This window comes from Dipodomys spectabilis, unplaced genomic scaffold (genome assembly GCF_019054845.1).
Source record: "Dipodomys spectabilis isolate Male_0828 unplaced genomic scaffold, ASM1905484v1 ptg000001l, whole genome shotgun sequence".
NCBI classification, from domain to species: Eukaryota; Metazoa; Chordata; class Mammalia; order Rodentia; family Heteromyidae; genus Dipodomys; species Dipodomys spectabilis.
In genome coordinates, this window is record NW_024870678.1 from 8676907 (window position 1) to 8730970 (window position 54064).

Below are 54064 nucleotides of genomic sequence, written 5' to 3' on the forward strand. Positions count from 1 at the left end.
TCCTCCTCCTCCTCCTCCTCCTCCTCCTCCTCCTCCTCCTTTAATTAACTCTTTCCTTGCTAAAAGAAAACCTGATTTTTGTGTTTGTGTTCACCTGATTTCCTTATATGTGTGTATGGATTTCCTAAGGTAGTGCAGTGCTCAAGATACTGTTTGCTTTATGCAGATGCTAGTTTGTGCTGAGAATGGACTTGGGTTGGTGAGGTCCCTGAGGAACACAACACAACAGGGAACTCCCTTTAACAGAAAGACAATTTGGCTATAAAGCCTGCTATTGTCTGAATGTCTTCTGAAATTCTTGTATTGAAATTTACCATCTACACCACCCCCCACACCAGTGGTAAATTACAAGATGAGACCTTTTGAAATGTTATTAAGCCTTGAAGGCACAGCCTTATAAAAGAGCTGGAGGAAACTGATCCAGGACTCTTCTTTTATCTCTCTCTCCCTTGCCTTCAAGGTGCTTTCTTGGAGAATAGACTAGCCCTTACCACACACCAATTGTTGATCTTGGATTTCCAAGCTTCCAGAATGATAAGAGGTAAATTTCTGTTTTTTATAAATCATCTGGCTTTGGGTATTTTTTTAATAGTACCACAGAAAGACTATGATGGAGCACAAAAGAAAACATGACTCACAGAAGTAATAAATCATAGTCATTGGCAAGCTGTACACGGGTACTGAAGATGAAGTGATTCTTTACAGGATACAAAATAAATACTTAAAATTTTGTCACCAATAAATTCCTTTACAGCAATAATTTAACAATCCCATACTAGAATTTATGTAGTCAATGCTTCCATCCTTTCCTATGTAGTTGCCAGAAGAATGATCTAGAACTTCCTTCCCTACTTTTTCATCTCCAATCCTAATTAATAGCTTGAAAAATATCATGTGGTACTTACTATCAGAATTTACAGAATGTGTTGCTGCATTCACTTCAGGCTTTATTTTAAGCAATAAAACAGGGCTGAAACAGAAAAACCATCCTGCGGCCATTTCTAGTTTAAATTTTCATGTCCTTCTCAGACATGTCCTTCCCAGACCTTGATATTTGCTATTCCTATGCATGGTAAGAATGGCAAACAGAAAATTCTCTGCCTACATTACTGTTCATAAAAACATGAATAGTACTTAACGCAATAGTATCACACTGCACATTTCCTAATGTGTGACTGTTTTGATTGAAGTTATTCACTAAATTTATTTGTATCCCTGTATATATATGCCACTGTAGATCATTTCTTTTTTTAATTCACTTTAAAACATTATCTTCAAATAGTGGTACAAAGGGGTTTCGATCTGTTACCCTTCCATCATTCCCTTCCTCCTACTTCTCCCTTCCCACACCAGTCTCATCCTTGTTCACACATATACATTGAATGTCATGACCATCTTCATCCACCTTCCCTCTCTTTGTTTGTCCAGCCTCCTACCACTAACACCTACCTTGGGTCAAGACATGTTTTAATTTTCTAATATTCTCTTAATTTTAACAGCCTGTTAATTGTTCAAAGGTGTTCCTATAGATACTATACTTTAGTCAGTTTGGTTGACCTCACTGGGAGAGAAGAGGATGGGAAGCAAACAGAGTGCTCACATGAGGGGAATTGTCTATCTATCTGTCTGTCTGTCTGTCTGTCTGTCTATCTATCTATCTGAGAAAACATGAAACATGCACCCTTTGTCCGAACCTGACTTACTTTACTTAATATTTTTTTCTAGATCATCCATTTCTCTGTAAATGGCATATTTTCATTCTTCTTGAGTGTTAATAAAATTCCATTGTGTGTGTGTGTGTGTGTGTGTGTGTGTGTGTGTGTGTGTGAGTGTATGTTGGTGTCTACTGTGTTTTCCTGATCCTGATGCAGAGCATCTGAAATGTTTCCATAGCTGGGCTACTGTGAATAATGCTGCAATAAACATGAGTGTGCAGATGTCTCTATTACGTCTTGATTTTCATTTGAGTATAATTTATTCTCACAGTTTGATAGCAAAAGTCAATGAAACTTTGCTGTGAGTGACCAAATAGTGAATAATTTATGTTTTGTAGCCAACGAAATTGACCAATGACATGATAAGTCATTGTGTATATAGTCATAGTGCATATAGTCTATCACCAATAAAACCTTATTTACAAATTTGGGTGTCATGTAATTTTCACATATCTCATATTATTTAAATTTTTCCCACGATTTAAAGTTATAAAAACTATTCTTAGCTGATAAGCCATATAAAGCGAGCAATAAAGCTAGGCTAAAACAGCTGAACTATTCTACACCATCCAGCCTCTCATGGGGCAATTTGTTCCATAAGCCATAGATTGCAGACCTCGCCTCTGTGACATTCTTTCGTCAGAGTTCATTAATGTATTCCCTTACTATTGGACATTAAGGCTGACATTTGCTTTGTAATCAGTTCCAAAATGGCTACAACCCATTAGAATTATTTACCTATTTCTCCTGCCTCATATTTCCTTTCCAGTAGATACCCCCAATAAAGGCTTTAGCCTTAGCTTTCTCCTCCTTCTCTGTCTCCTGGCTGAACCTGATGTTTCCTCATAATACCCCATCTGCCTGGCTTGACCCCTAAGTCTTGAGGAAAGATAACTAATAAATTCTTCTTTCAAAGGCATTACCATTTCTTTGTCATTACTTTCATAAATTCGAATCCTGCATGTATAATTGATTTATAAAAAAACTTATTCTCTTCTCTATTTTTCTATTGTTTTCTATTTTTCTCTATTCTCTATTTTAGGATATATATATATGTATATATATATATATATTCTATTCTTACAAGTTTATTTTAGGATATATATATATATATATATATATATTCTATTCTTACAAGTTTATTTTTTGCCTCTTTTGTTTCCTTTGCAATGTTTTTACTTTATCAACTCATTTCTGATAATGGTACTTAACAGTTTGAATGGTAAGAATTCTCCTTATATCTTGAGCCTCTTTTGCTTTGTTTGTTCAAACTTATACAGGTGGAGACATGCAAGCTGACATTGCCTTATACTTATAATGGATTGCTGCTTTTATTATGATAGGGTGCTCAAAATTACCCTTTCAAAATTTTTTGCCTTTAGTTCAGCTTTGCATTTATTAATCCTATTGTCTCAGTGATCTCCATTTAAATACCATTGTTGTTAAGCTTTCTATGTGGTACAGTTTTGAGAGTGATACTTAGAAGCAATATGACTGTTTTTAAATCACTTTGTGGGTGAGTTTAAGTCAGCTTAGGTTGAGGTGCTTAAAGTGTATATCAGGTCATCTGATTCTCTTTTGCTTCTTCCATTACTGAAATGGGACCTTATGAAATTTCCTTAATTTCTTTACACTCAGGTCTTCTCATCTGTAAAAACACTGAGGTAACTGTTAGTAGCACATTATGCTCTTATTGGGGATTAAATGAAATAACTTTCTTTAAGAAAGGCAAGTAGCATGGAGTCAGTGTGAAGTAATTGTTATTTACAATTCTTCCTATGACTGTTGACCTATCTGGTCTCCTCTCCAGCGTTGCTTCATTTTTTTCTCTACCATCCTTTTCAGGTTGTTTACTGTCTCCTTTCCTGATATTACCTTTTGTTTCCTCTATTTTTTTTTTGGGGGGGTGGTCTGGTCGTGGGGCCTGAACTCTGGGCTTGGGCACTGTCCCTCAGCTCTTTGGCTCAAGGCTAGCACTCCACCACTTGAGCCACAGCGCCACTTCCGGCTTTTTTCTTTTTTGCTTATGTGGTGCTGAGGAATTGAACTCAGGGCCTCATGCATGCAAGGCAGGAGCTCTACCACTGAGCCACCTTCCCAGCCCTGTTTCCTCTATTTTTGAGTAATCTATATGTTGTCTGTCTATTCTTTTAGTCATTATACTTCAATTTTCTATGGTTTTATGGTGATGAACTAGATGTGTAGTTTGATGAACTGATATATATATACATATATAATTCATATTTCTGTTAGTCTGTTCGTGTTTTCTCAATAACATGTCATTTGGCATCCATCCACTACAGGAACAAATAATAGCCAAGTTATTAATTTCTCCCCTCTGGTCCAAAGCCCTTATACTGAACATTCTATCTAAATTTAACATACTGATCCAATATTTCTCTTCCCTAAATCAGCCCATAGCCAGATTGCAGGCACAAACAGACAGTCTCTACTCCCCAGAGCAGATTAGAATTACTTACCTAGAATTACTTACAATCCCAAATGTTTCTCCTGCCTGGTATTTCCTTTCTGGTTGACACTCCAACAAAGGCTTTAGCGCTGGCTCTCTCTTCCTTCTATGTCTCCTGGTTGAACCCCATGTTTCCTCATATGACCCACATAGCCTGGCTTGACCCCTAAGTCTTGAGGAAAGATAACTAATAAATTCTTCTTTCAAAGGCATTACCCTTTGCCATTATTTTCATAAATTCAAATCCTGTGTGCATAATTGATGAATTACCCAGGAGTTTTCTCATGTTTCTTTGTCATCCCCAGCAAGCATTGGTCTGCTTTCTATCAGAACAGATTATGCTCTATAGAATTGTATATACATAGAATTGTACAATGCACAGTTCCCTTTCTGAATTATTTCAATCCCAATTATTCTTAATTTATTATGTAATCTATGTAATTCATTCATTACATTTCATTCTAGTGTGTGAAAATATAATAATTTGTTGATTCATTCATCTAGTGATAGACATTGGATTATTTCTTATTTATAGTTATTATGAAGAATTTTTGTTTGGATATTTAGGTACAAGTTTTCATGTAGACACTTGCTTTCATTCTCTGATATAAACAACCAGGAGATGAATGACTAGATCCCATGGCAGATATATGATTAGCTTTTGTAAAAAAATGACAATTTTCCAAAGGATGTTGTCTCAGTTGACATTCCTACCACCAGTGTATGAAAATGTTGCTCTACATTCTATCAATATCTGCCTAATTTTAAATGTAAGCCCTTCAGTGGACATGTATTGCCTTATTTATATCATTAGAAATAAAAAAAATTGTTTCCATAGTTAACAACTACATAATGACTTGAAGTATCAGATTGCTGTCATTATCTTTCGATCTCATGTCTTTCCTTGAGTTCATTAGTCTTTACTGAAGAATATGCCTTAGCAACATTTTAAATGAGGTTCTATGGGAATTAAATTCCCTTACTTTTTGTGATTTTTCTTTTGTTTTTTTCTCCAATGATAATTTAGCTTGGTACCCTCAAGATACTGTCTTCTAGTCTATATTGTTACTGATGAAAAGCCTGCTTCGGTCTATTGTCATTATTTTTAAGGTTATCTTTCTGATAGCTCTATTTTTTACACTCTGTAGGTTTACTGACACATCTAGATGTGAATTTAGCTTTAACTTTACTTCCCACAACAACTGACATTCTTCTGATGTGAGAACTTTTGATTCTGTTCTCAGCTATTGCTCTCCTCTGCTCATCCTTTAATCCTTTGGGAACTCTTATTAGATAGATTGTGGAGTTGCTTAATCTGTCTTCCATTTCCATTATCGGATCCTTTAAAATACATTATTTCTTCTCGAATTGAGTTTTGGATATCTCAGTTCAGTGCTCCAATTCATTAATGAGAGATTTAACTAGATATGGAAAATTAGACAAATGTCTAAACTCAACCAAGCCTGTGCAATGTCTAAACTCAGCCCCGTCTAGTATAATTCATATAGATGGGATTTAGTATCTATTGACTGATCAAATAAATATCAAAACATTTTACATGTTTGATCATTTCATTCTTATGTATAGATGTATATCTTTGTTAAAATAAAATATCATATTTGTATCTAACCTCTTAAACAAATTTGCCACTTAACACTTTTAAAGCTATACATTTGGGTAAACTAAACTTGTTCTCTTTTGGAAAATCCTTTGGAGTCTTTTGGCAGAATCCTTAGGTTACAGACCTTCCAGCTAACCCCAAGTTTTGAATTTCTTTTATATTTGATCATTTTCATTATCTTGTATCTTGTAATTTTATGGTTTACTACAAAGATGAGAATGTCTCAGTTTTGCTTCCTGAGCTATATTTGTTAGTACTTTGTGTTTTGTGTTGTACAAAGCACCATGGAGAAAGATGAAGTTTGCTTTGTAAGTAAGCTATGGTCTTTTTATTATTATTGTTATTACAGTTTCCCTCTTTATTCATACCAGATAAGAACAATTTCTTCTAGCTATAACCTAATGTGAATTTACTAGCTCAGTGTTGACACAGTAAACAAGGAAAGATGCTAGAATCTTTTAAACATGGAAGGATGTTGGGTCACTTGACACAACCAGTTAAACCAGTAAGAGCCCATAAAATGGTTACAGCAGGTAGAGTCTAATGATCAGAAAGGGCCACCAGCTGATTTGAGTCAGAGCCTCTCAGGATGAGCCCATCTCTCAACAATATTGTGTCTTCTCTGCAGAGAAGTGGAACATTGATCAATTCTTTGATTGTGGCTTTGACAATCAGTGGGCAACACCTCTGCTCCTCTTCCACTTTCACATGTCCTTGTCAGGTAGGGAAAAATTTCTATTACGGCTCTGCTTTTCTTGTGTTTCCTGCCCTGATCCTTCTGATTGCTGGATTTGCTCTGAGAAGCCAAACGTGGACCTTAACCAGTGAATACTGCTGCAACTGTGGCCCTCCATGCCGAAGAATCAGCCCTCTGGAGCAAAGGCTGGCTTGCCTTCAGTTCTTCAGCATCACTGGGAGGGCGCTCGTGGCTCCATTAACGTGGTTGGCGGTGACCTTGCTACGAGGAACCTATTATGAATGTGCAGCGAGCGAGTTTGCATCTGTCGACCATTACCCAGAGTTCGACAATGTCACTGCCAGCAAAAGAGAAGAGATACTAGCTGGATTTCCATGCTACAGTCCGGCTCCTTCCGATGTGAGCCTAGCAAGAGATGAAGTAGCTCTTCTGCACAGATTCCATTCACAGGTACGGTGTGTGTGTGTGTGTGCGTGCGTGTGTGTGCGTGTGTGTGTGTGCACGCACGTGTATGTGTGTGTTTTCAGTGGGGGAGGGGGTGAAGATCATAGGCCTTGGACTCGGAGCCTGTGCTCTGTCCCTGAGCCTCTCTATGCTCAACTCTAGAGCTGTACCAACTGAGCCACAGCGCCACTCCCGGCTTTTTCTGTTTATGTTGTACTGAGGAATCGAACCCAGGGTTTCATGCATGTTAAGCAAGCACTCTACCACTAAGCCACATACATTCCCAGCCCACAACAGGTAAGTTTTTAAATTTTTTTCCTGCCATACTTTTACAGTCATATTTTTGCTTATTTTTATATTACATGATGAAAGAACAAGAAGCAGATGCTACTGATGAAAATGAAGCCTGCTGAACAGCTACATACATAAGATTTAGGATGCTGGGCTGTGCAATCGGCCGACCTGGGTTTGCCTTGCTTTGCCATTTTCTTTTTTTTTTTTCTTTTGGGAGGGGTTCCCGTCGTGGGGCCTGAACTCTGGGCCTGGGCGCTGTCCCTCAGCTTTTCAGCTCAAGGCTAGCCTCTACCACCTGAGCCACAGCCCCACTTCCGGCTTTGTTCTTTTTGCTTATGTGGTGCTGAGGAATCAAACCCAGGGCCTCATGCGTGCAAGTCAAGGGCTCTACCACAGAGCTGCCTTCCCAGCCCTTGCTTTGCCATTTTCTGAGTTACAAAAATTACCCATATTTCATTTTCCTTATCTATAAACTAGGTTTATTTATAGTATCTACTGAATAGAGTTGTTATAAAGAATAAATGAACTAATACATATAAAGTGCTTGATGCTCTGCCTAGAATCTGTATTAAATGTAATAAACTTTAACTACTATTAGAAACAGTAATACTATGTTACTAAATCCTATCTTTATGAATATATATTCTCACATATGTATTCGTATATGATAAAATCTCATCTGAAATAATAGAACGTTGAATTATAACATAGAAGTCTTCAGTGATGTTTCTAAAATCAGTCAATGTGCAGGTATGTATCAGGGAATGGAAAGAGTGAGAGGAAATCCTTAACTTACTACACTAACAGGTTAAAGTTTAGAAGTATAATTTTGCATTGTATTATGTAATGACAGAGCCATTGAGTTTAATTAGTTTCTCCAATGGATCTGGAGGAAAATATATTTTTAAACCACTGCAATACAGTAAAAATATGTTATTGTTATTAAAAAGTAGGACAATTATAAATTCAAATACATTCTTGCTTAAATTAAAAAGAACACATAAAGGTAAGATTTTCTTAAGATCAAATTAAAATTTAAAATGTACACACTGATTTCCATTTTAAAAGTTTTGAGCTTTGATTACCACTACTGGTTAGTTTTTTGGTATGTGTTAAAATATATTTTTTAGATATTTGTCACATGTATTACTATGCAGATATTTCGTATGTTAATTTTAAACCTTGTAATATTGAAAGCTAGATACAAACTCCATTTTTACAGGTGAGTAAATAAAGTTCAGAGGTTTTGTGACTTGTAGAGGTTTGTGGAGCTACTAAATAACTGATCAAAATAGCCAAAGATCGCAGGGCACCAGTGGCTCACACCTGTAATCCTAGCTACTCAGGAGGGGTCTGAGGATCGCATTTTGAAGCCAGTCCCAGCAGGAAACTCCATGAGACTCTTATTTCCAATAAACTACTCAAAAAAGTTGGAAGTGGCTCTGTGGCTCAAGTGGTAGAGTGTTCCCCTTGAGCAAAAGCAGCTCAGGGACAGTGCCCAGGCACAGAGTTCTCAAGCCCCAGGACCCATAAAAAAAAAAAAAAAAAAAAAAAAGCCAAAGATCATGTTTTGCCTTGCTGTCTTCTATAACCACCTTGAACTTCAATCTCTTTTGAGCAATGTACTGCCAGATAGATTTTCCTGGGTTGATCACAAGATCATATTAAGTTAAAAATCACTATTTGCCCACCTCCCATTCTGAAACTTCTTCCTGACATTAGTTTTCTTCAGTTTCAATCTACTTTCTACATACTTGCCAAAGTATCTATCTTAATGCATATTGGGTAGTCAGGTCTTCCTCTCTATCATATAGAGTACTTCAGTGATTTTTCTACCATCTTGTGCACAAATTCCTTGATATCATATACAAAGTCCTTCAATATTTGGCCTTCTACATGATTCCTACAATGGTATAAATACAAAGTATCTGTGCCCCCTCAACTCTTCATTCTCTTATTTTCCTGTGCTGTTTCTTTTAGCTTTCTAAAATGAAACTTTTATTTTTTCCCTCATTTTTATTAGGATCAATTAATTGTACAGGATACGTACAATCCACTTGCATATCCACACATGCATACAACATATGATCAGACATTCCCCTCTGTCATTTTCTGTCATCACTCTCCTTATTTTCCTGTCTTCTTTCTACCTAACAAATCTATTCAACTTGCATCTGCTGGACTATTTTTTTTGTTGACATAATTTAAATCTGGCCATCATCTCTGAGCATTATTCTGGTATTTTGTTAAAGTTTATTTCTCTTTCATTGTGATTCTCCAGGTGCTATTGTTACTCATATAAAAATGATGACATTTTCCTTGACATGTTCATTTCTCTCCTCTTTCAGGCTTGAAGATTGTAGATAAGTCCCCATTTTAATCCCCATCACCCAGCAGTAGGTACCACAGGTAGTTAGAGGTCAACCTAAAGATGAATAAATGATAGTTGGTGTATATATGGCTGTGAAAGTTTTTCCCCCATTATGCTGTCTTTTAATTGGGTCAAATTCCGTCAAGTATTACTTTGGTTTTTTTTTGTTTTTGTTTTTATTGTGAAAATACCATACAGAGGGGTTACAATTACATGGGCAAAGTAATGAGTACATTTCTTTTTTTTTTTTTTTTTGGGGGGGGGGGTCGGGTCTGGTCGTGGGCCTGATCTCTGGGCCTAGGCGCTGTCCCTCAGCTCATCAGCTGAAGGTTAGTGCTCTACCACTTAAGCCACAGCACCAGTTCCGGCTTTTTTTTCTGCTTATGTGGTGCTGAGGAATCGAACCCAGGGCCTCATGCATGCAAGGCAAGCGCTCTACCACTGAGCCACCTTCCGTGTTGCCTCCTCCTTTGTTTCCCCTTCCCCTCCCTTCCCATTCCATTCTCCCCATCCCCCATCCCCCTTCCCCCCCCAAGTATTACTTTGTTTTAGCATCTACAGAGTGCAACAATTTCACGGTGCACACCCTGCTAACTCTAGGCTTATTGGTGAATAGAAATACACATAAGAGGCCTTCTCTGCCAGACTGTGGATATACATTGTTAGCTTTCCTAAATGTATGGAACTGTCCTCTAAGACTAGAAAACATTTATGTCAGGCTTTAAAAGCAGGAAGTAAACTTTTTTATTTTTAAAGGAGTACTAGAAGTTACAATGCCTATAATATCAATAATCCATTTAGAGACACAAATCCATTCACTGATATATTTTTGGTTGCAAAAGAAAGAAGAAAGAGCAATGCAGGAAGAAGTATCAATAAATGCTGTTTGGCAGGTCATGGAAGACATCTGGGAGGCTAGCATTATTGTCTATCATACCATCATTTCTATCACTATTATTAGTAAATATTTATGAAGTCCCCAAAGAATGTATGGGCCTATACTTGATGACTGAGAAGTAAGGTTGAGCTATAAGCAAAAGCCAGTGTTATGTACCTTATGTAAGGTTAATTGGTGGGTTACAGCGTCAGCCACTCTAAGGACATTACTTAGAATCCATTCTAGGTTAACTGGTCAAATTCCTTAGTAATCTTATTACCAACATATGTGGCTTGACCTATCCTTCTATCAACATACTTTCTATAACAATCAGCACTTTATTAATACGTTAAAAGACTGGAAAAACAATGCACGGATCTATATTTTAGTTCTGTTATGTCAGAATACATGCTACCATGGCTTTTTCTCAAATATTTTATGTGCTGGGTTTGTTTTTTTCTCCCTAACAATCATGCGAAGATGCTGGGCTGGATTTTGATTACCTTGGCAACCATTGCATATCTAGTCTCCCGCTGCGTGGCGAGATGCTGTTCTCCTCTCACTCCTCTGCAGCATCACTACTGGACCAACCACCTCCAAAACGAGAGAGAGCTCTTTGAACAAGCTGCAGAACAGCACTCCCGACTTGTCGTCCGGGAGCGCATAAAAAAGCTATTTGGTTTCATTCCTGGGAGTGAAGATGCCAAACACATCCGTATTCCTTCATGTCAGGACTGGAGAGATATTGCAGAGCCCAGTCTTCTATGCATGGGTGATAACTCACAAGGCCACCACTATAGCTTCCTGGGAGACAAGGTAGTTGAAGAAAATGAGGAAGACAAACCAGAAGGAATTGAATTAGAAAACGTGTCGTGCCCAATGCAAGTTGCTTAATGTATACACGATAATGGAGTTTTCATGTAATCAATTCATCTTTTCTTTTCCCCTCTCTCTCTGATATTTGTTTCTACAAGCCCATCAAAATACTATTTCCAAATTCAATTTATCTGAAGAACTATGCCAATTTATGTTTTTGAAATTTCATTCTGCCTTTGGATACCTATTGTGTCACATTGGTCTAATTAAAAACAACAGCGTTTCAATCCCTATCAAAATTTGTATCTTAGTTCTGTTATTAGCTGGATGGAGATGAACATTTCTGGGTGCCATTTTGTCATCTTAAGCTGGCCTTATGGAAAAGATGTGAAGATTAGCTGTGATATCATGTCAATTATTAACCACAAAGCCTTTACTATTTCTACTTTTAATTTCTGCTTTTCTCTATTTCTATGTTTATATAGTAAGTCTTCACTGCCCTCTTCTCTTTTGTCAAACCTGAATATCTGACCATTTGGGAAGAAAGGTAAAATTCTCTTTCTAACTCTTGACACACGTGCGAAAGATTTTGAGTCATCCTTGTGATGAGGGAAAACGAATACATTACTTATCGCCAGCTCCATCTAAGGAACATTTTAGGTTTTTTCTTTATTGTTATTGTAAAGGTGATTACAGCAGGGTTATAGTTACATAAGTCAGATAATGAGTATATTTCTTTTTGAACAATGTCATTCCTTCCCTGGCTGTCTCCCAATTATCCCTTCCATCCTCACCCACAACTTGTATAAATGAACAAACAAGTTAAAAGGAAAAGAAAACAAAAGCAGCAACAAAGAATGTAGAAACCTCTTGTGTCCATTTCTCAGGAACATTTTTATCACTACATATAAAGTTTATTCTAGACAGCTTATCCTCTGTGCTTCACTACTGAGGGTCCAATGTATGCCTTTACTCTTTCAAATCTTTGCATTCAAAGTCTATTTGGGAAATTTGGACTGACTGCTTATATTTGCCTATCTACTATTAGAACTCAAAAAGGTACAATATCATGTTGGCCTTTGTCTTGCTTTGCTAAAATGTAACCTCTGGTAGTTGACATTTTTCTGGTTTATCCTGATTACTTCTGACATATCACTTCTGATGTAGTGTCTCCTATATGAGTTTTGCTGTGTTCAACTGGCACACTGGCCATCTGGGCTACATTGGCAATCTGGGGTTTTATGTATTCATTTCTTTAGCCCAAACAATGATTTCTTTTTCAGCAATATACTAACTGCCAATGGTTAACTTTCAAACTTTCAAGGAGACAATGTAACTTGATAATCTAAAATGCAACTAATTTATTGGTAACTTGTATTTTACATGAGTATGGGAAATTATATTTTGTTCTAAATTCTGGGTCCTTTAACTTAATGAAAACAAGTGATTTTTTTTAATTGAATCCAGGGTCTCATGCATGCACTGAAAACATTCTACTTCTTGGAGATATGCCCTCAGCCCTTTAGTTTCATATTTTGTTTTTGAGATAGGATCTTAATATTTGCCAGGGGTACCCTCAAATCTACAATCCTCCTGCCTCTGGCTTTCAAGTAGCTGATATTACAGGCATATGCCACCATGCTAGAAAATATTTTTTTAAGGAAATAAAATGTTTTCAAGATTTCCCCCCACCCCATAGAGACTGTTTAGTGTCAGACTTGGCTAAGGCAGGAGACCTGTCCTGTCCTCACCATTACTCCTTATTTAACCTACAAATGTTTAGTTCATATCTCTGGGCTTTCACTCTTTCGTCTGTACAATCAGCATAATGATATGCTACCTTCTGCAAAACAAATAACTAAATTCTTGAGGTCCTTTCTAAACCCCATAGAATCTTTATTTTTATGGATAAATGTGGGTCAGTATATAAACAACCTTCTGGGATGGTAATATGCCAGTGTTCCTTTTTCTGGAAGGAAAATAGCAGGGTTGGATTGAGTTTTGTCTAATCTACTGGGATTCTACCTTTTAAAGAGTGGTGACCTTTTACAAGTAACTAGAAAATGCTATTCTACCATATCAACTAACCACATAACTCAGTATTGACATAAGATTATAGAACGATATTGAAACAAAATGGAAGTGTGTTATGGGAGGAACTAGTGTTCTAATTCCCTCTGATACAAGAGTTAGTAAACATGGAAGTAGAGCTGTGGCTCAAGTGGTAGAGCAAAAAAGCCAAATGAGAGTGCATGGCCTGGAGTTTCAGCCACAGTAGCAGCACACCTGCACACACACACACACACACACACACACACACACACACACACACACACACAGTCTCAGTATGTTTTGTTCTCAAAATTCTCCTAAATCCTGTGCCTCTTTTTTCATAAGAGCTTTTGACATTCCTTTGTATCAAGGTTATTAGTTAAATGAACAAGGCTCAGAATTGGTTAATTAGATTTTAGAAATCATACCACAATAAAGAATCTTCATTAACACATTTAATAGCAATATCAAAGATGTATGGTTATAGCATGACATCACCAGAAAGATTAATAGTTGTTTATACCTTATAATTGGACACTTTGTTTCTACCAGCATCTGTAGCCCTTTATTCTTCAAACTCTTTGCCAGTATGACATAGTTTATATTTTGAGCTAGTTAATCATGATTCTTTGGCTGATTAACAAGGCTTCAAAGTACTTTTTAGCACCTATAGGAACATTTAAAAGATCATACACACACTTGGGATTTCATTGTTTTCTATATTTCCTATTTGAAATTAAATAAATTGGATTCCCTGCCTTTTTTCTCTTTTGTTCCACAGCCAATTAGATAAAAAATTTCCAGTAAAAACATGGTATTTCCTCCCCCTTATGCTTAGTGGATTTATATAATTATGGAACCGATAATTATAGTCAATTATGTGCTAATGCTGCTTTATAGCTTGCTACCAAGTGCTTTTGGCTACCACATCAAACTCTGTGGCTTGACATATAGAGATGTGCTGACTTCCTAACTTTAATTTTGCCACTTCACTGTGATCTAAATTGCCTCCTTCCCAAGGGACAAATAAACTCTATATTTAGGTAGGTTTCACTTAGATTTCTTGATGTTTTCCAAAGCAAAATTATACAGAACTATACTTTGTCATCCTCATTGTCTCCCTTCTATGTTCTGTCTCGCTATATTTTTTTAAAAACTTGAATTCATAATTGTCATAAGAAATGAAGTGTTTCCTTGCATTTGGTTTGTACATAAAAGGAAAGCACATTAATCTTAAAACTTGGAAGTCACTTGACTACTGAATGTCAGACCAGGTAGGTTTTCGCTATCTCAAAAATATGAGACAGATATGGTTTTAATTTCTAAACAGAGTCCACCAAAATTTAGCTCTGTTCAGCAAAGAAAGTGTTTTGGCAGACTGAAAGGAGCAGACAGATAAATGACTGGCTTTTGAAGCTGTAAGGACACAAATCCACAAATGTGACCCCTCCTGGACTGAAAAGCAATGATATAATTTCCAGAAACGGAACTTGCATTACTCCTGAATTGAGTTATTTTTCTGTGCAAAGCATCAAGTATGACTAAGCTTCTCTAATCTCTCAGTACAACCATCCCAAGAAACAGATTTCAAATATGGTTTCCTCTGCCGCCCCTGAGTGGTCAAGGCTGGTATCTGCACCCATCTCTACTCAGTGGTGCTGACAGTAATCTATTTTCAAGCATCTGAAATGCCCCAAAATCCAAAATATTATGAATGTCAACATGATGGATTATGGTTGCTCTACCAGCAAAATAGTTTACAAAATCTGGGGGAAAAAACCAACTCTGAACTGGGAAGCACTTTTGAATAAGGAACATACTCAATTTGTAGAAATAGAAATAATTCACAACACTCATTATATGCTAGCTCCTTATAACAAAGTGGCAAGCAGTCACATTAGAAAAAAACTTGCCAAGGTGACATTAAATGCTGTAGGAAATCGGAGAGAATTTTGTAAGGCTTTGTATAACAAATACTTTCTTTTTTATGCATTGTAAAGGTGATTAACAGGAAGGTTATAGAAGTAAGGTAATGAGTACATCTCTTTTTGAACTTACCCCCTCCATTTTTCTCACTTTCCCCTCCCCACTCAATACTTTCTCATTTCTAATACTATTTTATTAGGTAGCTGGTGACTCATGAATTATCACTGAAATCTAAGTCTACCTAAAATTTCCTATTTTCTTAATGGTAATTAAGAAACAGATCAGGAGCTGGGAAGGTGGCTCTGTGGTAGAGCACTTGCCTTGCATGCCTGAGGACCTGGGTTCGATTCCTCAGCACCACATAAGCAAAAAGAAAAATGCCGGAAGTGGTGCTGTGGCTCAAGTGGTAGAGCGCTAGCCTTGAGCTGAAGAGCTGAGGGACAGTGTCCAGGCCCAGAGTTTAAAAAAAAGAAAGAAAGAAAAGAAAAGAAACAGATCAAAGAATGTACAAAAGATGACAAACTTGTAAGTGAGAAAGTCCAGATTTTACCCAGGGTCTGCTTTGGGGCTGGCTCTCAGCTCCACAGCACTGGCCTAGAGTTCTGTCACAGGGATAGCTAGCTTATCAACCCAAGAGTATTGTAGGTATTAGGATAATTCTTCTCAGAACTCCTACCAACCAATAGCTGAAACATCCTGCAGTCCAATAGTGTGTCACATCACATTTACATCCCTTTCTTTCTACCTACACTGTACCTATGTAAATAAGGTCTCACTTCTAAGGCACTGTGGCACTTTCTTACCTAGGTGACCTCTCCACTCTCACTTGGGCCAAACTTTGGACCTGAGCTACATAAAAGCCTGCAGCACTGATTCTTAGTCTCACACTAACCACACACCTGCCCTGGTGTCTCAGGCATTCTCCTTCTTATTCAGGATGTAAGCAGGACAGCACTATAATCTTCTCATTTGTTTTCTGTAGGACATAGTTATGAAGGGTTAAACCAGAGTTCAGAAAAACAATTTCCCATTACTCACATGGTCACAATCAGGACAATCTCTTTAGAACTTTAATTTTCCCTTACATGAGATTTTGGATTGTGATTAAATTGTGGGAGTGGTAATTACTCCTCTTTAAAGAGCCATTCCAGGTAAAGCTGTTTTAAGGAGAAACACAGTATAATTGCATACACACAAGCACAGACTCCTGTACTGCAGAGGTTACAAGACTGTAGTAGGCTAATAATCCTTACCGTTCCCATTCTAATCTCTGAAACTTGTGAATGTCACTTTTATAGAAAAAAAAAGACTTTGTAGCTGGTCACCAGTGGCTCACACTTATAGTTCTAGCTGCTCAGGAGCTCAGATCTGAAGACTGTGACACTCTTATCTCCAATTAACCACAAAGACAGAATCAGAGCAGTGGCTCAAGTGGTAAAGCATCAGCCATAGGTGAAAAAGCTAAAGGTCAGTGCCCCAGACCTGACTTCAAGCCCCAGGATAAGAGTAAGTGAGAGAGAGAAAGAGAGTGTGTATGTGAGTTTGTGTGTGTGTGTGTGTAAGAGAGAGACAGACAGACAGAGACAGAGACAAAGAGAGACAGACAGACAGACAGAGACAGAGATAGAGACAGTTTGCAGATATGATCAAGTTAAGTTTTTGAGAGTAGAAGATTATCCCAACATAATCACAGAGCTCTTTACAGAACAATCTTAGGAGTAGTCAGAGAGAAGGCAGAGGGAGGGAGTGCCAAGGAGTGTCACAGTGGCACAGCTGGAGAAAGACTCTATCAACCATTGTTAGATTGTTAAGATCGTGTAGGTCATGAGTTTAGAAACATGAGTGCCCATAGGGGGAAAAAGGCATGGAAATGGACCTTCCCCCAAAGCCTGAATAACAAACATAACCTTCTGACACTGAGACTTATTTCAGCACAGTGAGAACTATGCACTGTTGCTAAGGTTGTGGTACTATGACAGAGTAACTTTGTGTTGTTTTAAACCACTGAAATTTATAGTAATTTATTGTGGTGGTGATGGGAAATTAATACACATAGCAATACATGGGGAGGGCTTACAAATCCACAAGTCTGTGGATGAATGAAAACCTCTTCAAGCCTTCTAAGACTCTATGCACTGATGTACCATCTAGGTACAGCTGATGCTTCTAAAAAATAAGTATACACAATATTTTGCAAATAAAATTCAATGCATTCTAATACTTTAATGTATTCTAAAATAAGGAAGAATACTTGAGGATAAACTTGCACTGGATTTATAGATACTTCATCTTAAGCAACAGAGAAAAATATGTAAACGTTTCTCTTTTGCAGTTGCTAGTTTGCAGTATCGAGTATACTATAAATATTTTATAATGCAGACATATTTCAGCATTTAAGGTTCAGGAGAGCAAATCCCAAACCAAGCAAATGCAAAAAAGAAAAGAAAAGAAAAAGCTGGATTTATGTGATGCTTTATTGCTTGTATAAATTTCATGTTATGAGTGAGTAGATTACTGTTGCTAAGTCTATGCTTGCCATTCTTTCATGTTGAGATCACTTGAATCAGAGAGCCATCTACAAAATAAGCATTTTTAACCAAATGATTTACTAGATCCTATGAGGTCTAATAAAAAATTATTTTGTGGGGAAGATAAAGTCATGTGCCATTCTTACGAAAAATCTCTGGTTATTACAGGCATAGTTAGAAAAATAATTAGCATACAATTCAATTCAGCTCGCCATCATGGCGCCTGGTCTTTTTGGAGCATCAGCACTCTTCCGGGAGGCTACAGGGTGGGGCCCTCCTGGAGAATGCCTGCATGGCAGGGCACCGCTTGGACCTAAGGGTTGTGTTCTTGCTGCATATCTGACGACGCCCCCGTGTGGCCAGACTCAGGTGTTTCACCTGAGACGCCAAGTCCCACCTACATCTCCAGAGCCAGCTGGGGGTGTGGGTCCTCCACTCAAGAGTTATGCCTGGCGCCCGTGGCTCACGCCTGTAATCCTAGCTACTCAGGAGGCTGAGATCTGAAGATCATGGTTCAAAGCCAGCCCGAGCAGGAAAGTCCGTAAGACTCTTATCTCCAATAAACCACTAGAAAACCGGAAGTGGTGCTGTGGCTCAAGTGGTGGAGTGCTCGCCTTGAGCTGAAGAGCTGAGGGACAAGAGTTCCCCACCACAAGCATCCGGGGTGGTTCTCCCAGTAATATGAGGGCTGCTTCTGGCCTTTAATGGGCCTTTCAGATTGTATTCTCTGTCTTTTCTGGCCTCTGATCAATTAGGTGATGCAGCATGCTCTAGTGCAGATCAAGGGCATTCCTTGGACTGGAATGAGAGTGCCAGACTAGCACCATCCACCAGTACCTGGCCTGTCAAACCACCAAGCGGCCAAGTGAAAGGCAGGAAGCAGCCGTTCCTGCTTTCCTTCCCCTTTCCCTGTCGCCCTTCTAAGGTCGCTGTGATTACAGCCTATAGTAATTGAAAACAGGCAAGATTGGGAAAAAAATGTGTGGTAATTTTAACTGAATGGAAAACAAGTGATCATTCACATTTCCCTGAATACTTTGGGTTGGACCTGTATTGGGTGGTGAAGAAAGCGTACTTCCATTGCTTCCTCAAAGTTTAAAAGAGTTCAATACTCAGTATTTGAAACATGGGATCACCACCAAAGTTTGCCTGGGTAAATTGGCTATAACGTATTCCCCTGCTAAAACACTCAATTAAAAAAATAATCAAGATGCCTTTTAATACGTGTGACTAAATGCACTTCATAAAAGTAGTCATATGATTAGCCTTCGCTATTATGGCTGACAATTCTGTGTGCAGTGATGAGCCGATAGTTATTCTCAGAAGTGGCACTTCCGTTCATGACATAGCAGCGTTACCCTGTCTATCCAAGTGTCATTGAAACCAGCATCTTTTGCCATTTACAGCCACGCACGGCATGCACAGGTGCAGGTCTGCGCTGCGTCGTTTGCTTCAGGATCTCACACGACGTTTTGTGTGGTTGCTGTGGTTTCTGTGCGGTCCCGGGGTGTGCACGCGGGGCCGGGCACGGTCCTGGCCTTTGTGCTCATCAGGTCTAGCGCTCGACCGCTTGGGCCACAGCTCCGCTTGGGCTTTTTTTTTGGGGGGGGGGGGTAATTTCAGAAGCGCACGGGCTTTCCTGCCTGGGCTGGCTTCGAACTTCCATCCTCAGATCTCAGCCTCCTGAGCAGCAAGGATTACAGCAGCGGGGCGACCCTCCCAAACCCGTCCCGCCGACGACCGTCAGGCTTCCCACTCCCCCTGAGCCGGGTTCCACCACGGGCCCGCCCGCTCCCCCACCTCCGGCGGAACTCCAGGCCGCTCGGGCTTCCGGAAGCCCGGCCATCCGAGGAACACACGGGGCCGCCGCAAACCGGAAACCGGAGAAATCTGAAATTCAAGGTCGTCCCGGGTCCCGCCGGCGGCGACGTCGTCCCGCCCAGCGCCCACGCTGGCGCTCGGCCCAGGCGTTTAGAGCGAGGATGCCGCTCGGAGGGGACTTCAAAGCCCGGCAGCTCTCCTTAGGTGTCCTTGGCGAATGCCGGAGCGAGTGGTTTCATTATCCAGCAAATCCGAAGCGAGCGTGGGACAGGCGTTGAATTGGCTTCCCCGAGGCCAGGCAGAACGAGTCGAACGCCGATCGAGGGAGCAGAACCGGGAGAACGGCGCGGAACTGTTAGCTCAGTAGGCCGGGCCTGGCTGTAGCTCCCCGGGCCTGGAGAGTCGGGCTCTGCGCCTGCGTCCACCTGGCAGCCGGCGCGGCGGCGGTCTGGGCTGCACCGCGCCGCCCAAGTGTCCGGCGATCCATGGGCCAGCAGCGAGGGCCACGATGACAGATTACGGCGAGGAGCAGCGCAACGAGCTGGAGGCCCTGGAGGCCATCTACCCCGACTCCTTCACAGGTGACGCTCGAGGCCGCGAGCCCGCAGCCGCCCTGAGGTGGGCCGAGAACGGGCCGGAGCCGCCGCGGCCCTCGGCCTCGGGGCCGGGGTGAGGGGGGAGATCGGGGCCCGCGAGGTCGCAGGACCGCCTCACCCGCCGCTCCGGGTCAGTCAGTTACCACGAACCCCGGGGCAGCTCCCGCGCCCCCACCCCGCCCCGCCCCGCTTATCCTGTAGCCTTGGGAGTACGGATGGCGCGGGCGGGACCTCGGAGACCCCGAATCGGGCCTGGGTTCACTGGGATGCACGGAGAGAAAAGGAATCCTCCGAGAGAGATCGAGGCTTCTCCGGGTCGGAGGTAGCTGTTTTTCTCTCGGCGGCGTGTGAACATTGGTGGAAGTCTGAGTCAGGATAGAGAAGTAGCCTAGCCCCTGGAGCTCGTCGGCTTACTTTAAGAACGGAAATCGCACGGCATTCTGCAGAATGTCGAGTGAATGATGCCCCTTCCACGTTTCTGTTCTGCTGTAGAACACAGGTGAGGGGATCAGACCGGAAGGGGGGGGATTAGACATCACCTAGGTTGCCATGGAGGCTCAGGAAAGGTAAGTAAGTAGCTGGCTCTGTCTGGTCTGCCGTCGAGGTAGTGCAGACTGGTATTAAGTTCTGGGGGTTTGGGTCCAGTTCTAAAGCTGAGATGAGGGAGGGCAGACTTCTTGGTTAGGTTAGGCTAGGCAAACGTATCGATAGGTCCATTCGCTCCATTTTAAAGAAAGAGAATTCTTCCATATTAAAGCCGTGCTTCACCGGATTCTGAGAACGCTCCAAGATCACTGGATCGCTGATTTCTCTCAGCTATGAAAAGCAGTGCAAGGAAAGCTGGTATGCGTGTGAAGCCTTTAGGTTTGCAAGACTGACATTCCTTTGCCTGTTCTTCTGACTGTTGCCCATGATTGAGTGTCAGAATTCAGAGTGTGACTCTTTAACTCATGAAGTCCAGCCCTCTCCCTTGGTTTAGTGTAGATTTTTTTCCTTGACTTCACCTTTTTTGACCACTGTTTGAAATGGTAGAAAATTTTGTTCTGCTTTGCCAACAGGCAGATGTCTCTCAGCTACCCCTGTATAGCTCCAGTCCTGTTCATGTTCTCTCACCAGCAATACAGCTGTGCTGTGAGGATGTTAAGGGGATGAGTGAAGAGGGGTTTGAGAGTGTCATTATCTGGGTGAGTGTGTATGGAGTCTGGCTCCCTTCTCTCTCCTTGCTTATATGTCATGTCTAACTAAAATAGGATCCAAGAGTCAGTTCGTGGATATGCTCTTAATCACAATGTTTGGTTAGTTCCACTATTTGGGAAATATAATAGGTGAGAACACTGTAGATAGAGATAATAAAACATCAGCTGTACTTACTGTTCGTTTCTTTGTACATAGGGTAGATGTGTTATTAAATAACTGCATATGTGCGCTTACAAAGGTGACATGCATGTGTAGCCTTAAAACAACCTTGTGAGTATCTTAACTTATAGTAGGCCCTAATAGCTCTGGTACATGAAATTCTTGTCAGATGCAGAAAGTGCTGGAGGATTCTGAGCCAGGGAAATAAATGATGAATTTTCTGATTCTTTCAGATATTCTGCTATTATCAGTTGAGTTTATCTGTGATTCCTGTCAGCATCTATACAAGATTTACAATAAATAAGATCTTGATATATAGTTCTTAGGGACTTAGGTACTTGTACTTTTTCCAGTACAGGCAGAGAACCTTAAAGTGTTTTCAAGTTTGATGTTTTTGAAATTTTTAAAGTTTGTAAGATTTGCTATTTTACACCCTTCCATACATTTGAACTTCTGTGTCCAGTGAAAGAGAGCTTGCTATGTCATATCGCCAAGGAGCACTTTTCATTTTGAATCTCATTAAATATTAGGTTTAGTAAATGCTTCATCTATTGATGAAGGAAGTAGATACCCTTTTAATGTGTTACTAAGAAGCATTTGTTAAGTACACATGACCTTATATGGTTATTGAGTGGACATAATTCCAGCCCATAGACCTAGCTTAATCTCAGAATTACTTATATTTACAAAGATCTTTTGGTCCAATGTTGCATTTGCTGTGAATTATATCATATCATAATACAATTTCTTCTTTTTGCCTATTCTGTAGCTTGATTGCACATTGATCCAACCCTCCTAACAACTAGTCTTCCAAAATATAAATGGACTCTTCTGATACCACATTCTCCTTCAGTAGTGCTTCACATGACAAGGTCCTGCTAAGGTAGTAGAATTTGGTTATTTCCATTGCTATATCAAAATCTCTGGCTGTGGGGAGTTTTGTTGGAATAAACTAGTTGACAGTTCAATAAACTAGTTGACTTAAGTTCCCTTAATTTTGTTTACCTTACCAAGATGGGTACAATACACACTTGCTGTGTCAGTCTGCTAAGTAGCAGCCATGAGCACTTAATAGTTACAGTAGTATCTTAGAGCAGAAATCATCTAGTAAAAACTATTTTTGTGAGACATACTTTTTGAAAGGTTAGATACTCCCTAACAACCAAAGGGACTTAGTAGGGGCTTTCTGATTCTTTGTGAAAACCTAAGGTCATTTGTGTATCCATATCCATTAGCCTGTTTTTGACAAAACCCTTAAATTCTGTCCATTTTATCATCATAAACACTACATCACCTAACTCACCCCTCCTGTTTCAGTAGGTCCCTATGCCCAGCAGCCTTCTCCTTTCTGTAAAAGTAATTTCAACCACACACAATGGTGGAGGTCTGGCATCCATCATTTACCGATAGCTCATACTAATACCTTAGAATGGAATTGTTAAACATTTTTATTGTAAAGGTGATATACAGGGGGTTTCAGTTACATAAGTCAGATATGAAGTACATTTTTGGAACAGTGTCATCTCTTCCCTCATTTTCTCAGTTTTTTCTCTCTTGACCTCCTCTTCCCCTCAAGTTGTATAGTTCATTTTCAACGTAGTGTCCAGAGAGTATCACTGCTGAATTAGTTCACCCCTTGTCCCACCATTTCTGTGCTTCCCCTGCTCCTCTCCAAATAGAATGGAATTTTTTTCAGCATAACTCAGGAATCTGCCAGGCACAGTCACTCATTTCTGTAATCCTTGCTATGTGGGAGACAGATCAAAGTATCAAGGTTCAAAGCCATGGGGCAACAAGTTAGTGAAATTCCCTACAATCAACAAGCTGTGAGTGGTGATCTGTGTTTGTACTGCCAGATATACTGGGAGCATAGATGGGAGGAGGATTGTGGTCTGAGGCCAGCCACAGGCAAAAATAATAATAATAATAAAATAAAAACTCTACTTGGAACAATAACAAAGCATAAATGGGCTAAGGAAATGGCTCAAGTGGTAGAGCCTAGCAAGTGTGAGACACTGAGATGCTAGAACCATGGCCAAAAACAAAAAAAACTGAGGAATTAACTGAGCATAGTGGCTGTAATCTCAACATCCTAGCACGTGAGAGGCAGAGCAAAAGGACACAGTTCAAAGCCAGTTTGGGCTACATAATGAGTTTCAGGCCAGACTGGTCCACCCATGAAACCCTGTCTTACTAAAACAAAACAGAACAAAACAAAAAACAATAAAATCCCCTCTGGACTCATACATTTTTTGCAAACCCTGATGGATCTCACCATCCCTATTTATTAGTTATTGTACAAGTTCAACATATTAACCCCTCTCCTACATTTTTTTTTAATTTAGCTGTGACAGAAAATCCCAAATAGCAATGGTTTTTACAGTGGCTAAAGTTTGCTTTTTCTTCATATCAAAGAATTGTGGCAGCTCCACCTCCAGACAGGAAAGAGACTTGTCCAGACTCAAAGTTGTGTGCTTACCCTCTTAGATAAGATGGCATCATCGTTCTCTTTCTAACATCAGAATGGATAAAGGAATGAAGGGGGGTGCAGTGCTGGAGAGGAGGGAGGAAGGTAAAAACCCGAAGTTTCTCAAGGAAATTTCCCAGAAACTGCGCAAGGTCACATCTGTTCCCATCTTGTTAGCTGTAACTGCATCATTTCATTAGAAATATTGTGTCATTCTTATTCTTTGGTAAATATGCTTAGAAAAAAATGTCATAATTGGACAGAGGGAGAGTGAATATTTGAAGACTTAGCAGTATTCCCCAGTAGTCTTTTCCTTTGTTCTACCTTGTTCCCATATTTTCCTTTGTAGTGATACCTTGGTGTGGTATTTTTGCAAGCCTTTTAATTTACCTATTTAATGGGAAACAATGAACATGCTGTATAACTATCTAAGGAGTATAAAATACTCTGCCTGAAACGTACCATTTTAGTTTTTGACTCTTCTAATAATGTGCCTAAGAGTTCTTTGCCTTTATTAACTGCTAACTTTGATTTTTGCCTTTGCTGCATGTGGACATGGGCACCCCTTGGTAATACCATCTCTGAAAGGCCTCCCATCCATGCAGCTCTTTTGTTGTCAGGTTCCTACATTGTTCTAAGCTAATTATCTCCATAATCTTTTGGTTTCCTCATTTACCAGATGTTTATCTGATGCCATGCATTTAGGCAAAGCAACAGTCTGAGTTGTTTTGGAGAACTGAAAGGTGATGATTTATATGAAGGGAAAGATTAGTATGTGCATAAGCAGGACTCTGAGACATTGTGAATAAATAGTTTGGTATTGCCAGAACATAAAACTCATGGGAAATGAGACCTGATAAGTCACATGGGCCAGTTCGTAGGGAGCCTTGTCAGTGATTTAGACATGGTTTTACAGAACAATGCTTCTTTACGTACATGGCTACATACTATAGTGCACATTGCAGGCACAGCTCTATCAAATGCAGATTCTGCTAGTTGAGTAGTTTCATATATAAAATAGACTTCAAGTTATGTGTGCTTTCCAGAGTCTTAACTCTTGCCCCTTTTTTCACAGTGATGCTAACACACTTAGGCAGGTGTAAGCAGGTAATGATGTGATAAAAATCTGAATGTGATAAAAATGTGCTTGCTTAGAAAACTGTTAAAGCAGTAGTGAGCATGGGGGGGGGGGGTAGCATGGGCTACCTCTTAAAAACTCTTCCTTTGATTTGTATAACACTGTTTTCTCTTGAGTTTGTTATTCACTCTTATGGTTGTTTCTAATAATCTTTAGTCAGTTTTTTACTTTGTTTTCCAAGTAATAGATTTTTTTTTTAACCAAGCTGGCATTCACTTTTATTTTTCTATTACCTTTTCTCCTTGATGTTCACATTTAGTCTAGTGACTTTAGCTCTCACATTGCTATAGATAATCCTAAATGAAAATAAAGCCTAGTTCTCATTATTTCCATTTCTCATCTGATGTCTACTCGATGCCTCATAAGTACATGTCTGGTTTTCTTTTGTATTCCTCATTTGAGTTCTCCATGCCACATCCTCAGCCTGCAAACTCTCCGTGTCATCCTTGTGGTGACTTCCTCCTGGTCTCCTGCCGTTCTCACAGCTGACAACCTTGTTTGAAACCTCATTGGTTTGACCTCATTTGTAGCAGCAATTAACTATATTATTACTAAAATCTGTTACCATGCAGGACTTAAATTTCAACTGTATTTCACCTACTTCACTGACATATTTGTTCATCAAGCGAAAGCTATAATCAGTCCCTGAACGTTCCACTGGCTTTTCATCCATTGTGCTCTTACTGCCGTGGTACACTCACCAATATGCCCACCATGGTTTTTAGCATAATTCAAATGACATCCTGGAATTTCTCAACTGATTTTTTTTTTAAATAAAGCACTTTATTGTTTAGTTCTACAGTTACTGGTTATAGAACCTTGAGTGATTTATGAAAAGGTCTGTGTCTTGAGTTCTAATATCTATGAACTTGGGGCTAATAATGTCATTGCTTTAAAGACCACATATTCTTACATTTTAACAGTACTGAAATAGGAAGTTATTGATTACAGGACATAGTTTAATTTACAGCCTTATTTTCTTAGTGGCATAGAAGTAAAAATAGTGCATACTTGATGAGGTCTTAAATTTGGTGAAATATAGCAAGAAAACCATAGTTTTGATGTTAGATTTAAAGAGATTTTATGCAAATGCACAGCACAGGATAGGCACAAAATGATGGTCAGTCAGAGTTAGCTGTTATACTGAATATAGGGTATCCCTACATTGGGGACTTGACAGAGTCCTTGTTGCAAGGAGTAGCAAGTTGGAATGTCATGATTAAACTCTTATTTCTGTGATTGCAGTGTTTATATTTCATGGTATGTAAATAGTAAAATTGGTCATGAAGTAAAACACATGTGTTTTAAAACATGTATTTATTTAGAAATAGGTAAGACCAGTCATTTTGAGAGAAAGCTTATGAGTTTTCAATAACTTTTCAGGATAGGCTGAATTGCCTAAGACCTAGTACAGGATGAGTACAATAAGTGTTTCGTCTGCCCTGATAACATCTTCTAATAACCCCAGATGTTCACCTTTGCTTCAAGTGCCTTAAACCTGGGTTAAAATTAAATGAAGGTATCTGTCCCAGAAATATTGGTAATCTGTATTTATTATGGTGGCTTAACCAGGTTCCTGGATACTAAAGGCAAATAGTTTCGATGGTAACTTCTTTAAGTGATCTTTGCTCTTTCATATCAGAAAGAGTCCACAGAGCTCCTGTCAACCTTAACAGGTGCCAGTACTTCCCTAGTATAGAATAAAGCATATAGAGTTTTCTCTAAGGCTTAGCAACTATCGCTACTGATAAAAACTTCCCTTGTTTACTATTCACATGGTTTTGAATTCAGGTTTCCTTTGTTAACTGTTTTTCTCCTTTTCTCCCATTAGTCTTTGTTTCATTAAGCCAATATATATTGAGTGTCTAAAGCCTGTGAGGCACTGGTCTGGGAGCTCCCATAGAAAGCATTTGTATAATATCCTTGAAATAATTAATAAAGCTTTCATATGTATATAAGAATTGATTTATATGTCTTGTCTTCCTTAATAAATTTAAGCTATTTACTGCTCATATTTATAGCTAATTTCTATCGTAATTCCATGAAGATGGTAAAAGTTCGATAAATATTTGTGAAAGATTAAATTTGGTTTCACTAAAGATCTAGTCAATACTAGAAAGATAGAAAAGTATAAAATCAGTGACAACATGAATATCAGTGGGTAGTATTGAAGAGGAACACCAAAGTTTTTGCTATATTCTATTTGGAGTTTTTTCTTAGGAACTTAATTTTTCATGTATATGAAGAGCTTTAGAAATAAAACATAAACTACCTACTATTTTGATTGTATAGGTAAGACATCAAGAGGGTTTATTAATCTTTCCAGATTAAAGAAAACTCACCTTGATTAGGAAATTAATGTAGTCTTTATATTATTCTGCTCAGTTTATATATATTAAAATAAAAATACAGGTTAAGGACTAGTTTTTAGGACTGGGTAGTGATACACTTATGATAAGAAATAACATCTGCCTTAGGAAGTAGGCTCCTAACTTTTATGTATGTTTTCTTGCAGTATTATCAGAAAATCCACACAGCTTCACCATTACTGTTACATCTGAGGCTGGAGAAAATGATGAAAGTAAGTCTCATCCTAAATACTTTTTTTCCTTTAGCTTTTTAGAAATTCCATTCATTCTGTAGTCATTGTGCTGGGCATTGTTTGTGTAAAGGTACTAAGGTACTGTTAAGATTAACATGACTAGGTGCTGGTGGCTTATGGCTGTAATTGTAGCTACTCAGGAGGCTGAGATCTGAGGATCTCAGATCAAAGCCAGCCTGGGTAGGAAAGTCTATGAGACTCTGATCTCCAATAAAAAAAAAAAACCACCAGAAAACCCAATAACAAGTGAATTTAGCCACCTGGAAAGCCCATCCCACTGCAGAGCTAGTCCAGAAAACACTTCTCCATATCCACTTATTTCACACAACCCTCCTTTCCTAGAGTAGCCAGAGGGCATTACTGATGTTTGTACTTTAAGGAAGAGGAGAGGTAAAGAAAAGCAGTAGCCTTGAGCTGAAGAGCTCAAGAGTTCAAGCCCCAGGACTGAACAAAAAAAAAAAAAAGATTTAATAGGAATGTTGAGTGTTTGTAGTCTGATTTATTGTATGAATATGACTTTAAAAAACATATAGTCTAGCAAAATTCACTTGATTTTTTTAAGTGAGACAGTTGATAGAAAGAAGGTAAATTTTTGTCTGAAACAAGGTTTTACATGTGAACATTCAGTGGTTTTGTGGTATTTCATTGTGTTGACCATGATTATTTTTTACTATTTTTCCATGGCTATGTTTTACTATTAATGTGTAGAATGCTTGTTGGATATATTTGTTGTTCTTTTTTTTTCCTTTTGTTTTTTTAAAGAAACTTTAACACAAATAAGCAAATTAGCTTAAACTTTTGGTGGATAATTGAGGAAATAGTGTATAAAGTTTATTTCTACTTTTGGTATATGTCAGTTACAGTAGTAATTTAATAAAAATGATATATGAATTGCAGTTAATGCCTAATATTCTTTTCCTAGTAATTGGTAAATCAAAATCCTGTCATAAAGATTAAGGGATAGTTTTAATAATATATAATAGCTCTCAATTTGTCTTACACAATTGAAGATAAAGTTAGCATTGAGATATTTTGATGTATGAAAAAGTTATCAAATATTTATTAATAGGTCAATGACAAATATTCTCTTATAGATAGGTATTGTATTAAAGCACAGCACAAAGTAACTAGTAGAGTATTATTATATAACTGTTAGAGTTAAAGTGCAAAATAACTACTGTAGTTATTTCACTGTTTGAATTTTTTCTTCATAAAGAAGTTCTTGACATCACTTGTGTTGCTTATAATACCATCTATATGCTGTAATGCTGTGGCAATGCTCATTGGTAAATACCCCAAAATAACAACACTTACCTTTTTAAGATTATACCGAAATTAAATGTGAAATTCAAAAATTGCTGAAGATTGTTCCCATATTCTGAATACTAGCTTTGTTAGAATCTAATAATCATCCTGTTGTAATGGTTTTACATAAGTCATGTTCTAATTTGAAAAATATATTCTAAATGTGTTTGAAAGAATCTATAGTTGTAATATGTTTTTCCCCCAAACTCCATTTTAATAAACCAACTAGTTCAAAAGCAGCAAAGAGAATAGATTTGTAATTTCTAGAAACAGCATTATAGATGATCATCCAAAAAAAAAAACTATTCTAACAACAACAAAAAAACAACTAGTCTTACTATTATGTGAGTTACAAGATAATAAACTCTAGGAAAGTGATCAATGTGAGTAATGATGTTAGTAGAAAAGAATTAGCACTACTGCTAGTTGGAATAAGAACTCATTGAACTGGGCTACAGAGACGCTAGATAGCAGTGTGCCCAATAATATTTCACTCCCAAAAAGATGTTGGATCTGTACATTAGCACAAGTCAAAAGAGTGAGAATGTGTGGATGAATCACATTTTTCATAGATACTTTTTCAAACTAGTCAAAACTTTGTCATCTAGCCACCAGATATTGCAGCTTGGAATGGCTTCTGGTAGAAGCCACAGTTGTATTTTTTGCTTTTACTTTATGTTGAGCAGGATTTTTAAAAATATGAACTTTTGACCATATTCTTCCTCAGAAATACAAAATCATAAAATGATACCGGGTAGATGTACTTCCTATATAAGAAATGAGTTTTGGTATTTACTTACCTCTTATTGGTATGTGTTATTAGTACTAATGATTTGCTAATCTCTTAGTTTTGGGGGGCCGTTGGTAGGAAAATCTGTTATAATACTTTGGCAAATTGTAAGCTAATTACTGATTAAACAAAAATACAGATCTCTAGTCTTAATGTATTTACATCAAATTGTTGTCTTGTGTCTTAGCTGTTCAGACTACACTAAAGTTTACATATAGTGAAAAATACCCAGATGAAGCTCCCCTTTATGAAATATTCTCCCAGGAAAATTTAGAAGATGATGATGTCTCAGACATTTTAAAATTATTATCAGTGCAAGTAAGTAAATAAGAATTTTTTGTATTGATGTTATATTGTTGACTTTAAATATTATATGTTAACTTAAACATTAGATAATGTTATTAAATAGTTGTAATAAGTACAGACCAAGCAGAATGGATGGTGTAGTATTACCAAGTGTCTTTGTTTTTGTTTCCCACTGTTCCTTTAAATTTTGAGTAATAGAAGTTGTCCCGATTCCTATTTGAAACTCAGCATTATGACTTACTTCCTTAGTCTTTATGATATAGTAGCCCCAAAGGTACTTTAAATCATAAGCATAGTTCTAATTTGGTTCTTAGACTATCTAGTCCTACATGTAGCTAGAAGTTTCAGCATTAAAAAAAAAAAACTCCTTCCCCTCTCACCTTTCCAGACAAGTTGCCTGTAGTGGGCTGCAATTGTTTTTTTGTTTTTCCTTTTCTTTACCTCTCTTCTTCCTTAAAGCACAAATATCAGTAATGCTCTCTGGCCCCTCTAAGAGGGGAGGGTTGTGTGAAATAACAAGTGGATATGGAGAAGTGTTTTTTGGACTAGTTCTGCAGTGGGATGGGCTTGCCAGGTAGCTAAAGTCACTTGTTATTGGGTAGTGAGCTTTTCATTTCTTCAGAGTGAAGAATAGGAAGGTCCTTCATTCACCATCTTAAAAATCAGGAGTCCTAACTTTTTGTTTGTTTTAAAAATTGTCAGAAGCCAGGTCTTGGGGCTCATGCCTATAATCCTAGCTACTCGTATGGCTAAGATCTGAGAATCAAGGTTTGAAGCCAGCCAGGGAAGGAAAACCTTACCTACTAAAAAGACAGAAGTAGAGCTATGGTTCAAGTTGTAGACTGCTAGCCTTGAGCACAAAAGCTCAGGGACAGCTCCCTGGTCCTGAGTTGAAGCCCTACAGCTAGTCAAAGAAAAAGGGATTGTCAGGAAACATCTCCATCGGGGCTGGGAAGGTGGCTCAGTGGTAGAGCACTTGCCTTGCATGCATGAGGCCCTGGGTTCGATTCCTTAGCACCACATAAGAAAAAAGCCGGAAGTGGCGCTGTGGCTCAAGTGGTAGAGCGCTAGCCTTGAGCTGAAGAGCTGAGGGACAGTGCCCAGGCCCAGAGTTCAGGCCCCACGACAAGACCCAAAAAAAAAAGAAAGAAAACATCTCCATCTTAAATATAACTATTCTAAGGACCAATAGTCCTTTAAGTGTTACTTTAAAAGAAAAATATTTGGAGTTTTTAGGGAATCAAGCAAGCAAGAAAGTGTGAGAAGATTTTGCTGCTTCTAGGCCCTGCTCAGTCTGTTACCTGAGTGAAATTACAATTATTCATTATATATTTCATTTTAATAATGAAATATAGTAAATATAGTAATCTACAATGTGAATGTGTGGTATAACTAACTGAATTAATAGTCGTGTTATAAAAACATGAGATTTAGTGGTTGTGCAAAAATTGTTGGCTAGTTGTAATTTTTCTGAGAAGTGTGTTTCTCATCACCTGTTTTTGTTACATAGGCTGAAGAAAATCTTGGTATGGTGATGATCTTTACTCTAGTTACAGCTGTGCAAGAAAAATTAAATGAAATAGTAGATCAGATAAAGACTAGAAGAGAGGAAGAAAAGAAACAAAAGGAAAAGGAAGCAGAAGAAGCAGAAAAGGTATATTTTAAGAGCCTGTTTCCTCTCACTAGTCATTAAATCTGTTTAGTTGGGAGCCAGTTTTTTTTGTTTTGTTTTGGGGGGGTGTTTTTTTGGAAATTGCAGTGGTTTTTTTTTTATCACAAAATGAGGTGTATTTTAATACAATTTTATTGAGTAAAATACTTTTTGGTAGCATGCATAAGTAACACATAGTAATTGTGTAGTAAACCTTACATAAGACCAAGAAATTATTTTACCTGTTGCATAGTTTGGGAATTATAAATCATTACTAAAAATAAAGAGTGAAGGGAACCTCAAATTCTGAAATGAAGTGTAAAAGTCATGATTTAATGTTACAACTTGATGTATATTCATAATGTTTTAATACTGATATCAACTTTGCCAGTAAATAGCTATGGTAAATACAGAAGTTTATTGCATGTGCTCTCTCTCTCTCTCTCTCTCTATATATATATATATATACACACACACACACATATATATATTATATATTTTATTATATATTATTATTATACATATTACATATTATATTAATTAATTATTTTTTTTGTAGTAAGAATCAGAAGTCTAGTTTCTCAGTTGAACCAAAAACAAAGAGAGTGGCAAATACAGGAAGAAATCAGATTAAATACTCCAAAATTTCCATGTGTTTTGGCTGATACTCTTTGCTGTTTCACATGTAATCAGTATGTGTATTTGTCTGGAATATTTAACTAGGCTTTACTTGTTATACTGATGTTTCATTGATCTGGCAACTTAAATCCCTATTTAATTTTTAAAGAAATTGTTCCATGGCACTCCTGTTACAATTGAGAATTTCTTAAGTTGGAAGGCCAAGTTTGATGCAGAACTCTTGGAAATTAAAAAGAAACGGATGAAAGAGGAAGAACAAGCAGGAAAAAATAAACTAAGTGGTAAGTAGCATGACAGCTCTCTGTCCCATCATCATTCCTGCTATCCCCAAAACCCCTTGGCTCCTTTCCTGTATAGCAAAAAAGGCCATTTAAGTATTGCAATTGATAGATCTTAGGATGCAGGGTCATTTAAGACCCTAAGCCTCAGAAGTGATATAGTCAGACTTGTTGTTTTCTAGGACTCTTAATGCAGACTAGGGTGTACTTGTTCCACTTTGATACACATTTCATAAGCCCCATAGCTACTAAAGCTCACATACATGTTTAAATTCACAAGACAACAGATTTTAAGGAGGTTGTATTTTTGATTACATTTTAAAATGGTTATAGAGAAGATAATGGATCTAAATTGAGGCATTTGAATTAAACATACCTATTTCTTTTAGGAAAGCAGCTGTTTGAAACTGATCATAATCTTGATACATCTGACATCCAGTTCTTAGAGGATGGTAAGATAATAGAATTCCACTCTGAAAATCAAAGTAATAATTTTACTTAATGTAATGTTTTCCTCTCAGAGTTGTTTAAAACACATACATACACATTTTGAAGCCTACAGTTTAATAGTTTATTGATTTACATATTTGAACTGAATGTTTTCATTCTATAGCAATGTAGTTTTTAAGTTTTCTCATGACTTGAGCAATCTTCAGGTAGCAGTAGGTAGACAATTATAGTACAATAGTCTGATAACTAGTAAACTGGTACATCAAATTTGTAGTATCACAAATGTATGAGAATGGTATCTTGTGCTTTTTCAGAATTTGGGTAGCTCTCATATATGGAACTTTATAGTTTTCTCCGTAACCAAAATCTCACCTTTCCTTGTCTTTGAAGATGTTCTTAGAAGATGTTCTACTAATTGTGCTTAAGCTCTACTCCTCGCACTCTCACTTGTTTTTTGTTTTCTACTTGAGTCATGCCTTTTGTTTCAGCTTTTTGCTGGTTATAGTTTTCCATACACCTTACCTCTTGACATCTATCCTCTATCTATACACTAATATTCATCTACACACTAATATTTACTACATTGTCCTGTCCACTTAGAATATAGCAAAGAACAGTATAAATCAGTTCTCTACCCATATACAGTTTATGACCTATATATGTTGGGGGGACTTTTGTTTAGTTTGACTCAGGAGTTTTTATTTAGTTTTATTTTGACTCAGGGCTTCAGACTTATTCTACTGCTTGAACAATACCTCTAGCCCTGCTTTCGTTGGTTATTTTAGAGATGGAATCTAGTGAAACTTTCTGCCTGGTTTGGCTTTCAACAGTGATCCTCTCAGTATCAGCCTTCTTGTTAGCCAGTATTACAGATAAGAACCATTGGCACCCAGTACATACATGTTTTGTTTTGTTTTTAACTGGATTCCATACTTAGCCACAAGTCTAATAGCATCTTAACATTCTGTGTTTTTTTTTAACCTTCTGTTATGTTCATCTTGCTAGTTTGGAATCTTCTAGCTTTTAGCCTTACCACCTTGTTCTAGATTATCTGCTGAAGAAGGTTAGGAATCAGTGTTGATAAATCTTCCTAACCTAAACTAGGCTCTTATTGGCACCACCTCTATTATTTTTTTCTTTAGGTGGTGTAAGGTCTTGAGCCTGCTAGGCTAGTAGTGATCTACCACTGAGTTATTACTCCAGCCTTCAATATTTTTTGTTAAGTGTTTATTTCATTCTCTGTAACAGCTATGCCAAACTTTCTATATTCTCAAAAAATAAAAAATGTAGTTAGGATATCTTACATTTTCTGCAGAGTCCTCATTCCAAAAACATCGTATCATTCTGTCTTTGGCTTTCGAAGTTTTAGTATCTTCACTCATTCTTATCTCCTTTCTCTTTTTAAAGGTTGATCAAGCATCTTTTCATATCTAGTAAATTGCACTGACATATCTTTTTAGCAATTTCTTTTATTTGTTTCAAAGGTTTTATTATTTCACCTGGACTATAGTGTAACCACTTGAACAATTTCTCTGTATCTCTACATCCTTATTTCCTCACCTATAGCTGCTGCTTCTGAGGTGATAAAAGCCATATTTTATCATAAAAACTCTATAAAATCCTTTAAGCAATATTAGTCACAGTTGTAGTTTGATTTTTTTTGTAGTTCACTAATTTCTTCTTCTTTTTTTTTTTTTTTTTTTGGTCGGTCATGAGGCCTGAGCTTGGGGCCTGGGCGCTGTCCCTCAGCTCTTCAGCTCAAGGCTAGTGCTCTAACACTTGAGCCACAGCACCACTTCTGGCTTTTTCTGCTTATGTGGTGCTAAGGAATTGAACCCAGGGCCTCAGGCATGCAAGGCAAGCACTCTACCACTGAGCCATCTTCCCAGCTCTGTAGTTCACTAATACCTTGAAATATAATATTTAATCTGGTCTGATGCTGTTTATTCATCTGATTTTGAGCCTTTAGTTTTTGTAGATGTTCTTTGAAATCCATCATTGATACAGGAATTCACTTTTCACAATTAGGGTTACCCACACTTGACTTCTTCCCAAATAAAAGGATCTACCCCAGCCAGAGCATTCTATAAAAACTGATCTGTTCAGGGCAGAGTTCTGTTCTAGTAATAAAAAGGATTTCAAGTTGCTGCAATTGTATTGTTATATTGGCTTTTCAAACTAGGTGTGTAGTGTGGTATCTAGAACTTTTCTAGATAAATACAACGTGTGATCGTCCAGAAATGTTTCAGTAACCCCTACATTTACAACAAGGGTCTGTTTTCCTCCCCAAACCTCATGCAGTGATACTACCAACTGTTGTTTGTTATTGGCCTAGAAGATCTGTTCCCTTTTTATTGCAAACGAAAACCATCCATCTTCATTTTTATTAGTGGGCATGTAACTATACCATGTAACCTTAAATCGGCAAAAGGGATTTTCTTGTGTAAGTTCCATTGATGTAGTATTGTTGAAACATCCCTTTCCTGTTCCCCAAAAATCCTGCAGGTGGTTCTTTTTTGCCAAAATAACCTCTCATTTTTCACTGGAGTTGGAGCAGAAAGAGCACTCTCAGTATTTATCAATTGGTTGGACTGAATAGGAGCTTATGTAGGCTGAATGGAAAGATCACCTAATGTAGTTTGTTACTGTTGCCGCTACTATGTACTGAATCCTCCAAATCTCAGGCCAGTTCCCAAACCACTACCTAACCCAGTGCTAGTTCCTGTTTGTGTGCCCAAACTAGTACCAAATCTAAAACTTTTGATTTGAGTCACCCCTGAAGAATCTAGTAGTGCCAATGTATGTTAGGCAGAAGAAGCTAAATGCAGAGCCTGCAGTTGTACATGTCATCAGATGTCCAGCTGGCGGCAGCAGTGCCCCAGATACTTGAGGGAGCCCCAGAATTAAAGGCCATGTTTTGAGAGCAGTGGGAACAGGGGACTGCAGTCCTGTTCCCATGATGTGTCCCTCCAGCTTATTGCACTTCAATGACTGAACAGTTCTAGGCAATATTTTCAATGTTATCACTTGTCAATAGGTTAGAGTCTGAGAGAGACAGAAGATAACAATTTGTGAGTGCTTGAAGAGTACTATAGCATCCTACTTTCATCTGCTTCAGTCCAAACTGCTGAAGTATGATGTTTTTAATGCAGAGCCTGCTTACTGCTTCTGACAGGAGTTAGACATTTGGAGTATTTGAAATCTGTTGGATATAAAGAGAACTGGGTGAGAGTAAAGGTTCAATTAAATCTGTCCTCTAAGTTGAGGTGTAGTGATGTGTGGGCATCACTAAACCCCTGACACATGTCTCAGTGATAACCACCTTTTTATAAGTAATGATAACAAAGTCATATTGGAATATGCCACATTATAAATCATGGCATTCTAATAAGTTTTTAAATAGAATGTCCAGATTTTCAAACTATGAACTGAAAGAACTGCTCTTAAAATGTCAGAGTCTCTGCTGATCAATATATTTGTGGTTTGAACTGTTGGGTTTAGGATGTATCACTCATCCTTTACGAAAGAAGTTTCTCTTTGCTAGTGCCAGTGAGTTTATATCTTTATGAAATACATCTTCATGAGATATGAGTTACGTGTTTCAGAGCTTATGACTGAAGGTAATGTTTTCTCACTCTTTGCAGCTGGAAACAATGTGGAGGTAGATGAGTCATTGTTCCAGGAAATGGATGACTTGGAGCTGGAAGAAGAGGAGGAGGAGGATGACGATCCCGACTACAATCCTGCTGACCCAGGGAGTGACTCAGACTAACGGACTGCCCCCGTCGCTAGAGAGGCTTCACAGCCACAGCATCTGTGGCTCTGCTGAGAGGGCTTTGATTTTCCTTTCTTTTTTTTTCTAAGAAAAAAATCATTTTCAGGAGAATATTCTTCTGATAGCTTACATCATTGAACTTAATAAACTGACCTTAAAATTTCAAATATAAAATGTCTACTTCTTATTGGTGATCAAAAAGTCACCTATCTAAAAATCATTTAGTGTTGAGAAGAGCTGGCCTGTAAACACCAAGACTTGAAGGTAAGGTTTGTAGATGAGGAATTGGAATAAGTTAGAATTTCTATGCTGAAACCAATGATTACTTCGGGGTGCAAAGTGTTGTCATTCATACCATGTTACATATTGTCTGCAACACAAACACACATCTCCATCTGTGAATATGTATATTAACATGGGTGTTTGACTTGGGCACCAGGTGGGAGAGCCAGGCTTCATGCAGGTTACCTAGTGAGTGTATTTTTGGAGGACTGAATCTTGGCCCCAGTTGAAAATCACTTGTGCAGTGCACATAGCTGACTTCATTTAAAAAAAAGAAAGAAAGAAAACACGTGTTGCATACCCATAAACAGAACAATATCAATTCCATGTTTATTTGGGAATCAGACCTTGGGATTAAAAGCATTTTCATGAAAAGATAAATCTATTGTGAGACTTAGTGCTTTTTGAGGGAATCTTGTGGTTAACCTTGATCCCAGATCAAGAATGGAGGCTTTGCTTTTCCTAGAAAGACAGTTTAATCTGATGAGTAGATCCATAAAAGCTGTTACAGTTAAAAAAGAATGATGAACAATGTGGGACTGAAGTGAGTGAAGACTGTCCTCCCTTCCGGTAAGTTTAAGACTAGTTTTATACATTCCTCATTGGATATCTTTGTCATTTGGGACTGAAGGCAAGAACCTAGTGATAAAATGGGGACAACCTGGTTTGTTTTTATAATAGAGTATGTATTGTATTCTAACCCAAGATTTTGCTTTTCAAACTAGAGCACACATATTTCCAGGATATGTAGTAGTCAAACTAGTAGTATCTGTAGTAATAAGTAATCAATAAGTAGTAGTCAATAATAAGTAGTCCTGATTATCAATTTTGCTTTTGGATTTGGGAAATTTTTTTCTACTTGTGCCAAGTTGTGCAAAAATATTACTGGGATAAAAACATAAATTCTGAGTTAATGCTTGACACAGAGTGGACACCTAATATTGTTGGATGAGTGAATTATGAAATAGAATGCCAAATTTTCTTGTACTTTAGAGATACATGAGAGTTTAAACAAATTTTTCTGTTTTTCATTTGCATCTTTGCATAATACTAAGCATCTGTTACTTTGGCCAGCAGAGATCCTTAAGGGAAATGATGTGTAAATACTGGTCAAAGGCCATACCTAAATAGTACATGAACTTTACCTACCTGAGGTAGAACCAAGAGAGCAGTCACAGTCTCAAGGAAAGCAATGAGTTCATCTGTCATAGTCTTGAAACATGTTTGACAAGAAGCAAAATATTTATTCTTGAATCCCAGAAAAAGTGTAGATTGTGCAAACATGTTAAGAGGTAGAACTGGAACATAAATGTACTACCTGATTCAAATCATTTGCAGCATTTTTGTCTTTCAGGTTTCTTTGTTTCAGAATGTTTCAAAAAGTCATTTTGATTGTTGGACAAGACAGTCACATACTCAACAATCACTGTCCAAGTGAAAGGAATATTATTCCCAGCACAAATGGCACTGTCCAAAGTGCTGAAGATTAGCTAGCATTTGCTTTCTCTTAATGCTGTGATACAGTTAACATATTTCTGAAATGCTGAGCAGTTGGTGGAAAAGGAGAGTAAGATGGGCTGATAACTTGGGAAAGAGCAACTAGGAAAAAGGCAAGAGGGTATTTTCAGATTGGGGAAGAAAGTACCAGAGCTTTTTTATTTCCTTACACAACATGATGAATTTTTTTTAATGTTTTGACAATACTGGGATTTGAACTCACAGTCTCACACTAGGCAGGCGCTGTACCACCTTTTTTACTTTAATTATTTTCCAGGTAAAAGTTTCATGTTTTTTACCCAGGCAGTTCTGAACAGTGATCCTGCTTATATCTCCGTAACTTGATGACAGGCATATACCAGCATGTCACCCCATGCCCAGCTTTTTTGTCAAGTCTGGGTCTTGGCAAGCAATGTAAGTTCAAGTTACTCATTTTGTTCACTAACAGGGCTTTGTAATTAATAATTAAAGGATAGACTCATAGACATTAAAGTTTTGTCCCCTGAGCAGTAGATTTTTGTATCTGCTTTGTCTTTCACACTGTGGCTAGAATTCTACTTAGTTTATCCCCAATGAACGAACTTTGAGGAAAAGTCCTTCATGTTACTCTGGAATATCTGCTTATATCTTTCATTCTGCCCCCACCCCCACCCCCAGTTATGATGTTTCCAGTTGCCAGCAGTACTTAATAGGATAAACACAGGGAAAGCACACAGGAGATTAATTAAAACTGTCCATTTTTTTTAGATGATTACAGATTTATAAGTAGTTGTAGGAAGTTTAGCTCCCATCCATCTTTTCTCACACTGGAACATGGTATTAAACTATAGAACAGTATCACATCCAGGACACTGATAATATGCCCATAATTCTCGATTAAGATACAGTATTTATTCACCTATCCATAAATAGCCAATGCATAATATGGATGTGTGCATGTATATACATATATGTGCACACATTTCCTACTTTTAGGAATGACACTATTAGCATGCATTAACTGTAAAGGGGCTTCATTGGGATCTTGCCACATGTGTAGGCCATACATGCATGTAAAGACCTTAGTTTGTATCCACTCCATCCTCCTCTTGCATTTTACCCATTCCATTCAAATATCTTCAACCCAATCTCAGTATCTGCAGTGCTTGTTTCTTCACTGCTTTTTATAGAAGAATGAGCTGGGAAAGAAACTTGGGAGTGTAATAACTACAGTAAATATAGTTCCATTTTCTATATTAGAATTTCCCCCAATCATAACCATTCTTTATGAAGAATAAATGAGGTAAATATACTAAGATTAAAAAATGAATTTTACTATTAAGTAAGCAAATTGTCTTGCTTTTGAGTATGGTATGCCACATTCTAACATTGTGGACTAACAGTGTTTTAATTAGATATTGAAGAAAAGTTTGAAGATGAAAATATGTGAATTTCAGAATATTGGATGAAAACTAGGGAGTAATTATGAACTACCTTTTCACAAAACTCTACAGTAACTAAATCTGTTGAGAAGATGTTACTTTTTTTTCTCAGTTCAGTCCTTACTGTTATCCTAATGTTACTTTTCTTTTGAGTATAATAAAAATGTCTCTGGTCCTTTTATGTGTAGGAGAATAACTTTTGCATTAAAAAACAATAAAAGAAAATAATTAGCTTGTCATGAAGGCTCAAGCCTTTTAATCCTAGCATTTGGGAGCTTGAAACAGGAGGATTAATAGTGTAGCAAGATCTTGAACCAAAAATAATTTTAAAAGAAATATATTTCTGTTGGTCAAAGGGAAGATATTACATTATTTGAAGAAAAATTGCCCAATTTGACAATATTAAAATTAAGAATACTTAGTGAAAATAGCATACACCAGAATTATAAAAAATATGTATATATATATGAGAGAATCAGCATGTGTATTAGTAAGTCAGTATCCAGAAGCTTTTTAATACAAATTACTAAGAAAAACACAACTGCTGAAAATCTGGACACACACTCTAAGATTCTTTTTGCTCACTACCACTTGAGCCATAGCTCCACTTACAATTCTTAGTCACTGGTGCCTGGCACTCCTTTTTTAGTATCCATGATTCATATGTTTGGCCTTTTAGTGTAGCCCCAGAATTTTGCATTTGTATTTATCTGTTTTCTTTTTCTTTATCTTAATCTAATTTTTTCTATTATATCTACCTTGTCTTCAAGCCCTGATATTGTGGCTTTCATTTGATTAAGACTGCTAGAGAGGCTTCTGACTCAACAAACATGACGGCTAAACTTACTTGTAGCCATTGACCTAGGCAGATTTCTTGGAGATCTGGTGGTCTCAGACAAATACACCCAGTTTCCTCGATCCCATATTATCTGCCCCTAGTTATGCACTCACTGTGAATGTATTTTGCCTTTTGTGATTATTACAATAACAGGGATTTAAGTAAAGCTTATTAAACACTGAAAATAACAGTTAAGGAAAAACAGTTTTTGCATAATTTATTGTGTCAAAATCAAACAATATTAAAACATATTAGAAGTGATGTTTAGGTGATATATATATATATATATATATATATATATATATATATATATATATGGTTCACCTTGTCATATCAAGACTTTGAGGAAAATAAAAATAAATGTTATAGTATGTTTGTTACTAAGAACAATATTATAGAAATCCTTGCCTTACTATGGTTCTACTTTAAGATATTTTTTGACCTTACAATACTGCAATTCAGTAAACACATCCTTGCCCCTTGCTGCTAATTCTTGGTGAGGAATAGATTGTATATGGCTCTGTATTTTTTAAAACTACTGTTACAATCAACTTTGGTACTATTAATGCAGAAATTAAAAACAAGGAAAAGGGCCCAAATCTGTATGAATGCTCTTGTCCCTGAAGAATGACAGGTCAGTAAGGCCCAAATTCTTCCCTGGTCTTTTAAGTAAGAGGCTGTTTTCAGCAAAAGTAAGGAAGGCCCTTTCTTTAAGCCTATTGGTCTGAAGCTGTTCCGGGAAGAAAAAACGGTTCAGGCCAAATGTTCAGCAGCAACCAGAGTGGAAGCCTACTTCATGAGAGTTGCATGAAGTGCTGGGTCCCACTGATGTTGCAGTTGACTGTTGGGGTCCAGTCTTGATGTCATTTTCCTCATTGTGGACATCCTGCTCGATCTTCCTATATATTTCTTAGGCTGTCTTAATGAAGGCCTCTTCAACATTGCAGGCTGGTTTAGCCTGTGATTACACTCTATGAATATAAGTCCATGCACCTGAGCAAAGGCCTCTCCTCCCTCTCAGCACATCCTCACTCTTAGATGAGCAAGATAACCATGTTGGAGCTGGAGTGCTGGTGGGCAGCCTCTAACCATGAAGTCAGGGTTAAAGGTTTCACATCTGGTAATGTGTGCTGGCAGTGCTCCAGCTGCTTCCCGATAGTAGGATTCTTGCCCAACCATATCCCAGATTTGATTTGTTTTTCATCACTTGACCATGCATGCTCAAAACTCAACATCTGTTGTAAGGTCATGAACAGGCTGGAACCCTTGTCAGTAAATGGCAGGAGGAGACATGACTTGCCACACTTTAAAGACCAGTCGGTGCACTCCAGACAGCTTGTGGCTAGGAGATTTGAGGTTTCTTTCTAATGAGGAAATACACTGAAATCCAGGAGCTGCAGATAATCATGATGTATTAAATAAGACAAATTCAAAATGAAAAATACTGCTTTCTCTTGATTGTTTTGGGGACACACACATCTACATATAGTGTGTATAGTGTATATAATTTATATATGGTGACAGACATGTATATGTGTAATATGACTTTAACTATGGGACTGTGAGAATGAGGGGAATGGGAAGAATGAGAATGATGAAGGATGACTAAAATAAAAATACATTGCAACTGTGTATGAAGATAGCATGAAGAATCTCACCAGCAGGTGTTAAACAATGGGCAAGTGAATGTGATGAGAGAGAGCAGTAGAGAGGGTTATTTGGGTTAAAACAATATATGCATATACAAAATATGTTGAAACTCCTTGGCAAAATTAATATACACTAAGAAAAGAATAGCAGAAGGTAAAACAGGCTCTAATAGGGATAGGTTTCAGTGAGGGGGAGAATAGATGGAGACAGTGAATATAGTTGAATATAGCGAAATAACATGAAATGCTAAGTATTTGTTAAGTAACTCTTCATTAGTAATGTAGTCATAACTTTTAGAAATACATAAGTTAGGTGAAACAAAGTAAGTGAGCTTCTAGAGTTACTTAAATTTGTCATGGAAACTGATTTAATCATTTTTCTGTGAGAAAATCTTTCTAAAAGTTACAAAATATGTGTTAATAAATTGTTGCTGGGGAAGGGAAACAAGGATACAGGTTGACCCATTATAACAATGAAACATACAAGACACTATATTGAAAACAAACTTTACAACTTGGTGGGGGGAGGAAGGAGTTGGGGAGATGGGGAGGGAAGGGATGGTAGGGAAAAACAAAGGAGCGGTAACAATGCTGGATAAGAAATATACTCATTACCTTACTCATGTAACTGTAATCCCTTTGTACAATAACTTTACAATAAAAAATTAAAAATAAATTGTTGCTATATGACAAACAAAGACTTATTTCTTTTCAACTCTTCAATAAAATTCTCCTCTATAGGATAACTAGTAGAGGCTTTCCTAAAGCACTTCATAAGCTACGTCGGGACATCTTTTTCTTTTTTTGTAGAGGTGATGTACAGAGGGGTTACAGTTACATAAGTCAGGTACTGAGTACATTTCTTTTTTAACAGCAGCACCTCCTCCCTCGTTTTCTCCCAGTTTTTCCCTCCCAACCCACTAGCCCCTGAACCCCCCACATTGTATAGTTCATTTACAACATAGTGGCTAGTGAATATCACTGCTCAATTCATTCACCCTTTGTCCCACCATTTCTGTGTTTCCCCTTCCACTCCCCAAATCAGAAAAACTTAACATACATGACAAAGAGTGACAAAAGGGGGGGGGGGGGACAGAAGAAAAAAACCACAAAAAGTAAAATAAAAAAACGTCTTCCCACTTCTTGGAGTTCATTTCGAGAATCATCATATAATCATATGCACATAGCCATTTAGCCCTTGTGTGAATGTCTAGAGTCCTGTTTATCATGTCCCAAGTGTAATGTTTTTGACCTTTACTATCCATTGACTTTACTTATAGATTTGTAGGCACATTCTAACTATTACAAATGAGGGAAGCCATGCAACCTATGTTTCTTTGGGCCTGGCTTACTTTGCTTAATATAAGTCTTACTGTTACCTTATGAATGGGACAATGTCATTCTTTCTGATGGAAGCATAGAATTCCACTGTGTGTATATACCACACTTCCTTGATCCATTTGTCCATGGAGGTACATCTGGGTTGATGCCATATCTTAGCTGTGGTAAACAATGCTACAATGAACATGGTTGTGCTGATCGCTTTAGTGTGGACTGCAATGAACATGGTTGTGCTGATCGCTTTAGTGTGGCCTGGTTTGTGGTTAATTGAATAAATTTTGATAGGCATTTCAAGGGAGAAATCCTTGTGTTGGTTACATGGGCCACACAGAAAGTTTATCAAACTATAGATAACAAAGAAAATGTTTACACCATTGCTAAAACTAGATGTTGTGTGTGGATAAACCCCTGTGGGAAAGACACAACCACAAAATTTTTTTTAAAAAGCAAATGCTCAATAATTACAATAGGTCTGACCTAGTTTTGCTTGTTCACTTGATTTGTTCACTTCATTACTTTTATAGCTTTTTTTTCCCAGAGCTGAGGACCAAACTCAGGGCCTTGTGCTTGCCAGGCAGGCACTCTTCCACTGAGCTAAACCCCCAGCCCCTACTTCATTACTTTTAAATCTATATTCTTGGTTCAAAACTATTATGTAAACTAGATTTAATCTAGGATTTGTTTTTCACTTTCTTTTTTGAACTTTGTACCTGTTTATTTTAAAGTTTGGCACGCCAATTTGTAACATAATAGTGTTGGCTCAGTACAGGTAGAATTGGTCTTAACTTTGGACTTGTGATAATCCCTATCAAAAGTTCAAGGTCTCTGAGTTACTGAGTTACTATTCACTGGCAGAAAGTTCCTTCTATGGTCTAGCTTGAGTCCCTCCTGCTGCAGGAAATTTACTCTTTTCCCTGATCCTCATTCCCTTGGAAAAGAAGACTATCCATGGTAACAAAAATTGATTGACACTAAAACAGGCAGAAATATCCGAGAGATGAGGGATGTAATGGTAAGCGGCTGTTACTTCAGCTCCAGAAGTACAGACAATGGCTGAGTACTGTAACATAAGCCTATCATCCCCAGCATTATAGGGAACCACAAGAAGGATCACAGCCCAGTCAGGCCTCGGCATAAAAGGAGACCCTACTTCAAAAATAACCAATGTAGGAACAAGTTAGAGAAAGTCTTTCATGTTCTCAAGTGGTAAAGTGCCTGCCCTGTAAAATGTGAGGCCCTGAGTTCATTCCTCTTACAACCAAACAAGCAAATAAAAATTCTGTAAATTTATGTGGCACAGATTTAGTGAGTACAAAAAGAAATGCATGTTTATCCACTAGTTAAAAATAAAAGATAAATTTTTATCTACTAGTTAATAATTAAACCAAGAGTTGATGAATTATTCTTTGATGATTTGATCTTCACTGTGAAGTATTATATTATCACAAAGAAGCATAGGTTCATAAATTACTTCTCAGTGTATTCCACTTACTACCACATTGTAATTATCATATTATTTTAATTCAAAAAATTAAAGTTTAATGATCAAACTTAAAAGATTTTTAATGTTTAGTTGATCCTGAATTCAATTACAGAGGCAGAAAAGCTGTACACTAAAGAATGCTCTCTGAAGACATCTACGAGTCATGTTCTATGCAATATGTTGGATCATTTTTGTTCAGGGTTCCAATGCTGCTTATCTCCCAAATCAATTCAATTTTTGAAATTTCAAGGCATTCAATAATTTCATGTCAAGTAAAGTTCTAAGCATAGATTACTGATTTTGTTCATTAAGATAGCTTTGTAATAATGATTTAAAATGATTTTTTCCTGGCTGCTTTTTTTTTCTTCCACGCTGTGACTACAATTCTACTCCTCATTTAAATCCCAGATGAACTTCAAGGGAAAGTCTTTCATGTTCTTCTGGAATATTCTGTCAAACCTTTCATTCTGCGCCACAGTGAAGTGATGTTTCCAGTCGCCCACAATGCCTAATGGGATCAGCACAAGGAGAACACACAGGAGAGTGAGCAAAACTGTCAGGCAACGTCTGCACCCATCCATTGCAGCCCCTTCTTTAACTCAAGCTAATGGAATTTATTCTTTTACTTAAAATAGAGGGATAAGTAAAAAAGAAACTTGGGAATTCTGGAATATTATAAATATAATTAAAGTTCATATTCCCATATATTAGCATTTCTTCAGTTGCTCCCTTCCTAATTACCACCATTTTTGGAAGAAAAAAATCCATTTTTTATATATATATATATATACATATATATATAAACACATATATATTATTTACTGTATGTCAAGCATCAGGCTAAGCAAACTACCTCTATCAATAGAATTCTTAATACATTTTATTGGATATATATTCTTCTTTTCTACATTGCAAAAGCAAGACAGAGATACTCAACTAATGATGTACAAGGTCACTTGTTACTTGACAGGAGCTTGAAACAATCATCACACCATTTACAGTAAAATAAAAACTAGAGCATGTTTAGCTGTCAGATAAATTGCATCAACACTACTGTTGGCTTTTGGAACATATAGCAAACCATTACGATGGGTATGAGAATTGCCTTTTGGTTTAGTCAAGAAATGTAAATGTTAAATGGCAGTTGACATTAAATGGCAATGGAGGAAAAAATTATGAAATTTCAAAATCAAGGCCAATTGCCATACAATACCCAAATAGTTATTTGTAAACTTATTATCACACTAGTGATAATGAGTTAAAGAATAAAATGTGAGTGAAATAGAAGTATTTGTTGATTAGAATATATTCATTTAATTTAACTTAAATGAGGGCTAGTTTATGGCTCAAGTAGTAGAGCAAACAAAGGTCTTGAGTAAAAAACCCCAATGGCAACATTTCCCCCCAAATTTCAGGAATATCCGTTAAGGAAACATTAATTTTTTAACAACTCCTGACATGTAATAAGATCACAATAAGAAGTAATTTCATTTAAAAATGAATGGATTTATGGCAAATAGGTTGAATCAGAAATCACTAGTGGCTCATGCCTGTAATCCTAGCTAGCTACTTGGGGAGCTGAGATTCAGAGGATCTCAGTTTGAAGCTAGGCTGGAAAGGGAAATGTGAGAGAGTTTATCTCTAGTTAGCCAGAAAAAGTCCATAGAGGATTTTGTGTGTGTGTGTGTGTGAGAGAGAGAGAGAGAGAGAGGGAGAGGGAAGTTGTATAGGAAAAGGGAAGTTGGGAGAGAGGAAAAGCAAAAAGGAGAGAGCTTAACTCCTAGAAACATCTAGTATAAATAAAGGAAAACAAGAATTCAAATCTTTTTGGTCTAATATATCCACTGCCTTCAGATATGACCACTTTAAACTATTAAAGAGTTAAGTCATGTCATCTATAGGAATGATTTTACTTATGAAACAGGTGAAATTGTCAGTTATATACTAAAACACTGGTAGGATAAACATATTAGAAATATGATAATTTCTTCTAGAGTCCAAGGACTGAAGTGAACACAATCCGAGCATCACCTTTGCGCAAAAAATGTCCATCATTGTTTCTTGTCCCAATTTCCTTTTGTGAAATGGTAAGATAATTTGCTCGCTCATCAGACTTCATTTTCTGAAATGTAGCCTGTCTCACCACAGCATCTATATCTTCTTCACTCAGTTTTTTTTCGAAAAATTTGCTAATTTTCATCACTGAACTTCTGAGGTCCTGAAATGAATTGAAGGCATGAGAAGTTATTCCACAGATGAGCATGAGTTACAGTGAAACATAGTGTGGTCAGGGAAGGCTTACTTATAGAGTGCAAGGTGGCACTGCATATGAAAATAAATCAGTACAGTTTATCACAAAATGGAGGGGAAACTGGCTTTATTATCTTCATTTATATAAAAACATGATTGTAATAAAATTCAACATCTTTGTACAGAAAGAAAGCCAATTAACAAACTAGTAATCAAAAGAAACAAACAATAAAAAGGCTTTTTTTTTTTTTTTTTTTTGCCACTTCTGGGGCTCGGCACTGGACACTGTCCCTAAGCTTCTTTTGCTCAAGGCTAGCACTCTACCACTTGAGCAACAGCACAACTTCTGGCCTTTTCTGAGTGTGTGGGACTGAGGAATGGAACCCAGGGCTTCATGCATGCTAGGCAAGCACTCTACCACTAAGCCACATTCCCAGTTCAAAAGGCCATTCCTGAAGAATTATTAGGGAATACTTTCGAATTTTATATTCCAATAAATTATAAAATCTAGAGAAAATGGATGAATTTCCAGATGCATTTTAGCCTATCAAAACTGAATCAAGAGAATATGAACTACATAAAAAGATCTATAATAGAAAATGAAATTGAAGCAGTAATGAAAAGTCTTAGGCCCTGGGACCTGATAGATTGTCTTCCAAATTCCACTAGAACTTTAAAGATTGAGCATCAATATTCTTCAAACTATTCTATGCAATAGAAGCAGAAGGAAAGTTAAATATTCTACTAAGCTAGTTTTACCTTAATACTAAAGTGGTTAAGGGCAAGAAAAAGGGTTAAAAAAGTAAAAAAGAAAATTAAAGAACAATTTTTTTATTAACATAGAAACTTTCTCAATAAAATACTTTCAAAGGGACATGTGAGACCAAGAAGAGAGGGCGTAGAAGAAGGAAAAGGGAAAGGGGGGAGAATACAGGCAAGAATTTATTGTATATACCACAGAATTGAGAAAAATAAAGGGAAGGGTGGGATGAAGGGGGAAAGATGTGGAAAGGATGTCACAGATCAAAATTCATTATATACACAAACTGCTTTGTTAAAAGGCAAAAATAATCAATACATAACCTAAAAATTAAGAAAAGTGAGAGGAGTGTGTTAGGAAGGGAGCTGGGAATGTTAAAATGAGTGACATTGACCAAGATGCACTGCATTCATAAACTGCTTTGTTGAATGGCATCTCCTTTGTACAACTACTTAAAGATAATAAAAACATTCCAGAAAATCATACCTAATCACCTTTAAAGAATGCAAGGATGATTTCAATACATGCAAATTAATAAATGTAATGCAGCAAACAGAACCAAGTATGAAAATCACACCATCATCTCAATAAAAGCAGAAAAATCATTTATCAAAAGTCTTCCTTTTATGATAAGAAAACTCTGAAGATACTAGGAATAGAAGGAACATATTTCAACATAAGAGGTATATATAACAATGAATAGCTAGCATCATATTCAGTGGGGAAGGACTGAAACATTTCTTTTAAAGCCATAAATGAGATGATTCCATTCTCCTCACGCTTCCTTAATAAAGCACTAGAATTCCTAGCCAGAGTAATAAGACAAGAGAACAAAGAAAGATTCAAATAGGAAAGAACAAAATGACCCTAGGTACAGATGATATCATCCCATAATTAAAAGCTCTTAAACACTTGACCAAAAAATTTCTAAATCTGATCAAGTAGTAGGACATAAAATTGAGACGCAAAAATGAATAGCTGTTTTATGTACTAACCATGAATCAGCTGGAAAAGAAATGAGAAAGAAACAATTTTATTCACAGTATATATATATATATATATATATATATATATATGTAACTGTGAATAAAGCTAACTAAAGAGATGAAAAACCTCTACATGGACATGTCAACATTTAATCACCTTGTGCAACTAATTGATGCTGCTAATAATATGTTTAAAAATAAATAAGTATATTTTCCCTTTCTAGATTTTAAAAAATGTGAGAAAAAGAAAAAAATCTAAAGGGCTGGGAAGTTGGCTCAGTGGTAGAGTGCTTGCCTTGCATGCATGAGGCCCTGGGTTCAATTCCTCAGCACCACATAAGCAGAAAAAGCCGGAAGCGGTGCTGTGGCTCAAGTGGTAGAACGCTAGCCTTGAGCTGAAGAGCTGAGTTCAGGCCCCACAACTGGACCCAAAAGAAAAAAAAATTAAAAAAATAGACATAACCCCACCTTTTGCAACTCATAACCCCCATTTTTGCAACTATTAAAGATAAAAATAAACAAGAACAGACTAAAATAGTTTGCTTTGGCTCTTTAGGGTATTTTGTGTTTCTACATAAACTTTAGGATTCAGTTTTCTATATCTGTAATAAATAAATTTAGGATTTTGAAGGGGATTGCCTTAGATCTGTAGATTATTGTTTGTAGTATGGCAATTTTCACAATAATAATTCTTCCAACCAATGAATATTAGAAATGTCTTGTGTTTTCATGTTCAACCCAGAAGCATCTGGTATCCACTTAAATTTATTTCTTTAAGGCTTTATGACTTTTTGTGTAGAGGTTAAAAATTTCTGCACATCAAAAGAAACAATGAACACAGTCAAGAGCAACTCACAGAATCAGAGAAAAATTTTGCCAACTTTTCTTCAGATGAAAGATTAATATCAGAGCATATAATGTTCTCAAAAAATTAAAAATCAAAAGAATAAATAAGGGGCTGGGAAGGTGGCTCAGTGGTAGAGTGCTTGCCTTGCACACATGAGGCCCTGGGTTCAATTCCTCAGTACCACATAAGCAGAAAAAGCCAGAAGTGGTCCTGTGGCTCAAGTGGTAGAGTGCTAACTTGAGCTGAAGAGCTGAGGAACAGTGCCCAGGCCCAGAGTTCAGGCTCCATGATCAGCAAAAAAAAAAAAAAAGAATAAATTATTAGATTAAATGAACAAATGAAGTAGAGATCTCTGAAATACAAATGGCTAAGAAACAAAGCAACATTCAACAAACTAAGTCATAAAAGGAAATGAAAAACAAAATGAAACTGAGACTTCATTTACTCATTTACTTCATCAAGAAATGCTGATGAGGATGTGAAAGAAAAGGAATTTTATACACTGCCAATGAGGATAAAAACTAGTGCAATCATTATGGGAATCAGAAGGGAGGATCATTAAAAAGCTACAGTGGTGTGACCCTATCATTCTCTTAGGCCTCTATCTAAGAAAGTATAAACCAACATTCACTAATATTTATTGTAGCATTATTCACAATAGCCAATCTAGTCAATCTAGTTGCCCTACAATTTACAAATTAATCAAGAAAATGTGGTGTGTGTCCACAATGGGAAATAAACATAGCCATAAAGAATGAAACTATGTCATTTTCAGGAAAATGAATGGAACTAGAAATTATTATATTGAGTGAAATATGTCAGCCTCCAAACAAAATGTCACATGTTCTTGCTCAAATAGAAAATTTATATCTAAAATGAAAACCAAGAACAACTGGACTTGGGGGCAAAAGAGAGACTATTGGGATGTTCAAAGGGAGCAGGAGGAGAAATAAGAAGGAACCATGTGTCAAAGAAAGCAAAGTATGTTTTATATGTGTGTGTGTATGTATACAGATATATGTATATATACAGCTACACATCTATTTATGTATATGTACATAAACATAAGTGATATACATGTATATGTGTACATATATGTATACATGCATGCTTATGTGTGTATTTTTATGTGCATATGCATGCGTGTATAAATTACATGTGTGTATGTATATGTATAGAGATTGCATTGGGAAACCTACCAAATATTACTTCTAAAAGGGAAGAAATACAGATGAGGGTTAAGGCAAACTTTCTCAAAATACACTATATACAGTCACCTATGAAATTTCATACAAACCACCTGTAATCTACAAAGCCTAAATTTAAGCAAATTGTTTAGATATGTATATTGCTGATAATACACGGCTATTCAGGGGACACAAATTAGGAGAAATGAAGTTTAAGATATGACCAGGGGAATGGTAGTGAGATTCCATCTCAACAAGCTAGGCATGGTAGTGTGTGCTGATACATCCACCCATACTGGAAGTATAGATAAGAGCCTCATGGTCTGAAGGCAACCCTGGAAAAATGTGAGATCTTATCTGAAAGTAACTAAAGCATAAAAATGTCTGGGGATAGAAAGAAGACTAAAGAGGAAAGAGAAAAAAAGGAAATAATTCAAAATGTATTACCCTTTCAACCTACCTTCTTCATTTCTTCATAGCTCAGGAACAGAATATTGAAGTCATGTCTGTGTTCATACCAGCCTCTAATATGATCAAACCACCGGCTTCCTACCACTGAAGGGAAAGTTTTAATGAGTAGCAAGGTCAAGGCATTGCACTTATTGAGAAACAAATTGTACAATTTCTTTCTTGGTTTTCAATTGCCAGAAATGAAAAACAAAGATTCCACCACTAGATATACATATGTCTGTCTTAAAATATTGTCTTATGAAGGCATCACATGATTTTCATATAAATCTGCCTCTCCAAACTTTATGCACGCAGGAGAGCAACAATACAGAATCAAGAAACCCATGGGTTTAAGTTAGAAGGCATCTTTAAGACCAGTCTCTTCATTTTCCTATATCCTTCTCCTGAAGAGAATACCTTTGTCCCTATTTCCCTTCTTATTTGAAATATATCAATATAGTAACATTATCTCTCAACAGAGACAGAACATGAATCTAATCTTCTAAAGGAGTGAGCTCCTGACCCCAAATTCTGCAAGGTTCTTGTACCAATCCATGCTTCTCAGCTGCCCTGTAAGGCCTACTACAGCTCCACAACAGAGAAGGCTTTCAGCCAAACATTAGCTATGCTGGAATGAATGAGTCTATCTTTCTCTCAAACTCATATAAATTGATATAATATTGGTAAATATCCTTAGTCTGACCAAAATAGTTCTTAATCAATATGCCTTTGTAACAGGACAATTCCCAAATGATACGGCAAGAACAGAAAAACTGTTGGGCAGCATGGAAAGTTAATGTGCATTTTTGATGACTTATATACATTGAATTGTTCTCCATCATTGTGAAATGTGTTCCCGAAGGTGGAAAACTTGAATAAGTTGTAGTCTTACTTTGTTACAGCATTCCTTTGTTAACTTGTTGCTAGGTAAACAGGTTCATGGTTACCTTTTCCATCTAGAAACGTTTTCATATAGTTTTCTATGGTATCTGGGGCTTCTAATTTAACCATCCAATTTGAAAAATGAAAAAATGAGACCATAACATCTTTAGGATTTCTGTAGATATAAAGCATCTGAAAGATGAATTATGAAAAAATTCTTGGTTACTTTTACAGGACTTTTTAACTAAATAATATTTTAATACAGAAATCAATCATTATTTCCATCCACGCATGGAAATGTAGGTGGTTATAAACTTTTTCTTACTGTTACACTGTTATAATGAATGCTTTTATTTCCATGACATATGGCAAGAATATAGGACAGATTTGTAAAAGCAAAATACATTACTTTTAGTGTTGATAAACATTGAAAAGTAGTTTGAACCATTGCAGCCATGAATATTCTGTGATATATGATACATTCTGTAGCCAAGGTACTAATGGGGATAGTGAAACAGGATCTCATTAGGTAGATACAAATAGTTCTCTATATATAATAAAAAGGAACAGTAACACATTAAAAATAATAATTTGCAGCAAGTGCCAATGGCTCATGCCTGCAATCCTAGCTACTCAGGAAAATGAGATTTGAGGTACATGGTTCTAAGTCAGCCTGGGCTGAAAAGTCAGTGGGACTTTTATCAACTAAGTTGAAATATACCATAAAGTTATATAATATCTAAAGTTATGCAATATCTAATCAGGTATTAGATATTATACAAATATATCTTTCAGAATGTAAAACAGGAAGATTGTCCGGGCAAAGTTAGGGAGACCACATCTCAGAAACAAGTAACAAATGGAAAAATGACCATATTGACAAATATTTGAAAGTTTGACAGGCAAACCTACTAGTTAAAAAAATAACTCATCTACTACTGGCTTCAGCATAAATGCATAAATATGAACATGTACTCTTCAGAAATATGTACTACTCCATAAAACTGAACATTCTAGTACTTGGAATTGCATTTCTGGTTATACACCTAGGGAGTCAAATGCAGATGGGTGCGAGGGACTTGACAAAAATGTTCATAGCGGTGTGTGTTATAATAGCAAGATACAGCACTAAAAGAAGGTATTTTGTCTATGTGAACTCCATACATACTTTATTTTTTTTGCTCTTCAAGCCTCTAGGTGCTAAAT

General features: G+C 37.2%; 3 protein-coding genes and 2 pseudogenes across 3 annotated transcripts in view; 2 read left to right on the forward strand and 3 right to left on the reverse strand.

Annotated features, from left to right (window-relative positions):
• The first annotated feature begins 6395 nt into the window (after positions 1-6395).
• Positions 6396-11383, forward strand: Calhm4 (calcium homeostasis modulator family member 4). Its single transcript, XM_042694576.1, has 2 exons — positions 6396-6953; positions 10970-11383. Exons 1-2 carry the CDS (start codon positions 6396-6398, stop codon positions 11381-11383), a joined length of 972 nt encoding a protein of 323 aa, XP_042550510.1.
• An 8565-nt stretch (positions 11384-19948) lies between these two features.
• Positions 19949-37159, forward strand: Rwdd1 (RWD domain containing 1). Its single transcript, XM_042699090.1, has 7 exons — positions 19949-20213; positions 27705-27770; positions 30074-30204; positions 31703-31846; positions 32631-32763; positions 33150-33212; positions 36855-37159. The coding sequence occupies exons 1-7, from the start codon at positions 20141-20143 to the stop codon at positions 36980-36982; spliced, it is 738 nt and encodes a 245-aa protein (XP_042555024.1). The 5' UTR covers positions 19949-20140; the 3' UTR covers positions 36983-37159.
• Positions 34771-36835, reverse strand: LOC122102060 (annotated as a pseudogene).
• A 4630-nt stretch (positions 37160-41789) lies between the features above and the next one.
• On the reverse strand, positions 41790-44239 carry LOC122120411 (annotated as a pseudogene).
• Positions 44240-45653: 1414 nt separating this feature from the next.
• The window catches only part of LOC122124234 (amine sulfotransferase-like), an 11487-nt gene continuing 3076 nt past the window's right edge, over positions 45654-54064 (reverse strand). Inside the window, exons 3-7 of the mRNA XM_042698992.1 lie at positions 54027-54064; positions 52924-53050; positions 51987-52081; positions 47528-47714; positions 45654-46004 (exon numbers count right to left, since the gene is read on the reverse strand). The exon at positions 54027-54064 is cut by the window's right edge and continues 171 nt beyond it. Coding sequence (XP_042554926.1) covers positions 45883-46004; positions 47528-47714; positions 51987-52081; positions 52924-53050; positions 54027-54064 — 569 coding nt within the window. The 3' untranslated portion in view covers positions 45654-45882. The remainder of the gene's footprint in view (positions 46005-47527; positions 47715-51986; positions 52082-52923; positions 53051-54026) is intronic.

Excerpts from the sequence above, each read along its gene's own strand:
- Calhm4 (XM_042694576.1), top strand. The coding sequence starts at position 6,396 with ATGAGCCCATCTCTCAACAATATTGTGTCTTCTCTGCAGAGAAGTGGA. Across the intron at positions 6,954-10,969 it reads TGCACAGATTCCATTCACAG|ATGCTGGGCTGGATTTTGAT; the intron begins GTACGGTGTGTG and ends AATCATGCGAAG.
- Rwdd1 (XM_042699090.1), top strand. The coding sequence starts at position 20,141 with ATGACAGATTACGGCGAGGAGCAGCGCAACGAGCTGGAGGCCCTGGAG. Across the intron at positions 31,847-32,630 it reads AAGCAGAAGAAGCAGAAAAG|AAATTGTTCCATGGCACTCC; the intron begins GTATATTTTAAG and ends TAATTTTTAAAG. Across the intron at positions 33,213-36,854 it reads CATCCAGTTCTTAGAGGATG|CTGGAAACAATGTGGAGGTA; the intron begins GTAAGATAATAG and ends CACTCTTTGCAG.